Source organism: Bos taurus, chromosome 8 (assembly GCF_002263795.3).
Source record: "Bos taurus isolate L1 Dominette 01449 registration number 42190680 breed Hereford chromosome 8, ARS-UCD2.0, whole genome shotgun sequence".
Lineage (NCBI taxonomy): Eukaryota > Metazoa > Chordata > Mammalia > Artiodactyla > Bovidae > Bos > Bos taurus.
Genome location: NC_037335.1, coordinates 89,889,951 through 89,950,898, shown reverse-complemented (window position 1 = coordinate 89,950,898; position 60,948 = coordinate 89,889,951). Strand labels below are relative to the sequence as shown.

Below are 60,948 nucleotides of genomic sequence, written 5' to 3'. Positions count from 1 at the left end.
AAAAGATGCTAGAAAATCCAAAAGGCAGAGGGAACCCCCAAACTTGGCTTCAAACTGGGACAGAGAAGCTAACACAGAGAGGGAGAAAGCCTGCAAACAAGCTAAAGTACATCAACAGGCACCCAGCACACCATCTTTAAGCCAAGGACAGAGAAACAGCAATGTGGCAAAAACATTATGGTAACATTAATAAGTAATCAGAAAGTTATGGAAAAGATATTTCCTCTGCTTGGAATATGGGACCAAGAAAAACCAAGTTGAAACTTGGGATTGTATTAATGCCTGGGGGCACTCGTGAGTCACAGCAGATGGTTCTTGGTCCTGTAATTAATTGCTCTACATGAATATGAGCGTTTTGTCCTTTAAAAATTTTAAATTCTGCCTTGTAACCACCATATGGTCCCCTGTCATCTACACAGTTTTCTGTCACTTAAGCAGTGACTTATTATTTATTATACTCCAAAAAAATTTGCAGAGTGAATTTGGTATGAGTAAAATTATTCAGTAGAAACCCGTTTCTGAAAGTGATTGCTGAGTGTCTCGGGGCATCATCTCATGTCCCTGAAAAACTCACAAAGTAAATATTTACCACAAGCAAAGCACGGAGCAGAGTTACTCTTATTTTCAACATCATCTTCATGGCGATACTCTGTGCTAACTAATTTTTCCTAATTTTGCACATGTTGAAGAAAAACTTTGCATAATTATTAAAAATGAACACCATCTCTTCGACTCCAGCAGCCTTGCACCCTTGTTACCATGGACAAACATTTGATTGTTGTTCAATTTTTCACCTCAGCTCAAGGAGGAGTGTGGAGGCTCAGTTCCAGAAAAGAACCCAGGTGCCTGTCATTCCATAATCATGGATCTACACCCTGGGCCTTCTTTGTATTATGTGTCTGTCTTGTGGTGATGGGTTTGTGAAGATTGGAGTTCTTCCTTGCTAAGACTCACAGCAAGGCTGTGGTTGTCCCCATGGGTCTCCACATCGTGATTTTTCAAGTAAGCACTGGGTCATCTGAAGAAGCAAATATAATCTGACCTCATTCTGATACCAAGATGTGACATAATTGCTCACAAAAGGGACCCAGACAATTCCTTCACTTCTTTGTTGAGTAGAGGAACAGCCACAGCTCATTTTCCTTTGGGGGATTCTTCCCAGGACTGTTTTCCTCCCCAAGGTAGTATAAACTGAATTTGAGGCGCCAGTCTCATTCTGTGTTATACTTACTGCATAATTGAGTTTCTCCACTTTCCTTTGAAGAAAACGGTAAGGAAGATGGGAGAACGGAGAAAGGAGAAGAAAGCACAGCCAGTGCTGCATCTTTGTCAACCTGGACATGAGAAAGGGGTCCCTCCAAGGACACAGCTACTTTCAACTCATGTCACCAGCATGTGAGTGGTACACTGAACCTCTTCCATGGGTGAGACGGAGACCATGGCACTTCTGGAGAAAAGAATAAATAACTCTTCAAGATATTATCCACCCAGGTGGCTGGGTCATCTCTACCAATAGCCATGGAGCAGAACATGAGAAACACACACACACAATTGATCATCAGCCAGCCAGTGAGGAGAAAGGTTGACTGAGAACCATCGTCTCTGAAAAGTGATGGCCAGAGAAAGAAAGAGAGCAGCTGGCTCAGTTTGGAGAAGCTTCTGGGCTTGGTTTGGAGCAGTTTCTTTCTCTTTTTTTCTTTTAAAAGATCAATGAAACCAATAAGCCTCTTTGTTGTTGTTTAGTCTTTAATTTGTGTCCGACTCTTTTGCGACCCCATGGACTGCAGCCTGCCAGGCTCCTCTGTCCATGGGATTTCCCAGGCAAGAATATTGGAGTGGGTTGCTATTTCCTTCTCCATGGAGGGGTTTCCAACCTTAGAACATTCCCCCAAATAAGGGAGAAGTGGGTGAACATTTCCTGAGGATTCTCACAAATGGTCCTTTTCCTGTCACCTGCTACTGAGAAAAGGAGTTAAACCAGGAAAAGGTACAAAGAAGCCCCTCAGACTGGCTGCAGGGGCAGGGTGGGCTGGGACAGCTGAGGCCTTCACTCACCGTTCATGTTTCTTCAAGCTGGGAGGAAAGTAGAGAAAAGGCAAAATGATTACACTTGCAAAGAGCTAATATTCCTCATTCATAAACAAACACCTATGGGAAGGGAAGAGAAAAAAGGAGCAAAAACCATCCACTCCCTGAAGGAGAGATGGTGAAGGATGAAGACACGCTAAGAGTGATGTTTTGGGCCCATCCTGGGAAGGGGAGACCCACAGGAGCCAGCAGAGATAGAGGAGAAGGCTCCCAAGGTGGCAAAAGGAGGCTGTTTCCCAAACCTGAGGATCAGTCCACAGTGATAAATGGCACTGGCATATGATTTAACCAATTTGCCCAGCAGTGGGAGTGGGAGAGTCTCAGCCAGCTGAGCTTCCCAATCCTGAAGTGGCCACTCCCCAGGAAGGCAGAGGACATAGGGGTGGCCGTGTCCAAGCCTAGCGCCCACTGGCAGTGGTGCCAGCATCATTCAGGGGGTGGTGCTGGGACATTAAGCCCATTTCAGAGATTAGAGCTGCCTCAGGGAAGCGAGACTTCACAGACTGATGGCAAAGACTTCACAGACCTCTCTTTTCTCTTAAACCTTAAGAAGTGACAAGGAACTTAGGAACAGATATGGAAATTCCAGCTTAAATAACATGAGAACACCTCTAATGCTACCTCAATCTTCTTGAATTGGGATACCTGAAAGTGAAAAAGTGAAAGTGTTAGTTGCTCAGTTGTGTCTGACTCTTTGTGACCCCACAGACTGTAGCCCACCAGGCTCCTCTGTCCATGGAATTCTGTAGGCATGAGTACTGGAGTGGGTAGCTATTTCCTTCTCCAGGGGATCTTCCTGACCCAGGGATCGAACCCAGGTTTCCTGCATTGCAGGCAGATTCTTTACCACCATGGAAGCCACCAGGGAAGCCCAGGATACTTGAAGGCAGTAGGAATTCAAACACTTTGATAATATGGTGTGAGCAGACTTTATATGCAGGTGGGAGAGCAGGAGAAAAATGGACCAAACAAGCTGGTGCTCCCAGCCATGTGTCAATTGGCAACGTGAGTCAGGTTTCATAGAAAAATTTGATGAGAAAACCGTAGAGGAAAAGCTCTTTGAGAATTCAGTACTGTGATGGCTCCTGTGATCAACAGCAGAAATGAAGACAATGGTGGGTAGAACCTGTTCTTTCTGGTTGCCATGGGAGCTTGAGGAACAGAGGCAAACCAAGCAGGGTGCATGTATTGTTTAATTAAAGTCTTATCTTCCATGTTTGTAAGATCTATGTGAGTGGCTTTCAACCTATTTTGTCCTGGACTGTGAGTAAGAAAGGCATTTTCTATTACACATGCACAAGTTTGTAATACTAGCAAAGTTTTCATTTAAAAATACATACTCATACTACATATGATGCATTCTGAGTGTTACTGTATATTTCTATTCAATTTTTTAAGTGCAGCTGTGGTGATAAGACCTCAAAATGATCCCTGATGGTCTCTATCTCCTAGTGTTCCCATCTTTGTATGGTTTGATTATTAGTATAAAACTTTGCTAGAAAGGGGGAAAAGTAGAAAAATGCACAAAGAAAATGACTTGAGTAAGCAAAGAAGTGAGATTGGCTTGGGGTTCTTATGGTTAGCTTTGGAGCCCAGATGCAGGCTCATACATGTGGGCAGGGGCTCAGTGGTTTAAATAAATCTCCTTTGGCCGCACACAAGGGAAAGGAAAGGGGTGGGGCTTGATGCTATCAATAGTCATATATCAAAAATGGGGTCAGAGACTTCCCTGGTGGCCCAGCGGCTAAGACTCTGCTCTCCCAATGCAGGGGGCGAAGGATCAAGGAACTAGGTCCCACACGCTGCAACTAAAGATCCTGCATGCGTCAACAAAGATTGAAGATCCTACCTTCCCACAACTAAGACCCAGCACAGCCAAATAAATAAATAAATATATATCTAAAATGAGGTCAGACCCTATTATAAAGCCAAGAATTTGATTTTTCGTCAAAAAAATCCCTGAACAGAAAAGTAAATGAGAAATTTGAAAAACCATATTCAAAAGCTTCCACAGAGTGTGGATGCATTTCCAGAACAAGGAACAGCCAAAGTGTGTAATCACTGGGGGCTCAGTCATCATTATCTTATAACAAAACCATCAGCCTTCTTACTTTCAGTGAACTTGTCATCTGGGATCAGATGGAGCTCAATGTAATATTTAGTGAAAAATAAGAAATCTCTTTGAATTTATGGGTTTAAGTGCAATAAGAACATCCTGAATTGTCTGATAAAGCCAACAAGTTCCAGCTCAGTAGTTGTGGCTCATAGGCTCTAGAGCACAGGCTCAGTAGTTGTGCATTGCCGTGGGGGATGTGGCATCTTCCTGGACCAGAGATCAGACCCATGTCTCCTGCATTGGCAGGCGGATTCTTAACCACTGGACCACCAGGGAAGCCCTGAGGACAGTATTCATTTTTAATGGAGCAAAAATTAACACATTCACTTTCATGGAAAACTGGAAGATTCTTCCCTGAGGAAATGGAAGCCAAAAACTTCTTGACTCAGAGTCATCAGTTAAACAGTAGGCAGGGGTGAGATTTGGACTTGAAAACAAGGAGATTGATGATGAAAGGTGCATTGCTCTACCTACTTCTCTGGCATTTGTTAGTGCCTCAGATGGTAAAGAATCTGCCTGCAAAGCGGGAGACCTAGGTTCAATCCCTGGGTAGGGAAGATCCCTTGGAGAAGGGAATGACTCATCCACTCCAGGATTCTTGCCTAGAGAATTCCACGGACAGAGGAGCCTGGAGGACTCCCAAACAGTCGGACGTGACAAGTGACTAACACTTTCACATTTTTTCAAGAAGATGAGAGCAGCCTCCCTTAAGAAACTCAGGGAACCCAGAGGGTCCCAAATGAGGACCTTATCAGCCTGCTCCAGTGTGGTGCTACATTATCAGGCCCGAAGTGATCTTTCAGTTACAACAAGCAAAGTCATAGATTTTAGAAAATCCAGCTTTCTCCGCAGTCATGCCTCCTCTTCACCACTCCTAGTGCAGGAATGTCAAGCAATTTTTAGGTGCATGACTCACAAATATCAAAGAACAGTCAAATGTAGGACAGGAAAAGTTTTTTTCCCTCTGTCCTCTTAGGTTCAGGGGTTGCTCAAAAATCAAACTGATAAAAGAGGTCAATAAGAGGGGGAAAACAGTTTATTTGTGCATGCAATGTGCATACACACAGGAGAATTCAGTAATGAGTAACTCAAAGAGGTGGTTTGAATTTGGAACTTTTACACCTTCTTAACAAAGGGCAATAAATTTCTGGGGAAGTGCCAAAGTGAAGGAAAAGGGGTGTGGGCTTTTAGGGGTGGTAAAATGTGGGATGGTAGATACACAGAAAAGTTAGTGGAAATGATGGAATATTTCAGTAAGTTTCATTTGTGCAGGCCCAACTCAGGGTCACTTTTCTGTCTCTAGTGATAATTGTTGCTTGGTTGTGATAATGGGAGAAGAGATGGGGAATATCTTCAAAAGGAAAGTTTATATCCTGCCTTCTGGCAGAAAGGAGAGGATAGAGGACTTTTCCTCAATCTGTTGGTTCTCAATTGCCTTTTGCTCAAAATAATTCTTATGTCAAAGGGCATATTTTGGGATAGTGTATTCTAATCTCCTTCACAAGAATAACCAGATATTTTAAAACAGCCTATAACACAAAAGCAAAAAAGAAAACAGAAAAGAGAATGGAACACAGAATAAATATCAACAATGTGGACAGTAAAAGACAACTTCAGAAAAATCTGCAATTAATATGTTCAGGGATATAAGACACAATAGTTCAGTTCAGTTCAGTCGCTCAGTAATGTCTGACTCTGCGACCCCATGAACTGTAGCACGCCAGGCCTTCCTGTCCATCACCAACTCCCGGAGTCTACTCAAAACCCATATCCATTGAGTTGGTGATGCCATCCAACCATCTCATCCTCTGTCGTCCCCTTCTCCTCCTGCCCTCAATCTTTCCCAGCATCATGGTCTTTTCAAATGAGTCAGCTCTTCTCATCAGGTGGCCAAAGTATTGGAGTTTCAGCTTCAACATCAGTCCTTCCAATGAACACCCAGGACTGATCTCCTTTAGGATGGACTGGTTGGATCTCCTTGCAATCCAAGGGACTCTCAAGAGTCTTCTCCAACACCACAGTTCAAAAACATTAAATCTTCGGTGCTCAGCTTTCTTTATAGTCCAACTCTCACATCCATACATGACTACTGGAAAAACCATAGCCTTGACTAGACGGACCTTTGTTGGCACAATATTGAATCTATAAAACAGGAACCTGATGTTGTGAAAGGAAAACGTAAAGAGTAAGAAAATGCTAAGTAATTAAATATGTAGTGAAAAGTAGGACTTCAGAAGCAGTATTGGACAATAATGTCAAATCAGCCTTTGAGAAGGTAAAATAAAAACTAATGAATTCATGGAAACAAAATGAGTGGTTAAGTCTGGGTTTGATATTGATGGATATTTGACTAATGGGTATTTGAGAAAATTAGGCAGTAGGAGAAACTTACCAAAGAATCATACATATGAATTTCTCCAGAAGGGAAGGACTTGACTTTTCAAACTGAGAAGGCTACCGAGTTCTTCCATCAAGGGAAGGGATAGTTAGGGACTTTGGGAAGGTTATATATTTTAAATGGTGGTTAACAGCATCCCAAGATAGTCCTAAAGGCAAGTCCCAGGACCACTGATTGGCAGCAGTTGAGAGAACAACAAATGCAGATTCAAGGAGCAAGAGCATTGCAGGGGGGCAGTGCAGAAATAGAGAAGAGAGCCCACATATAATTCAATCAAATGATCAGATTACATGCAGAGTAGACAACTGCGTTGAAGAAGCAAGAGGGTGAGATAAGATAAGGATAAAGAGAAGCACAGAAATGAAAAAGATGTGGAAATTATTAGCTAAGAACAAAAAAATTTGTAATAATGGATGATATATAACTTGACTCATGGAGAATAGATTGTAATGGCTACAAGTATGAAAGCACCACAGACCAATTTAACTAAAAAGATGTTTAATGTATTGGTAGTGAGAGAGGGGGAAAGGTGGGAGGAAGAAATTGAATATCCAAGTCCTCATCTCTCATAACAAGACAATAGAAGGAACTTTGATGACTCAAGACACAGTAGACCTGATAAGTAACATGAATTTACTGTTTAGCATAGGGAATTATATTCAGTACCTTGTAATAACCTATAATGAAATATGATCTTAAAAAAGTATAACTGAATCACTTTGCTGTACATCAGAAACTAACACAATATTGTAATAAACTATACTTCAAAAAAAAAAAAAAAAAGACAGTGGATCCATTTAAAGAGTCCACCAATGCTAAGTGTTTAAAAAACTGCTCCCATCAAAATTTCTAAAGACAAGCAGACATTGATTGCTGATATATCAGGACCACAATATTCCACCCAGAAAAGGGAAGAAGATCCTTCATGAAGGTCTGATGCATTGTGACTGTGGAAATTAAGTGAACAGCAAACTGTCTAAAGCATCACTTGCTCAAAGAAAACACTTGGGCAGCAAAGAATCTCTACACACAGAACATCTGGTGCACCTCCCCTTATTTATCTATGGAAAGACCAAAGCAAACAAATAGAACCCCACAAACACATACAAATAACAAAGAAGGCCCATAATTTTGGAGTTATTCTCTCAAAACTAACTTAAGGTGCTTCTTTCTTCCTATCAGAGATGGCTCCCATGGCAAATTCACTTATCTGTGGGAGCTCACTTATCTCACTCTCTGCCTCTATGACACATTGAGGCAGTAGATCGAGTACTTGTTCCCAAGTTTTTAATCCCTCCTTCTGCATGAGACCCTGTGGTACAGAAAGTGTGCTTCCCTGCCCCATGGCTTTGCCATGTGACTTGCTTGACTAATGGAATAATACCAGAGGTAATACAAGCAGAGGCCTTCAGTGTTCTTGTGCAATTCAGGTTTGTGCTCCAGTGATCTACCATGAGAAAAACATGTGTCCTATTGTTACTGAGCCAAGGAGACTGAAAACACATGGGCAGAATTGAAGCCAGCCTAACAATTGAGGTCAGACCAGCTGACCTGAAGCTGAAAGAAGAGCCAACCTACAGAATCATAATGAAGGAAAAATGCTTGCATTTGTAAACCATTGAGATTGAGGATATTTATTACATAATATTGTAGTAGCAATAGCTAACTAACACAAATGGGAAATGTGTGGACTTTGGAGTTAGAGACATCTGGGATCTATTCTTGACTATGCAGGCACCCACGCATGGATACAAAAGTCTGCCTGTATAGTGTTTCTATTCTGGGTCTCTTCCTTCTAATATAATTTACTTGTGTATGTTGAACCAACTGTGCATTCCTGGGATAAATTCCACTTGATCACGACACATAATCCGTTTTACATATTGCTAGATTCAGGTTGCTAGTATTTCACTGAAGATTGTTGCATCTATATTCACATCCGTGCATGCATGCTGTCATTTCAGTCGTGTCTGACTCTTGGTGACCCCACGAACTGTAGCCTGCCAGGCCCCTCTGTCCATGGGGATTCTCAGGCAAGAATACTGCAGTGCGTTGCCATGCCCTCCTCCAGGCGATCTTCCTGACCCAGGGATCGAACCAGCGTCTCTTGTGTCTCCTGCATTGGCAGGCAGGTTCTTTACCAATAGCGCCACCTGGGAAGCCCAACTGTATTCACGAGGGATATTAAAATGCAGCTGTCTTTTCTTTGTGATGTCTTTACCTAGTTTTGGGATGACAGTGGTACTGGGTCATAAGTTGAGTTAGGAAGTATTCTGTACTCTTCCATTTTTAAGAAAAAGTTTGTGAAGGAGTGGTATTAATTCTTTAGACCTCTGATACAATTTACCAGTAAAGCTCTCTGCTGCTGCTGCTGCTGCTAAGTTGCGTCAGTCGTGTCCGACTCTGTGCGACCCCAGAGACGGCAGCCCACCAGGCTCCCCTGTCCCTGGGATTTTCAAGGCAAGAACACTGGAGTGGGTTGCCATTTCCTTCTCCAATGCATGAAAGTGAAAAGTTAAAGTGAAGTCACTCAGTCGTGTCCGACTCTTCGCGACCCCATGGACTGCAGCCTACCAGGCTCCTCTGTCCATGGGATTTTCCAGGCAAGAGTACTGGAGTAGGGTGCCATTGCCTTCTCCGAAAGCTCTCTAGGATTGGGCTTTTCTTTGTGAGAAAGGTTTTTATTACTAGATTAATCTCTTTACATTTTATGAATCTATTCAGATTTTCTAATTCTTATTAAATCAATTTTGACAGTTGGTGTCTTTCTAGGCATTTATCCATTTCATCTAGGCTATCTAATTTGTTACTGTATTAGATTCCCCTTGTTGCCAAAATAAATCAACTCCAATTTATAAATGAAAACAACAGAAATGTATTAAACTTATTATTTAATAATTTTGTAGTTTAGAAGTCTGGCATAGGTTTCACTGGGCTATAATTAAGGTGTCAGCAGGGCTATATTACTTTCTGGAGGTTGGAAGGGAGAATCTAGCTTCCTCTTCCAGCTTGCAGAGGCCTCCTGCACTTCTTGACTCAAATGCCTCTTCCTTCATCTTCAAAACCAGCAATATTTGGTCATTTCCTTTTCATTTTGCTATATCTCTGTTTCTCCACTTCCAATCTGGAGAGGTCCATCCCATTTAAAGACTTAATGTGATTAAATTGGCCTACATGCATCATCCAGGATCGTGTCCCCATCTTAAACCTTAACCTTCAGTCAGTCAGTCAGTTCAGTCGCCCAGTCGTGTCCGACTTTTTGTGACCCCATGAACCACAGCACACCAGGCCTCCCTGTCCATCACCCACTCCCGGAGTTCACTCAAACTCATGTCCATCGAATCAGTGATGCCATCCAGCCATCTCATCCTCTGTCGTCCCCTTCTCCTCTTGCCCCCCATCCCTCCCAGCATCAGGGTCTTTTCCAATGAGTCAGCTCTTCGCATGAGGTGGCCAAAGTACTGGAGTTTCAGCTTTAGCATCATTCCTTTCAAAGAAATCCCAGGGCTGATCTCCTTTAGGATGGACTGGTTGGACCTGCTTGCAGTCCAAGGGACTCTCAAGAGTCTTCTCCAACACCACAGTTCAAAAGCATCAATTCTTTGGCACTCAGCTTTCTTCACAGTCCAACTCTCACATCCATACATGACCACAAGAAAAACCATAGCCTTGCCTAGATGGACCCTTGTTGGCAAAGTAATGTCTCTGCTTTTCAATATGCTATCTAGGTTGGTCATAACTTTCCTTCCAAGGAGTAAGTGTCTTTTAATTTCATGGTTGCAATCACCATCTGCAGTGATGTTGGAGCCCCCCAAAATTAAGTCTGACACTGTTTTCACTGTTTCCCCATCTATTTCCCATGAAGTGATGGGACCAGATGCCATGATCTTAGTTTTCTGAATGTTGAGCTTTAAGCCAACTTTTTCACTCTCCACTTTCACTTTCATCAAGAGGCTTTTTAGTTCCTCTTCACTTTCTGTCATAAGGGTGGTGTCATCTGCAAATCTGAGGTTATTGAAGTCACATTTAAAAAATCCCTTGCCATGAAGTATTATGTATTCATGGATTCCAATGATTAAGAAAAGACATATTTGGGTAGAAAGGGACCATTATTCTGCCTACCATAACTGGCATACGATTATTCACAGACTTCCCTGATCAGCCTTTTTATTTCTGTGCTCTCTGTAGTACTGTCCTCTCATTCTTTCCTGATTTTAGTTATTTTAATTCTACTCTTTTTTCCTTTGTAAATCTAGCCAAAGTTTTGTCAATTTTACTAAATTTTAAGAACAATTTTCTATTCTTTCATGTATTTCTGCTCTAGTTTTTTATCATTTCTCTTCTTATGCTTGCTTTGGGTTTAGTTTGTTGTTCTTTTGGTAGTTTCTTAAGGTGATAGTGTATGTTACTGATTTAAATCTTTCTTCTTAATTCGGTATATGCTTTTATGGCTATAAACTTAATGCTCAGAATGGTTTTAGTGGCCTCTCAAAAGTTTTATTTTTATTTATTTATTCATTTATTGGCTGTACTGGGTCACTGCTGGATGCAGGCTTTCTCTAGTTGTGGCAAGAGGGGGCCAGTCTCTAATTGCAATGCTCAGACTTCTTATTGAGGTGACTTCTCTCATTACAGAGCACAGGCTCTAGAGCGTAGGCTCTGTAATTATGGCTCAAGGGCTTAGTTGTCCTGATGTGGAATCTTCCAGGACCAGGGACTGAATCAGTGTCCCCTGCATTGGTAGGTAGATTCTTAACCACTGGACCACCAGTAAAGTCCTCTCATAAGTTTTTGTGTGTTGGGGTTTTTTAAGATTCTCTCTTTGCACAGATGTAAAGAACAGACTTTTGGACTCTGTAGAAGAAGGCAAGGGTGGGATGATTTGAGAGAATAGCATTGAAACATATATATTATCATATGTGAAATAGATCACCAGTCCAGGTTTGATGCATGATACAGGGTGCTCAGGGCTGGTGCACTGGGATGACCCTGAGGGATGGGATGGAGAGAGAGGTGGGAGGGGGGTTCAGGATGGGGAACACATGTACACCCATGGCTGACTCATGTGAATGTATGGCAAAACCCACCACAATATTGTAAAGTAATTAGCCTCCAATTAAAATAAGTAAATTTAAAGAAAAGGAAAAAAAAAAGATTCTCTCTTTGTCTTTTGACAGTTTGATTTTGATGTTTCTAGATGTGGATCTCTTATCTTACTTGAAGTTTTTTAGTTTCCTGGATATGTTCATTAATACATTTTCTACACAATTTGAGAAGCTTTGGTCATTTTTCTCCAAATATTCTTTCTTCTCCTTTCCTCTCCCTTCTTTTCTTTTGGAACTCCCATTATGTGCATGTTGGTATATCTGACGCTATCTCACAAGTTCTAGGTTCTGTTCATTTCTCTTTTTTTCTTATTTCTCAGACTGGATAATCTCAGTTAACCTGTCTTCATGCTTGCTGATCATTTCTTCTGGCTGTTCAAATTATTTGTTGGAATCCTATCATCAAATTTTCCTTTCAATTGTTATAATTTCAGCTCCAGAAATTTTATTTGTTCTTTTTCTTAGCATCAAAAAATTTTGTTGATGTTCTGTATTTGGTGACACATTGTTCTCAATCACCTTTAGTTCTTCAGACATGGTTTCCTTTAGTCTTTGAACATAGTTTTAAAAGTTGACTTAAAGTTTTATCCAGTAAGCCCAGCATCTGGAGTTTGTCATGAACAGTTTCTACTGGATACTTTATTTACAATGTATGGGCTATGGTCACCTAGCTCTTTGTGTGTCATCTAACATTTGTTGAAAACTGGACAATTTAATAATATAACATCGTAACTTTGGTAATCAGACTCCCTTTCCTTTGTGGTTAGTTGTTTTTGTCAGACTTTATTATTGTCACTATTTGTTTAGTGATTTAATTGAAATAATTCTTTAAAGTGTGTATTCTTTGGCATGGGTGGCCATCGAATCCTCTGCTTAGTTAGCCTAATGGTCAGCTAATATTTGGGCAAAGAGTTTCTTAAATGTCTTGAACCAATTAATCTCCCAGGATTTTCTGGGAGATTAATGTGTGCATTGGGGAATCCCTTAAATGCCCCAGTTGGAAGTTTAAAACTCTGCTTTGGCCTTCACTTCTTGTTTACACAGTGTCTTGAGGTCAATCAAAAGTGAGACATTGGGGCTTTTCCAAGTCTTTCTTGGGCTTGTGCATGACTCTCACATGTGTGTGGGCTTACAGAATTCCAGGATTGTATTGGAGTTTCTCAAAGCTCCCTTTGGACATCTCATTAATCAGTCTCTCGTTTTAAGTTTTTAACTCAAATTTTACAAGGACGTATAACCTAATGCTGGATCATGGAAAAAAGCAAGAGAGTCCCAGAAAAACATCTATTTCTGCTTTATTGACTATGCCAAAGCCTTTGACTCTGTGGATCACAATAAACTGTGGAAAATTCTGAAAGAGATGGGAATACCAGACCACCTGACCTGCCTCTTGAGAAATCTGTATGCAGGTCAGGAAGCAACAGTTAGAACTGGACATGGAACAACTGACTGGTTCCAAATAGGAAAAGGAGTATGTCAAGGCTGTATATTGTCACCCTGATTATTTAACTTATATGCAGAGTACATCATGAGAAACGCTGGACTGGAAGAAACACAAGCTGGAATCAAGATTGCCAGGAGAAATATCAATAACCTCAGATATGCAGATGACACCACCCTTATGGCAGAAAGTGAAGAGGAACTAAAAAGCCTCTTAATGAAAGTGAAAGAGGAGAGTGAAAAAGTTGGCTTAAAGCTCAACATTCAGAAAACGAAGATCATGGCATCTGGTCACATCACTTCATGGGAAATAGATGGGAAACAGTGAAAATAGTGTCAGACTTTATTTTTTGGGGCTCCAAAATCACTACAGGTGGTGACTGCAGCCATGAAATTAAAAGACGCTTACTCCTTGGAAGGAAAGTTATGACCAATCTAGATAGCATATTCAAAAGCAGAGACATTACTTTGCCAACAAAGGTTCGTCTAGTCAAGGCTATGGTTTTTCCATTGGTCATGTATGGATGTGAGAGTTGGATTGCGAAGAAGGCTGAACACCGAAGAATTGATGCTTTTAAACTGTGGTGTTGGAGAAGACTCTTGAGAGTCCCTTGGACTGCAAGGAGATCCAACCAGTCCATTCTGAAGGAGATCAGCCCTGGGATTTCTTTGGAAGGAATGATGCTAAAGCTGAAACTCCAGTACTTTGGCCACCTCATGTGAAGAGTTGACTCATCGGAAAAGACTCTGATGCTGGGAGGGATCGGGGGCAGGAGGAGAAGGGGATGACAGAGGATGAGATGGCTGGATGGCATCACTGACTCGATGGATGTGAGTCTGAGTGAACTCCAGGAGTTGGTAATGGACAGGGAGGCCTGGCATGCTGCGATTCATGGGGTCGAAAAGAATCGGACATGACTGAGTGACTGAACTGAACTGATAACCCAATGAGCACATTGCTGGGGCACTGTGTAGAGGCAAGTGCATAGAGTGGTAAAAATACAGTTGACTGGTTAGATATCCACTTTGGTTTGTTCATCAGTGGTAGGAAGAATAGAAGGAGTCATCTTTTATGAGTAGAGATCATAGGCTATGATGAAAGAACAGGAAAAACAAAGGTAGAAAGGATGAGAAAATGAGAAGGACCTGGTCCCAAGAAACTCACTGTGAGGCAACTTCAAGCGATTAGTCTTCTGTGCCTCAGATGTTTGTCCTTGAGTTAAATGAACTTTGCCTTTGATTATAGTCAGTTAATTCCAAAATGTTTCCTTTATTCAGTCTTCCCTTTCTTTACCTTACATTTCAGTCTCTAAGGAGGACAACAGGGTCAGAATATGGAAGATTGTCCATATCTCTGAACAGTGTGTTTCCTTGTTTATGTAGGCAACACAAAACATTTTCTCCTTCTTTATCATTTTTGCTGATTGTTGAGAGAGTGGTGGTTGGAAGCTAACAGGAAGAAGGGGTGAGAGTGTGGAGTCATGGATATATTTCATTATTTGCATAGATTTCATAAAATCTTCTATATAGATGGAAATGTCATCTGGAAATAAAGCTGTGTCTTCTTTCACTGACTGGAAATATCAGAGCAATGGTAAGTGGAAGGATGAGAAGAGGCATAATGCTGGCTTCATAGGATGAGAAGACATCACCACCTCGAATTTTCTGAGACTGTGTAGGAGTGATGTTACTTTCTCTAAAAAAGTTTTGTAGAATTCACAAGTGAAACCATCTGTGCCTCAAGTTTTCTTTGTGGGAAAATTATTAACTAGAAATTAAAATTCTTTTATAGACATAGGCCTACTCAAATTATCTGTTTCTTCTTAAGTGATCTTTGATAGTTTGTGTTTTTCCAAGATTTTGTTCATCTGAATTGTCAAAATTATTGGCAAAAAAGTGGTAAAAATATTCCCCAATTATCCTTTTAGTATCTGCAGAATCTGGTCTGATGCCACCTCTCTCATTACTGATATTAGTTATTTTTGTTTTCTCTCTTTTTTTCTATTCAGTCTCCCAGAAGTTTTCAGTTTTACTGATTTCTTTCAGAGAACTAGCTTTTGAATACATTATTTTTACTCTTTTTTTCCTATTTTTTATTTCAAAAATAAGGTTTATTTTTTCTTTTGCTTGCTTGCATTTTGATTCTTTTTTTTTTTTTTTTTAAAGTTTCCTAAGGTAATGGCAGCAGTAGGAAACTTGATATAAATTTTGGAATCTGGGAGTAAGGTGCTGCTATTATCAGTCATCACAAACTTAGTAGATTAAAGCAATACAAATTTATCATCTTACACAAATGTATTATCTTATCTTACCTTTTATGGAGGTAGAGGTTCAAAATGGGTTCACAGGGTTATGTTCCTTCTGAAAACTCTGGGAAAAAATATCTTTCTTTGCTTAGAAAAGCTTCTAGAGACTACTTACTGTAATAACCATATTTTCTAGTTTCTGTATTTGATCCTCTGATATCTTGAGGCTGTGCTGACCCTGGAGGGATGTCCTTCCCAGGGCTAGTTAACTCCTGGAGATATTATGGGACTCTTCTGCAAGAACTCCTCTCATATGTAAGCCAAACAATCCAGAATCCACACTTCAACTACCTACTTGATCAGCTCTCACAACCAGACCCATTACCTGCCTCCCCTAATCAGCCCAGGGCCAGGTGCCAGACAACCAGGACAGCCCTGACACCTCAGAGAACCTGTTGAAATGATGCAAACTTAGAGATATTACTTTGTCAACAAAGGTCCATCTAGTCAAAGCTATGGTTTTTCCCGTAGTCATGTATGGATGTGAGAGTTGGACTATAAAGAAAGCTGAGTGCTGAAGAATTGACGCTTTTGAACTGTGGTGTTGGAGAAGACTCTTGAGAGTCCCTTGGACAGCAAGGAGATCAAACCAGTCCATCCTAAAGGAGATCAGTCCTGAATATTCATTGGAAAGACTGATGCTGAAGCTGAAACTCCAATTCTTTGGCCACCTAATGCGAAGAACTGACTCACTGGAAATGACCCTAATGCTGGGAATGATTGAAGGCAGGAGGAGAAGGGGACATCAGAGGATGAGAAGTTTGGATGGCATCACTGACTCGATGGACATGAGTTTGAGCAAGCTCCAGGAGATGTGAAGGTCAGGGAAGCCTGGCATGCTGCAGTCCATGGGATGAAAGAAGAGAGTGGAAAAGTTGACTTAAAACTCAACATTCAAAAAACTAAGATCATGGCATCTGGTCCCATCACTTCATGGCGAATAGAAGGGGAAACAGTGGAAGCAGTGACAGATTTTATTTTCTTGGGCTCCAAAATCACCGCAGATGGTGACTGAAGCCATGAAATTAAAAGACGCTTGCTCCTTGGAAGGAAAGCTATGACAAACCTAGATAGCACATTAAAAAGTAGAGACATCATTTTCTCTCAGCTTACTAATATTTTCTTCTGAAATGTCTCATCTACTGCAATGGTCATCTGGTATGTTTTTCCACTCAGTTATTGTAATTTTTGTCTCTAGAAGTTTGATTTGGGTTTTCTATGTCTCTACTTAGCATTTTCAATCTGTTTTCTCACTTCTTGAACATATGGAATACAGTCAAAATTATTGTTTTAAAGGCCTTGCTATTCATTCCATCATCTGTGTAATTTTGGAGTCAGTTTTGGTTCATTGATTTTTCTCATCAAGATGGGTTGTGTTTTCCTGCTTCTATGAATATCTGGTTATTTTTTTACTGAATGCTAGACATTGTGATGGAGAAGGCAATGGCACCCCATTCCAGTACTCTTGCCTGGAAAATCCCATGGGTGGAGGAGCCTGGTAGGCTGCAGTCCATGGGGTTGCTATGAGTCGGACACGACTGAACGACTTTACTTTCAATTTTCACTTTCCACTTTCATGCACTGGAGAAGGAAATGGCAACCCACTCCAGTGTTCTTGCCCAGAGAATCCCAGGGATGGGGGAGCCTGGTCGGCTGCCATCTCTGGGGTCGCACAGAGTTGGACACGACTGAAGCGACTTAGCAGCAGCAGCATTGTGAATTTACCTCATAGGTTGATGAATATTTTTGTATCCCTATAAATATTTTTGAGCTTTGTTCTGGGATGTGATTAAGCTAACTGGAAAGAGTCTGAGCACTTCTGGGCTTCATTTTAAGATTTGTTCAGCAGAAGCAGAACTGAGTTTAGTTTAGAATTAATTCCTCCCTAAAGGGGTAAGACCCGTCTTAGTACATTACCCAGTGTCCTTTGAATTATAAGATTTCCCCTCTGACTTTGGGGAACAAGCCCTGTTTTGGGGCTGTGTGCCCTATGAGGCACTGTTCTCTATAATATTTTGGATCACTCTTTCCCCATCCTTGGAGAGTTTCATCACGCTTATGTCTTAGGCAGTACTCTGCTAAATATTTAAAGCATCCTCTGCAAGGTCTCTTCCTGTGTAGCTTTCTCTTCTCCAAAACTCTTGTTATTAGTTTTCCCAGGCTCCTAGCTCTGCTTAATTCAGAGAGACCATCAGCCTCCCCACTGCCCCTCTAGGCAACATAGCTTTAAACCTCTCTAAGCGCCATAAGTTGGACAACCATGGGGCTCTCCTTATTTTTTCCTGCTTCTTTGGGGATCATTAACTTTTTTTGTCTGATGTTCAATGTCTTAAATTTTTTTGTTTCATGTATTTTGTCCTTTTTCTTAAATTTGGTCCGTAGGGTAAACCTGGCCACTGTTAATCCATTTTAAGCAGATTAAAGTCTATTTTAAATTCCTTTTAGTTTTACATTGTCTTCTCCATTTTCAGAGGCATCTGCCAAAATTCTTTTGAATTCCCATGATCTCTCTTTGAATAGTAAACCTAAATGGCTACTTATCTTTAACACTGGGAATATTAGAACTATTATAGTCGAAACTCATTTTCATATGTCAATATCGAGCTTCTTTCAAATAACAGTATTATTTTCTTCTTTAAACTTACTCATATTTCAATTTTTCTCAAAAATTGCTATGAAACTACTCTTAAAGGTGAATCATGGAACTATGTAGCAAATGCCAAGAACTAGGACTATGGCTTTGTTGTAGTAAAGGAGTATCACTCTCATACTTCTTTATAAAGCAGAAGTGTTGTTATCAATATCGTGACTGAATTTGCCATGGTAGTGTTTTCAAAAGTGAAGTAATAAGTACTTTAGTATTTTTTAACTTGTACAATAATGTACCAAAAAAGGTATGCATCATTGTCCTCCAGGATCCTTTTTTTCTTGGCTGTGCTGGGTCTTCATTATGGTGTGTGGGCTCTCCAGTTGTGGCTTGAGGCTTGTGGGATCTTAGTTCCCTCACCAGGGATCAAACCTGTGTCCCCTGCATTGAAAGACAGATTCTTTTCTTTGTAGTAGTAGTGCTGGGTCTTCATTGCTTCGAGTGGGCTTTTCTCTACTCACTAGTTGCTGTGCGAGGGCTTCTCATTGTAGTGGTTTCTCTTATTGTGGAGCACAGGCTCTAAGGCACTCAAGCATCAGCAGTTGCAGCACATGGGCTCAGTAGTTGTGTTTCCTGGGCTCTAGAGCACAGGCTCAGTAGTTGAGGCACATGGGCTTGGTTGCTCTCTGGCTTATGGGATCTACCTAGATCAGGGATCGAATCCGTGTCTCCTACATGGCAGGCAGATTCATAACCACTGGGCCATCAGGGAAGTCCCATCTCCAAGATTTTTGAAGACCAAACAAATATAACAGCATGTCCCATTATTTGAATCGTAGAGACTTATATTCCATTATTCTCCTCTACTAGACAAATGGCATATCCTTCATCTTTTTGGTCAAGTTTGGGGTTTTGTATTAATAAGGTACATTTAAGAATTTCCATGACTGAGTTACTGACTCCCTGACACTTTCTGATCCACCAAAGTGGAAGATTCCAAGACCCTCTCACAGCTGCCCTTGACGGCCCCCACCTCTGTGCTCTCTGCTTCTCTTAGATAAGCTTCCCCCACACATCACCATGGTGCGCCATTCATCTCACCCTTCCTTAGAAAGCCTGTCCCAACACCAAATCCAGAAAACTTCCAAAATTTCTTTTGGCCTCAACTCAGCTTTCCCTCTGGAAATTCCACTATATATTCTTTCTTTTTTTGGCCACACCGCGTAGCATGTGGAACCTCCCTGACCAGGGATCAAACCTGTGCCCCTTGCAGTGGAAGCCCAGAGTCTTAACCACCAGACCACCAGGGAAGCCCTGTATATTCTTTTTGACAGTTTTCTGTTGCACCTTTATTCACCTTAGTTTGTTAAAATTGTATCTATTTTACAGATCCTCTAGATAGAATGACCACCCACTTCAGTTCAGTTCAGTTCAGTTCAGTCGCTCAGTCGTGTCCGACTCTTTGCTACCCCATGAATTGCAGCACACCAGGCCTCCCTGTCCATCACCAACTCCCGGAGTTCACTCAAACTCACGTCCATCGAGTCAGTGATGCCATCCAGCCATCTCATCCTCTGTCGTCCCCTTCTCCTCCTGCCCCCAATCCCTCCCAGCATCAGAGTCTTTTCCAATGAGTCAACTCTTCACATGAGGTGGCCAAAGCATTGGAGTTTCAGCTTCAGCATCATTCCTTCCAAAGAACACCCAGGACTGATCTCCTTCAGAATGGACTGGTTGGATCTCCTTGCAGTCCAAGGGACTCTCAAGAGTCTTCTCCAACACCACAGTTCAAAAGCATCAATTCTTCGGCGCTCAGTTTTCTTCACAGTCCAACTCTCACATCCATACATGTGAAAAACCATACACTGGAAAAACCATAGCCTTGACTAGACGAACCTTTGCTGGCAAAGTAATGTCTCTGCTTTTGAATATGCTATCTAGGTTGGTCCCACTTGCTGCTGCTGCTGCTAAGTCGCTTCAGTCATGTCCAACTCTGTGCGACTCCATAGACGGCAGCCCACCAGGCTCCCCCATCCCTGGGATTCTCCAGGCAAGAACACTGGAGTGGGTTGTCATTAGTGGGATACAATAAGTCACCCCTCTCAATGTGATATTTTTGTCTTTGAAAAGCAGAGTTTCTTATAGGAACCTTATCAATCACACAGTAGTTACAAGAATGTCAGATATAATGATGCATACAATCTAAACAAGAGAAGCTATTTAAGAATTTACATACTGTAAAAATATGCACATTAGAAGTTAGTCGTGTGGAGAGATACAAGCAGCTGGAAGAGTAGTTGATTGGGGTTGAAGGATATTTATATTTAAGGATATTTAAGGATATCCTTAATTAAATTAAGCAGTAATATTGCTTTTTCTTCCTATATATGTTTATTTATATGAATAAATTTATTTATTACAATAAATAACTGCCACTAACAGACATAGGTTCTCCACACACATCTAAATACACAAGAGTAAATGATGACCTACTGCGTGTACAGTTCCAAGTGGGTTTGTGATCCTGTGATAGCTCTCATGAAAATGGTACATAGTAAACCCCATGCAGGCAAGCACTGGTTATTAAGTCTAGTTTTAATTTGAAACTGTTTAACTTCTGACATTATTATCTGTGAAGAACATGTTTTCTTTTACTGTTTTAAAAATTGATATGCATGCAGAGTGGGGGAATTTTGATGGTTGCTCCAACTAACAGTGATAGCTGAAATATCCTTAAAAATACTTCTTAATAACAGAATTTATTCACATATTTAACATAGACCATGGGTCATCTATAGCTTCAAATCTAAAGATAGAGGAAGTGTATTGGAATTTTAATGCTTTTAGTTTTAGTATCCTATAGTTTCCTACCTTTGTCCCAAAGAATGAAATCCATGTAACTGCTTCTGTGTTCACCAAAGCAGGCACCACTTTGAGCTCTTAAGAGAATATTCAAAACAAAAAGTGTACTTTATCTTCTTCTGCACTTTTTGAGAAACTTGACCAAAATTATAAATTACTCAAGGTTCCTGTTGAGCAGAGGTGTTTTTCTGTGTTACTGTCTAGAGAACAAACCAAATGAGATCTTCGTGAGAAAAGTGCTGACTTGAAACACATGTTATCAGCAAGCAGGGACCCTGGACAGCAGCTTAATTTTCTCATTTACAAAACACCCCCATTCACTCTGCTTTTCACCAACTATTAAAGCAAAATCCTGGGGGGTGGGGATTGGCTATGCCTAACAACTTATGCTTAAAAAGATCCTCCCAAGATTTCTCTAATCAAGGAAAATCCCTTCTGTAAGAAGTTGGCAGGTTCTGTGAACCTAGAGGGAAGACTTAATATCTCTGCTGCTGCTGCTGCTAAGTCACTTCAGTCGTGTCCGACTGCGTGCAACCCCATAGACGGCAGCCCACCAGGCTCCTCCATCCCTGGGATTCTCCAGAATATCTCTATGGATGCTTAAATTACAAGTTCTTTTGGGGGAAAAGACATTAAAATAACTTGAAGGTCTATTTCATTGGCAACTTAGAATAAAAAATATTAAAATAACTTGAAAGTCTATTTCATTGGCAACTTAGAATTTTATTTTTAAACTTTGAAATTTGAAAACAAGACAGCCTATCTTGAATAATAAAGTTTCCCAATGCTAAATGTGCCCATCTGGAGCTTTTTTTTTTGCCTGAAGTACAAAAGCCAACTTTCTAAAACTCCTAGATAAGGACAGTACTGTTCTGATGATCTGTGATTAGATGAACTGATCAATCTCAGTCAGTAACACCCCTTTTTTATTCCTTGGTAAGGGTTTAAAATATTCTAGAAAAGACTCATTTTTCTAGTCTTACATAGACAATTTCATTCTCAAGTCTCCTGAGAGGTGTATGCTGTATACAAGAATCCATATTTATCCTTCTCACTTACATACACTTCACAAATTGGATGGACACACTCATTATATTTATTCACTATCAGGAAGGAGATGATTAGCATTGAGCTGTAAGTACATTCTAAGTATCTTGAAGAGCTCACTCATGTTGACACGATCAGGCACCAGGAATTTTATTTTATCCAGGACCAGAAGCTGTTTCTCAGCTTTGTATTTTTCTATTATTATCAAGATTTTGGCAGGATGCTACTCTGGGATAAGTTGAACATCTTCTACTCTTTGTTTGAAGGTTCTGAGCTGTTAGAAGGTTTTCTCCTGCAATGGCAACTTCTCTTATGTCTCCTCAGCCCGCAGTCATCCCACTGTATTTTATTTGTACCTTTTAAAATCTGGCAACCCATTCCAGGACTCTTGCCTGGAAAATCCCATGGATGGAGGGGCCTGGTGGGCTGCAGTCCATGGGGTCGCTAGGAGTCGGACTCGACTGAGCGACTTCACTTTCACTTTTCACTTTAATGCATTGGAGAAGGAAATGGCAACCCACTCCAGTGTTCTTGCCTGAAGAATCTCAGGGACGGGGAGCCTGGTGGGCTGCCATCTATGGGGTCACACAGAGTCGGACACGACTGAAGTGACTTAGCAGCAGCAGCAAATCTTGTTTTAGAGTCTTTATTTGTATTTTGTTTGTTTGTTTTTGCTGTTTTGCATCTGGAGCAGCAATTCTCAAACATTATGTGCATCAAAATCACCCCCAAAACTTGTTAGAACAGAGTGCCTGACCTCACACCCAGAATGTCTAGGGTCCAAGAACTTTGATCATGCTCTCAAGTAATGATGCATGGTACAAGGAAACACTTTGAGCACCAGAAGCTTTCACAAGACCCACAGTCTAGGTCCTTTGAAGGCAGGGGCCATGTCCCTGCATGGACCTTTCATTCATCTTTCATTCCACACAGGATCCAACACAGTGACTTGTAAAGAGCTGTTCAGTAGGATGATTTCATTAGTAATGAATTTCTGGACTTCAAAGGTGTGTCACAGAAATTTCATACACATTAATATTCTAAGGAAGAATCAGAGTTACAGTGAAGAACCCACAAAGAGTGAAGGAGAGCTCGTGATCCATTCCGAAGTCAGCCTGCATCATCAGTGAATAAAGCAAAAGGGGAAAGTGTAAAGCTGGGTAATTTTCAATGTCAAACAGGCAGCAAGTGTTAGATTAATTATTTTAGCTATTATGCAAAAAAGTTTTTTTTAAACTATAGCCTATTTCCAAGTGGTTAATAAATTCAGCAAGAGTGTTTTATTAATTACTACTAGGAAAGCCAATACAATTAATGTACATTCAAAAATTGTCAGACATGGAAGTTAAAAAAACAGAGACCACCATGAGATGGGCAGTGGATGCCTGGCTTTGAGGCCCAGCTGTGCCCTTGATGCCCATGTGCATTCAGGTACTCAGTTTCTTCTTATGTAGAATGGGTAGCAAAACAATCATGTCTGCTTTTGAGAGATAAGTCCTCAAAACAGTACCTGGCACACAGTAAGTGTTTGTTATATAAAACAAAATACTAGTAGAGAAATGTAAAGTGGTGCAGCTGCTATGAAAAAGAGTACAGAGACTCTTCAAAGAATTAAAAGTAGAACTGCCATATGATCCATCAATCCTACTTCTGGGTACTTACATGTATACCTGTGGCGGATTCATTTTGATATTTGGCAAAACTAATACAATTATGTAAAGTTTAAAAATAAAATAAAATAAAAAAAATGAAAACAGGATCTCAAAGAGATATCTGTACCCCCCTGTTCATTGCAGTATTATTCATATTAGCCAAGGTATGGGAACAACCTAAGTAATCTCAATGGGTAAATGAATAAACAATATGTGGTCACCATATACAATGTAGTATTATTCAGCCATAAAAAGCAAGGAAATCCTGCCATTTACAACAACATGGATTGACCTTGAGGGTGTAATGATAAGTGAAATAAATCAGACAGAGAAAGTCAAACACTGTAAGATGTCACCTACATATGGGATCTAAAACAACAACAGCAAGTCAAAACAAAAACCAAATCCATAGAAACAGAGAAATGGTGGTGGGCGAGGGACTCAAAAGATTCAAACTTTCAGTGTTAAAATAAATAAATCCTGGCGCTATGTATATATAGCACAGTGACCATAGCTAATAATAACACTGTATATTGGAAAGTTGCTACGACAGTAGATCTTCAAAGCTCTCATTAAAAAACAACAGTAAAAAAATAAACTAATATGGAATCTTCTCAGGTTAGTCTATGCCTTTGGTGATCATATTTTGTCCACCTGAAATTTAGAACAAAGATGATAGATACTCAGGCCACTCCTGGGAATAAAAGGCTTTCCAAAAATTCTGTGATTCTCCAAACAGGGGTTACAGAAGCCAACGACAGTGTTTTGTGTACAGAGAATGTTCTGGACACCCCAGGTTGTCTGGTGTTCATATCTGTGTATTCCCAGCTCCTCTCTTCCATTTCCCCCCAAATATCCTGCCACCCCAAGAACGGAGAGAGAATGAGAACAGGAAAGGTAAAACTCGTGTCTTCATCAGCTTTTTCAGTCATGATGTGAGTGGATTTTTGTGGAATGGAAGTAATTTCATGGTAATGTTCCCCACTGGAGCCCAAGAGAGCCTACATCTTGGACCTTAAGTTTCAGGGTGTTGGCTAGTGTGTATACACAGAATAACCAACGGAAACCCAACCAACACACAGGCAATCTCTCAGCAATGTTCTTCCTTTTAAAACATGTTAATGTTTCCACTGAGAGCCCTGGAATTTACTGTACATTTTTGCTTTTGCTTCTTATGGCAGCAAAGGGAGGCACTTACAAGTAAGAGACTCATAAAGTGCAAAAATCACTCAGAGATGATGTTTATCCAGCTGGACTTCTGCAGTGAGAAACACAATTCAAGAATACAACTGAAGGCAAGGAGCCAGTCCCAAATTATGGATGCAAAGATTGGACAAAGGCAGCAGAAAGGGAAAAGATCATGTGTCAGACTGCTAGTCTTCCTGCTACTTCTCATCTGGCAGTGTTGATCCCACTCATGGAGAAGGCAGCTGGCCCCCACAAGAAGCTCCAGAAACTGCCTACACCATCCTTTCTTCATGCTCAGACACACGCTCTGTCCTTCCTTCCTCCCTCCCTTCTTTCCTCCCTTCTTTCTTTCGTGCCTTCCTTCATTCCCTTCTTTCTTCCTTCCTTTCTTCCCTGCCTTCCTCTCTCTCTCCTTTCTTTCTTTCTGGATTTCTTTCTCTCTCTTTTACCCTTCTTCCTTTGTCTGAGCTATCTCTCTTGTTATAGAGATTCCCAAACATACACAAAAGTAATGAGAAACACATAACAACCCCCCCAGCTATCTATCACCTGCCTCAGGTATATCAACTCTGTGCCAGCCTCAACCTCCTAGCTGTCCACCCCAACTCTCCCTGCAGCCCAGTGTTTTCCTGCAGCATTTAAAAATAAAAACGTTACTCTTACATGTGTCATTATGTGTCTGTAAGAGAAACTTACTTTTTAAAAACCTAACCAGGCTTCCCTGGTGGCTCAGTGGTGAAGAATCTGCTTGCCAATGCAGGAGACATGGATTTGATCCCTGATCCAAGAAGATCCCACATGCCGTGGAATCCTGATCCAGGAAGAACCCACATGCCACGGAGCAACTAAGCATGTGCACCACAACTATTAAGCCTGTGCTGGACAGCCCAGGAGCCACAAATACTGAAGCCCAAGTGCCTAAAGTCCACGCTCCGCAACAAGAGGAGTCACTGCACATAACACCTAAAGAAAAGCCTGCATAGCAACGAAGACTTAGCACAGTCAAAAATAAATAAATAAAGTTTATTAAAAAAAAAAAAACTGAAATGCATTAGCATACTTTTCAAAATTAACTATATTTCCTTGAGATCAGTGTATTTAAAAATTTCTCAAAAAATGTTTTTATAGTTATTTTGTTCAAACAAACTCCAACCAACCTCTACATGGTGAATTTAGTTGAGAAGTTTCTCAGTCTTTTTCATCGTGTTTTCACGCCTCATGTCTGACCTGCCCAATTTCCCAATCTAGGTTTCGCTGAATTGTATCCTCACGGTTGTCAAAAGTTCAGGAAAAACAACAACAGAAGTAAAGTCAGTGAATCACTGAAGTACTAATTAGTAAAAGTTATAGGGAATTCTGCTCAATATTACGTGGCAGCCTGGATGGGAGGGGAATTTGAGGGGCCTATGGGTACGTGTATATGTACAACTGAGTCGCTCTGCTGTCCACCTGAAACTATCACACCATTGTTAGTTGGTTATGCTCTAATATAAAGTAAAAAGTAAAAAAAAAAAGTTTATTGTGTGCAGACCAAAAAGACAGTGTACAAACGGGGAGCACTCAAACCCAAAGGTGGTATATTGTTGTAAAGGAGTGTGAAGGCAGTGACTGTTTATTTTTCAGAGTAACTGATTAAAACATTAGAATTTTCTTGAATGAAAGGGAATTGGTTAATGGTTACCTCATAGCAACTGGGAGGAACAGTTCATATTTTTTGCTTATGATTTTCAGAGGCATAAGCAACAAGTGACCCAGGTCAAGTTACCCTCACTTGTCCTACAAAATCAGCTAAATAAAGCTTTGTTTGTATGACTAAACTGGTTTTGTCTGCTCAGGGAATTTTCAAGTCTGGTCTCTGTTTGAGTTTGATTTGAGCATGATTTAACTAACACATTCCTTTGCTCCCATAGTTTGGAGGTTTGTTTAGACTGGGTTATGAACTTTTCAGTGTGAGTCGTCCATAGGTGGTGTTGGTGGTTCCTTTTGTACCCCTAATGTTTTGTTACCCAGGTTTAGTGGATTTGAAATTAATCAGTAGTAAGCTGAGGTATTGTCATCCTGATCCACTCATCAAATGTTTCCCATCAGCCTCATGTTAATTACATTCATTTATTGCCCAGATCTGTTTTTCATTCAGTCAGTTCAGTTCAGTCACTCAGTCGTTTCCGACTCTTTGCGACCCCATGGACTAAAGCACGCCAAGCCACCCTGTCCATCACCAACTCCCGGAGTTTACTCAAACTCATGCCCATTGAGTGGGTGATGCCATTCAACCATCTCATCCTCTGTCGTCCCCTTCTCCTCCTGCCTTCAGTCTTTCCCAGCATCAGGGTCTTTTCAAATGAGTCAGTTCTTTGCAACAAGTGGCCAGAGTATTGGAGTTTCAGCTTCAGTATTAGTCCTTCCAATGAATATTCAGGACTGATTTCCATTAGGATGGATTGGTTGGATCTCCTTGCTGTCCAAGGGACTCTCAAGAGTCTTCTCCAACACCACTGTTCAAAAGCATCAATTCTTCGGCACTTAGCTTTCTTTATAGTCTAACTCTCACATCCATACATGACTACTGGGAAAACCAAAGCTTTGACTAGACGGACCTTTGTTGGCAAAGTAACGTCTTTGCTTTTGAATATGCTGTCTAGGTTGGTCACAACTTTTCTTCCAAGGAGCATCTTTTAATTTCATGGCTGCAATCACCATCTGCAGTGATTTTGGAGTCCAAAAAAATAAAGTCTGTCATTGTTTCCCCATCTATTTGCCATGAAGTGATAGGACCAGATGCCATGATCTTCGTTATGTTGAGCTTTAAGCCAACTTTTCCTTTTCTCCTTTCACTTTCATCAAGAGGCTCTTTAGTTCTTCTTTGCTTTCTGGCATAAGGGTGGTGTCATCTGCATATCTGAGGTTATTGATATTTCTCCTGGTAATCTTGATTCCAGCTTGTGCTTCCTCCAGCCCAGCATTTCTCATGATGTACTCTGTATGTAAGTTAAATAAGCAGGGTGACAATATACAGCCTTGACGTACTCCTTTCCCGATTTGGAAACAGTCTGTTGTTCCGTGTCCGGTTCTGTTGCTTCTTGATCTGCATACAGATTTCTCAGGAGGCAGGTCAGGTGGTCTGGTCTGGTTTTTTCATTAGTGGTTGCAAAATGGTGATTTGTTGTTGTTTGTTCTGAATTTATTATGATATCGCTTCTGTTTTTTAGTTTTTTGGCTACAAGGCATGTGGACTCTTAGCTCCCCTACCAGGACTGAACTCGCACCCCTTGCACTGAAAGGTGAAATCTCAACCACTGGCCCACCAGGGAAGTCCCTGTTCTGCATTTATTAGCATAACTTCTATAACTATTTGGTTAACCTGAAACAGAATTTGTATAAGAAAGGCAGAATCAATACATAATGCCTTCTCTCACTGAATTTTCAGAATAATTGTGAACCTATAATGAAGACGACTTCCTTTTTTTTTTATCATTATAAACATGTAGAACATGTGTCTGCTTTATTTCAATACATTTAGTCACTTATTTGACTGTGTGGATCACAATAGACTGTGGAAAATTCTGAAAGAGATGGTAATACCAGACCACCTGACCTGTCTCTTGAGAATCTGTATGCAGGTCAGGAAGCAACGGTTAGAACTGGATATGGAACAACAGACTGGTTCCAAATAGGAAAAGGAGTATGTCAAGGCTGTATATTGTCACCCTGCTTATTTAACTTCTATGAAGAGTATATCATGAGAAACGCTGGACTGGAAGAAGCACAAGCTGGAATCAAGATTGCCGGGAGAAATATCAATAACCTCAGATATGCAGATGACACCACCCTTATGGCAGAAAGTGAAGAGGAACTAAAAAGCCTCTTGATGAAAGTGAAAGTGGAGAGTGAAAAAGTTGGCTTAAAGCTCAACATTCAGAAAACAAAGATCATGGCATATGGTCCCATCACTTCATGGGAAATAGATGGGGAAACAGTGGAAACAATTGTCAGACTTTATTTTTTTGGGCTCCAAAATCACTGCAGATGGTGACTGCAGCCATGAAATTAAAAGACGCTTACTCCTTGGAAGGAAAGTTAAGACCAACCTAGATAGCATATTCAAAAGCAAGACATTACTTTGCCAACAAAGGTCTGTCTAGCCAAGGGTATGGTTTTTCCTGTGGTCATGTATGGATGTGAGAGTTGGACTGTAAAGAAGGCTGAGCGCCTTTTGAACTGCTTTTGAACTGTGGTGTTGGAGAAGACTCTTGAGAGCCCCTTGGACTGCAAGGAGATCCAACCAGTCCATTCTGAAGGAGTTCAGCCCTGGGATTTCTTTGGAAGGAATGATGCTGAAGCTGAAACTCCAGTACTTTGGCCACCTCATGCGAAGAGTTGACTCATTGGAAAAGACTCTGATGCTGGGAGGGATTGGGGGCAGGAGGAGAAGGGGACGACAGAGGATGAGATGGCTGGATGGCATCACTGACTCGATGGACGTGATTCTGAGTGAACTCCGGGAGTGGGTGATGGACAGGGAGGCCTGGCGTGCTGCGATTCATGGGGTCGCAAAGAGTCGGATGCGACTGAGCGACTGAACTGAACTGAATCACTTATTGTCTGTGGCCCATCAGTTATTCCATCTTTCGCCTGTAGGGGCTCCTCCAGTTTGGCTCTTGGACACAGTTCCTTAGTTTCTGGCAACAGCCCTATTTTGGGCCACAGTACGTCTCAGGATCATTTTGTACTGTACCTGCCCCAGAACAGCCATTTCTCTAGGAACTCTGCTTCCTGTTAGTGAAAAATAGCATTTGGAGACCACAATCTGGGAACTGGGAGTGGAAAGTGTGTGTGTGTGCCCACTGAGACTGTCTAGTCCTTGAATCTAGGCTTCTTCTTTGCTGTTGTTTTTAACAACACATTATATAAGCTCACATTATAAGCATATACTCACTTTTCCAGAACAAATATAGGATGTAAGTTTGTAGGGTTTTAAGTGTGATGATAAGAATGTATTCCTTTATGTACATTGAAATTTTTAGTTTCTAAGGATTCCTACATAATTACGTATTTGATCTCTTTGGTCTTTCTGTATCTCTGTGTATATGTGCATGTGTGTGTGTGTGTGTGTGTGTATGTGTGTGTACACATGTACATACATATGTTTTTCTATATACGTCTATGTGGATAGTTCAAATAGCAATGTCAGTATTACTATTAAATGTAAGAATCTAAAATGAAAGAAAAATTTGTGAACTGAATGGCAAGAAGCCATAGCGATAACAGTGCACTTGAAGTGCATGAAGAGTTTCTGTATTCAATGAAAATGCCAAAATCAAGAGGAATTAAAGAGGATTTCAGTGTATGTACTTACCTGACTGTGAGATTGCTCTGAAACTAAATCTCTGAAACCATGTTCTTAAGGAATCTTGCCACTAAAAATATTTAACAATAGACAGTTATTGGTGTCCAGCGTCTTAGGTAAGAAGAGACAGAAAGATCTTTTCATCTGCTTCTAGGAAGATTTACAGAGAATATGTTGACTATCTTGATTTTAACTGTTTCTTGTAGGTCTGTAACTCCTTCCTTTTAACTTGGACCTAGGGGTGGCATCAAAGAAGTGAAAGTGAAAAGATGATTGTAACTTTTCCAATTTCATCACTTTTCTCTAAGCTTTCTCACTTCTCTCAAACTCACTGTGGGTTGTTTTTAGAAAGTATCAGCCTAATAAGCATGATACAAAGTTAAGCCAATTTATACTCTTGCATTTGCATCTTAAAACCTTCTCTGATTTTATTAAAGAGGCATGTTAAAACCTTCCTCTGTTTATTTCCTTTCCTGTCAGCTGTGTTTCATCTTATCCTGCTGTTGTTCACAACATGCCCCAGGTTTCATGTCCAGGAAAAGGACCGCATGCTGACATACCCAGTTATATTTAAAGTGACTAGCCCTTGATTTGTTTAGTAATTAAGTTAATAATCATATATTTTACTAAGTTTGTTACTTAATAAATAGGATGATTGACACTTTATTATAAGCATTGCCAACTACTCTTAGAAAATATTAACTCATTATTTTAAAAAGCTGTTTTGGAGTATTGACTATGGGATTAATCCTGAATTTTCCTGAGGATGGTGATGCGGGTACCTGTTTGCAGCTCACTTGAAATGGCCCCAGTTGTCAGTTTGGAAAAACATGGAGAAAACCAGACAGGATAAGCTCATTTTTGAGACTGACTTGTATGCCTGCCTGCACTCTTCTTTAATTTAATTTCCCAGAGCACCATGGTCCTAGGGGTAGAATTCTATCCTAAAGCAGGGATTGAAAACCATGAAAGGATTTGCTCACAGTCGCAGCTAATAGGTGACAAGAGAGTTTTAATCCTGTCTTCATCTTTCACATACATATCCCTGCACCCCAGCTGCCTTTCCCTGAACCTGGTGGGAGAAACCCATCTGCGTTGAACCTTAAAGTGAAAGAATCCAGTTAAAGAGTGAGTCCGTGGGGTCAGGAGGTGTCCTATCTCCCGCTGACAACACAGCATCTTACTCAGAGTCAGGTTCAAAACTGTGCTTATTGAATGGAAGACGTTGATGAAAGCCAGATTCTCAGGACTTCAGATATAAATTTGTTATTCTCAACTGAGAGGTCCTAGAGTTTATTAATACAATCTATATGTTGTAAAAGTTTTATCTTATGGCCTTTGTAATTTTAATCTGCTCACTGTAGCTCTAGTCCTTTCTGTTTCTCTTTTTCTCATAAACAGAAATTAAAGCAAGAAAAATTTTAAAAATATTTTAACATTTCTTAAGTTGTGAGAATCTTAAACTAAATATATGAAGAAGTTAGCAGTTTACTCAAACAACTTAGACACTTGTTTGGAAACTGATATCGTCAGTGTCTGTGCTTGTCATCTTCTCTGATGAATGCTCTTTGTTCACTTTCAAAACTCACCAATCTGCCAAATATTTATTTGCTGAGAAGTTAGCATGTCTGGGAAGTAGCACATTCTTTTTGATTTAGGCATGGATAAATATTCTTTTAAATCGGATATATATTTTTAAGAAGATATCTTTAGTAAACCTGGGATTGAAATTTATGTATTCATTTCTCCCCTTATTTTTCCTATACCTTTAAAAGATTCCCCTTGGGCACTTGAAGCAGGGGAGGCAGTGTCCAATGCCACAAAGGAACAGCAGTTGAGACAAGATTTATGTATTCAGGGCCCCAAACAGACTCATGGCTGCCTGTAAGAAGGAGCCGAATCCCTCTGCACCAGAGGCCTGGATGGAAATCATCAGCATGCATGTGAGCTTCATCAGTGGGTGAAGAGCCAAGTCATTAACCCATGTGTTAATGGGGTCTGATTGGGAACCATGTGTGTGTGTGTGTGTGTGTGTGTGAAGTTGCTTCAGTTGTGTCTGACTCTTCTCCACCCCAGCCTGCCAGGTTCCTCTGTCCACAGGATTCTCCAGGCAAGAATACTAGAGTGGGTTGCAATGCCTTCCTCCAGGGGATCTTCCAGACCCAGAGCAAACCCTAGTCTCTTACATCTCCTGCACTGGCAGGCAGGTTCTTTACCACTAGCGCCACTTGGGAAGCCCTGGGAGCCACGTACCTGTGGGTTAACGTGAAAGTGCTTCACAGGGAGACAGGAGTGCCTTGGGACACCAAGGAAGTTAAATTCCCACAGAAGACAAGCTCACACACAAGAATTACAAAACATAAGAGAAAGTCCAGTGTTATGAAAAATAGCCAGAAGACCCAGGTCCACTGCATGTAGTTTACACAATTATAAATTGTGCACCAAACAGTTATAGGTGTGTCATTCAGATTGACCACAATCACATTTATACACACACATGCACACACACACACAATGTAAAACTTGAGAATAAGAATTTTAGGGCAATCTAAAAAAGATGTTAAATTCTCAGGCTGATAAAAAGAGGGGATTAGACTCATGGAATAAGAACATTTAAAATAAAAACATACCATTATGCAAAAGAACAGGTGATTGTGAGAAAAAACAAAATCAGATATCTTGATAATTAAGTCTTAGAGTATGTATTTAATAGAGGACATATCCAGCAAGCAAGAGATTTAATAAATTAAAAAGGAAAACTAATTTAGAGGGAATATGACCCTGCCAACACCTTGATTTTGATCTAGTGAAACTGATTTTGGGCTTCTGGCCTCCAGGACTGTGAAATAATAAATTTCAATTGTTTAACTCACCAAGTTTGTGATATGTTGATAGAGCAACCATAGGAAAATAAAATACTAGGCAAAGATGGAGCATTTTGAGCATCATCAAATTAATAGTTGTAGTGAATCACAGCATATAAATTGGTTTTAAATAATTTCATGAGTTCAAAATGATACTAACACTGTCTTATACACACAAACTCATTTGTCACTAAGTAACCAATTCATCTTTGGGGCTGCACAGAGTCAGACACGACTGAAGCGACTGAGCAGCAGCAGCAGCATCAGCAACCAATTCATTGTCCTGAAAACTGAAATAAAGGGAAATAACTGTACTTCAGAGTAATAATACAGTCGATAAGGAAAAACTTTGCTTGATGGAAAATTTTAAAAAAGAAGGATTTGTAGAATTAAGATATTATCATTTTGTCATTTGTTGTGAAATAACAGACTTAAGCGATGATTATTAATGGCTTCTAAAACCATTAGGTGAAAAAGTTATGAGAAACTTATAATCAGGCTGACAACTTCCAAACCCCACAGTTTAATTTCAGCATTAAAAAGACAAGAGCAAACTGGCATATGTACCCCCTGATGTCATGCAGTAGGAAAGAAAACACCGACTTGAAATTTTCCTGAAAAAAGATTCAAACTTGAATCTGATCAAACTTCTATTAATAGATATGATTACCAGCTTACAAGAAATACTGGGGACAGGGAAATATGTTAAGTAATACTTCTGGGCTGCTACCAGCAAAATTCAAGGTATGGGAAACTATTGAGGAAAAGACCTGATCTGTTCAACAAATAAGTTATAGAAACAAAAAATGTAGAAGAAAGAATCTGTAATTGAAAATATTTAAGAGATTAATCTTAAATCTTGGAGAAGGAAATGGCAACCCACTCCAGTGTTCTTGCCTGGAGAATCCCAGGGATGGGGGAGCCTGGTGGGCTGCTGTCTCTGGGGTCGCACAGAGTTGGATACGACTGAAGCGACTTAGCAGTAGCAGCAGCAAGAGATTTGTCAACCCAATGAGTCCTGATTCAAATAACCCAACTGTAAAACAACCATCACACAGTGGCAGACATTAAAAATGGATTCGCAATTTAATTAAAGAATTATTCTTATTATTTTAGGGATGATATACTTGGATGTGTTTTAGAAGTGATGTCTATTAGCTAGACATCACTTCCCTGGTGGCTCAGATGGTGAAGCTTCTGCCTACAATGCGGGAGACCCAGGTTCAATCTCTGGGTTGGGAAGATCGCCTGGAGAAGGAAATGGCAACCCACTCCAGTATTCTTGCCTGGAAAATCTCATGGATGGAGACGCCTGGTTGGCTACTCTCCATGGGGTTGCAAAGAGTCTGACACGACTGAGCAACTTCACTATCTATCTATCTATTATCTATAATAACTAAGAAATATATACTGAAGAATAGATAAACAAAATAATACGGTATTTGGAATTTATTTCAAAATAGCCTAGCTGGAGGTGGAAAGTTAATGAGAGTAAAAGTAAAATGAAATTTGTCAAGAGTTGGTATTTGTTCTAGTTGAATGATGGATATATGGGAATTTCATCATTCAATTCTCTCTACTTTTGTATATGGTTGAAGATTTTCATATTAAAGGTTTCCTTTAAGAATATGGCACCCCACTCCAGCACTCTTGCCTGGAAAATCCCATGGATGGAGGAACATGGTGAGCTGCAGTCCATGGGGTCGCTAAGAGCTGGACACGACTGAGTGACTTCCCTTTCCCTTTAAGAATAAAACAAGGAAATAAAACTAAGAAAATCTCTCAGAACAGAGCTAAGATGAAGAAATGGAAATTAGAAAAAAATAAAGTTAAGATATATACATATATTTGAAGAAGTATGTGAATGAAAGAATAAAGCTGAATTAGTCAGAGTTCTCCAGAGAAATAGAAGCCATAGGAGACATATAGATGATAGACAGGTAGATAGATATAGATGATGTAGACATAGATACAGATTGGAGAAGGCCATGCAACCCACTCCAGTATGCTTGCCTGGAGAATCCCATAGACAGGGGAACCTGGCAGGCTACAGTCCATAGGGTCACAAGAGTTGGACATGACTGAAGCGAACTAGCACTCAGGCATAGATATAGATACAGATACAGATACAGATATAGATATAAACAGGGACCGAGTAAAAGGACAAGTTCAGTTCAGTCTCTCAGTTGTGTCCAACTGTTTGCGACCCCATGAAGGCTGAGCACTGAAGAATTCATGCTTTTGAACTGTGGTGTTGGAGAAGACTCTTGAGAGTCCCTTGAACTGCAAGGAGATCCAATCAGTCCATCCTAAAGGAGATCAGTCCTGTGTGTTCACTGGAAGGACTGATGCTGAAGCTGAAACTCCAATACTTTGGCCACCTGATGAGAAGAGTTGACTCATTAGAAAATACTCTGATGCTTGGAAGGATTGGGGGCAGGAGGAGAAGGGGATGACAGAGGATGAGATGGCTGGATGGTATCACTGACTCAATGGACATGAGTTTGAGTGAACTCCAGGAGTTAGTGATGGACAGGGAGGCCTGGCGTGTTGCGATTCATGGGGTCACAGAGTCAGACACGACTGAGCAACTGAACTGAACTGAACTGAACCACAGCACACCAGGCCTCCCTGTCCATCACCAACTCCCGGAGTCTACCCAAACCCATGTCCATTGAGTTGGTGATGCCATCCAACCATCTCATCCTCTGTCGTTCCCTTCTCCTCCTGCCCTCAATCTTCCCAACATCAAGGTCTTTTCAAATGAGTCAGTTCTTTGCATCAGGTGGCCAAAATATTGGAGTTTCAGCTTCAACATCAGTCCTTCCAATGAACACCCAGGACTGAGCTCCTTTAGGATGAACTGATTGGATCTCCTTGTAGTCCAAGGGAATCTCAAGAGTCTTCTCCAACACCACTGTTTAAAAGCATCAATTCTTCTGCACTCAGCTTTCTTTATAGTTCAACTCTCACATCCGTACATGACTACCGGAAAAACCATAGCCTTAACTAGACAGACCTTTGTTGACAAAGTAATGTCTCTGCTTTTTAATATGCTATCTAGGTTGGCCATAACTTTCTTTCCAAGGAGTAAGCGTCTTTTAATTTCATGGCTGCAGTCACCATCTGCAGTGATTTTGGAGCCCCCCCAAAAAAAGTCTGACACTATTTCCACTGTTTCCCCATGTATTTGCCATGAAGTGACAGGACCAGATGCCATGATCTTAGTTTTCTGAATGTTGAGCTTTAAACCAACTTTTTCATTCTCCTCTTTGACTTTCAAGAGGCTCTTTAGTTCTTCACTTTGTGGCATAAGGGTGGTGTCATCTGCATATCTGAGGTTATTGATATTTCTCCCAGCAATCTTGATTCCAGCTTGTGCTTCCTCCAGCCCAGCATTTCTCATGATGTACTCTGCATAGAAGTTAAATAAGCAGGGTGATGATATACAGCCTTGACGTACTCCTTTTCCTATTTGGAACCAGTCTGTCATTCCATGTCCAGTTCTAACTGTTGCTTCCTGACCTGCATACAAATTTCTCAAGAGGCAGGTCAGGTGGTCTGGTATTCCCATCTCTTTCAGAATTTTCCACAGTTTATTGTGATCCACACAGTCAAAGGCTTTGGCATAGTCAATAAAGCAGAAATAAATGTTTTTCTGGAACTCTCTTGCTTTTTCCATGATCCAGAGGATGTTGGCAATTTGATCTCTGGTTCCTCTGCCTTTTCTGAAACCAGCTTGAACATCAGGAAGTTCATGGTTCACATATTGCTGAAGCCTGGCTTGGAGAATTTTAAGCATTACTTTACTAACGTGTGAGATGAGTGCAATTGTGTGGTAGTTTGAGCATTCTTTGGCATTGCCTTTCTTTGGGATTGGAATGAAAACTGACCTTTTCCAGTCCTGTGGCCACTGCTGAGTTTTCCAAATTTGCTGCCATATTGAGTGCAGCACTTTCACAGCATTATCTTTCAGGATTTGGAATAGCTCAACTGGAATTCCATCACCTCCACTAGCTTTGTTCGTAGTGATGCTTTCTAAGGCCCACTACACTTCACATTCCACGATGTCTGGCTCTAGGTCAGTGATCACACCATCGTGATTATCTGGGTCATGAAGATCTTTTTTGTACAGTTCTTCTGTGTATTCTTGCCACATCTTCTTAATATCTTCTGCTTCTGTTAGGTCCATACCATTTCTGTCCCTTACTGAGCCCATCTTTGCATGAAATGTTCCTTTGGTATCTCTGATTTTCTTGAAGAGATCCCTAGTCTTTCCCATTCTGTTGTTTTCCTCTATTTCTTTGCATTAATCGCCGAGGAAGGCTTTCTTATCTCTTCTTGCTATTCTTTGGAACTCTGCATTCAGATGCTTATATCTTTCCTTTTCTCCTTTGCTTTTTGCTTCTCTTCTTTTCACAGCTATTTGTAAGACCTCCCCAGACAGCCATTTTGCTTTTCTGCATTTCTTTTCCATGGGGATGGTCTTGATCCCTGTCTCCTGTACAATGTCACGAACCTCATTCCGTAGTTCATCAGGCACTCTATCTATCAGATCTAGGCCCTTAAATCTATTTCTCACTTCCACTGTATAATCATAAGGGATTTGATTTAGGTCATACCTGAATGGTCTAGTGGTTTTCCCTACTTTCTTCAATTTCAGTCTGAATTTGGCAATAAGGAGTTCATGGTCTGAGCCACAGTCAGCTCCTGGTCTTGTTTTTGCTGACTGTATAGAGCTTCTCCATCTTTGGCTGCAAAGAATAGAATCAATCTGATTTCGGTGTTGACCATCTGCATACATAAAAAACAATAATTTATGAAAAGGTGACACTTCAAAGTGAAAGACCCTCATTGTCCTGGGAGCTAAAATAATTTTTCCGTAGTGGCATAACAGTCCCAGTTTGGCCATGGGGGACGAGAAGGTTCCCTTTCCCAGCCTGGAGGAGGAGCTGATCATGGAAACGTGATCCTGCTTAAGAATGAGGAAGAAGGTGATTTTTCCCCATCTCCTCACTTTTCCTTTGATTTTAAAGCTGTAGCTCACTAAGTTCTTGGGGCACAGATCCTGTCACCTACCTGCTTGGGAGTCTCACAAGTGTCTGAATAAATCACTTCTTATCTATCACTTTGCCTCTCTATGTGTCTTTTCTGCACTGAGACACAAAGGACTGAGCTCTTTGGAGCCTCTCGATATGCCACCTAACAGTTTCAGAGTTAGACATAGATGATATGAAGGAGATTTATTATCAGGAATTGGCCCTTTTGATTATGTAGGCTAGGAAGCCCCAAGATCTGCCATCTGCAAAGTAGAGCAGATGTAAGACAGTGATGTAATTCAGTCAGAGTCTGAGGGCTTAAGAACCAGGGGAGCTGATGGTGTAAAACCCAGTCTGAGGGCAGGAAAAGATGAGATGCCCCAGCTCCAGGCAATTGCCTCCTTCCTTCACCTGTTGTTCTAGTCGTGCATTCAATGGATTGGATGGGCCCACCCACAGTGGGGAAGGCCATCAGCTTTTACAGAGTCCATCAATTTAAATGCTAATCTCCCCCAAAGACACCCTCATAGACACACTCCAGAATACTATTTAATCTGGGTGCTCAATCACCAGCCTAATTTACCCTTAATTAACCATTGCAAAAGTGAATGTTGAAGATAATGAAAGAGATAAAAGCTGAGATTTTCCAAAATTGAAGGACACGAGTCCTTACATTGAAAATTCTACCTAATGTTGAATAAATAGTGAACCAGATCCATCATAATGAAACCTCAGAACTTTAAAGATAAAGAAAAATCCTGAAAGATAACCAGAGAGGGGGAAGACTCACATATAAATAAAAAGAAAGTAATAAAGAAGAACAAACTATCAATATAGGAAACAACAAGGATGAATCTCTAGGGTGTTTTACCAAGTGAAAGAAGCCAGTCTCTATCAGTTACATTCTGTATGACTCATTTTATGTGACATTCTGGAAAGGCATGAGGAACGGAGAAGTGAGCAGAGTTCCTAGAGGCCGGGGAGGAAAAGGGTGTGATGTCAAACTATCATACACCTGAGAGTTTATTTCTTAGAGATGAAGCTATTCTATATCCTATTTGTGGTGGTAGTTATACAAATCTATATATGAGTTAAAAGTCACAGAAATATATGGACTTCCCTGGTGGTCCAGTGGTTAAGAATCTGCATTCCTATGCAGGGGACATGGGTTTGCTCCCTGATCTGGGAAGATTACACATGCCATGGGGAAAACTAAGACCGAGCACCACAACGACTGAGCCCATGCCCTAGAGCCCATGCCCTGCAACAAGAGAAGCCACTGCAATGAGAAGCCCATGCCCTGCAGCTAGAGCGTAGCCCCTGCTTGCCACAACTAGAGAAAGCCCTCAAGTAGCAATGAAGACCAAGTGCAGCCAAAAATAAATAAATAAATAATTTTTTTAAAGTCACAGAACTTTAGACCCTCCCCCAAAACATCACTAGATAGATTAAATGTAATTAATTTTAAAAATTGATGCATCTTGAATATATGGCAATGAAAGGACAGTATTGGATGAGACTTAAAATCAGGATTGATCATCTTTCCTTAATGACCTAGTAGTCACATACCAACTAATTGGATCGCCAGCTAATTCCAAGGCATTGGCCTGGTCAGGAGAGGGTGGAGTTTTCTGAAAATTGTGTTTTTCTTGAATATTCTCCACACTAAGTACATGCTGTAGATAGAAATATATCTTGTGTCCTCTAAAGCTCTCTAGCAGATGTGGCAATTTGAGATGACTTTCTTTTATTAAAAGTTATTATTACATGATAACAAGGAACTGATAACATTCCCAGCAATATTCTTAAAATATTAATATTCTCAAGGAAGTTTCAATTAAGTCAAATGGAAATACATGGAAGCATATTAAAAGCTATGGAAAAGCCTTTAAACATGAAAACCAAAGGTTTGAAAGATATACTTTGTCTCTAAAATTGCATGTGAGGGAAGACAAAATTTGCATAATATTTCAGGACACACTGAGTTTGCCACAGTTTGTGGCATTACTGTTACAGCTTCAATTTGGAAAGAGTTAACAAAATTTTGTTAAACTGATGTGAAGAGCCAACTCATTGGAAAAGACCCTGATGCTGGGAAAGATTGAAGGCAGGAGGAGAAGGGATGACAGAGGATGAGATGGTTGGATGGCATCATCGACTCATCAGACATGATTTTGAGCAAACTACGGGAGATGGTGAAGGACAGGGAAGCCTGGTGTGCTGCAGTTCATGGGGTCACAGAGTTGGACACAATTTAGCGGCTGGACAACAAAAACAAGTGTTTATAAGACGGTATCCTTTATTTGTCCGTTTCTCACAAAGGCTCAGCTGAAGGCATTTATCACTCAGCCCCCTCCACGAGCAGATTGGGGCCTAGTAAAATCATGGTCAGTGATCCCTTTTCCTCCCTGGCTTCATGTCCTAGGACAGGTGGGATTGGTTTGGAGCCAAAGCTTCTGGGTCTGTAACTGAATAATCACAGGTTTCTCCATGTTTGAGATCAATATATTTATTACACAAGATCACTGAACTGCTGTATCTACTTGGTTTAGAAAAATAAAGTGTGTTTCTTTAAAAGAGATGCTTTGTTCCTGTCTATCATGTGCCGTCTCACAGCATTCAACTCAATTCCAGGGAGAGCTGCCTTGCCCTGAGAAATGGCTCCTGATGGAGAAGAGACATTCAGAACCAAGGGATAAGACATGCCCCTCTCCCCCATCACTTTACCTGCTGAGAAGACACTCACGGAGTCCGGGAAGATAAAGTTACTTGGGAAGAAATTGTCTGCAGTGGACCAACTGACTTACTCAACCAAAAGAATTGCCAGAGAAGGCTGAGGGTGAGGGTGGGTGACTCATATCAAGAAAACAACAAGCAGTAAATAACTATGGCACAGCCATTGGCCATTTCACCTTAGCAAACCTTCTCTTCAGAAGAAAGAGAAGTCAGTTTCCAAGTTAAAGAGCTGTGGGGAACAGAGCTGAGATCTGCACTCAGGCTCCAGACCCAGGGCTGACCGTGCTGATCCGAAGGTGGGCACAGGTGGGCATCCCGGGGAAGCCTCTAGGGCTAGCTCTGCAGTGGCCCTCTGGGCCCCTGTTGGCCCACACTGGGTCCTTTCCAGGGTTGAAATCACAGTAAATGTGTTCCCATTTACACATGACCTGTAAGTACTGATGAAGGTGTGTCAGATACACAAGTTGGAACAGGGATTTCTCTGACCCAGACATAGCTGTGCAACCCAATGCCATGTTATGTTAGTCACTCAGTCGTGTCCGACTCTTTGTGACCCCATGGACTGTAACCCGCCAGGCTCCTCTCTCAAGCTGGAAAATCAGATTAAGAAACCTTGTGGGAACCAAGGCACCAAGAGTGACTCCCTTTTGAACCCTCTTATACTGTTCCCTCATAGCTCAGTTGGTAAAGAATCTGCCTGCAATGCAGAAGACCCGGGTTCGATTCCTGGGTTGGGAAGATCATCTGGAGGAGGGCATGGCAACCCGCTCCATTATTCTTGCCTGGAGAATCTCCATGGACAGAGAAGCCTGGTGGGCTACAGTCCATCGGGTCACAAAGAGTCATTTCAACCTCATCAACCTCACACGACTAAGTGACTGAGCACAGCACAGCACACATATAATGGAATATTCAGCTCAGTTCAGTTGCTCAGTTGTGTCTGACTCTTTGTGACCCCATGGACTGCAGCACACCAGGCCTCCTTGTCCATCACCAACTCCCGGAGTTTACTCAAACTCATGCCCGGTGAGTCAGTGATGCCATCCAACCATCTCATCCTCTGTCATCCCTTTCTCTTCCTGCCCCCAATCCCTCCCAGCATCAGGATCTTTTCAAATGAGTCAGCTCTGTGCATTGGGTGGCCAAAGTATTGGAGTTTTAGCTTTAGCATCAGTCCTTCCAATGAATATTCAGGACTGATCTCCTTTAGGATAGACTATTTGGATCTCCTTGCAGTCCAAGGGACTCTCAAGAGTCTTCTCCAATACCACAGTTCAAAAGCATCAATTCTTAGGCACTCAGCTTTCTTTATAGTCCAACTCTCACATCCATACATGACCACTGGAAAAACCATAGTCTTGACTAGATGGACCTTTGTTGGCAAAGTAATATCTCTGCTTTTTAATATGCTGTCTAGGTTGGTCATAACTTTTCTTCCAAGGAGCAAGCGTCTTTTAATTTCATGGCTGCAGTTATCATCTGGAGTGATTTTGGAGCCCCCAAAAATAAAGTCAGCCACTGTTTCCACTGTTTCTCCATCTATTTTCCGTGAAGTGATGAGGCCAGATGCCATGATCTTAGTTTTCTGAATGTTGAGCTTTTAGTACTGTATAATTCCATTATCTTGGTATGCCATTGTTTATTTATCCATTCACCTACTAAAGGACATCTAGTTGACATCCAACTTTTGGTATTTATGAGCAAAGCTGCTACAAGCATCCATGTGCAAGTATTTGTGTGAACACAATTTTTTAACTCCTTTGGGTAAATGCTAAGGATCATGATTGCTGAATCCTATGGTAAGAGTATGTTTAGTTCAATAAGAAACTGTCAAAAAACTGTTTTCCAAAATGGTGGCAGACTTTTGCATTCCCACCAGCAATGAATGAGCGTCCTTGTTGCTAGACATCCTTATAAGCATAAGTGTTCTGGATTTTGGCCATTCTAATGGTTAACGAAAAGTTAGATTCTTTTTAGCAATAGGATTGACACATCCCAAATATGGGTGTGGTAGTGGTTGCTTTAACTTCTAATATACTCTTTGTGATTAAATATCCAGAAACATCTTTTAGTTTAGTGGAATCACTTGTCATCATGAAACCTCAATGGACTCATGCAAGTTTGAGTGATAATATCATCTTTTAATTATGATACAATCAGTGGTCTTTTATTACATGGAAATGAAACATTATAACAAAGTTTTTTTCAAAAAAACTCAAAGTAAGTCCAATTTTAAGTTTCTTCTTAGCACCATCTACATGCATCGACATACCCAATAAAGCATCAGAAAAAAAAAATCAGATTCAAACTGATGAGGACAGCACATAGTACATTTGATCAAGTGACTGAGAAGCAAGAGCACATACAATTTAGAATCATAATTATCAATGATGTCTTAGGAAGTTAAAAATGTAGGAGAAGGATGTGATAAAAATCATCAAGAGGTGATGGGGCACTAAGAAAAGATTCCTTTGATGTAAGGAGAAAGAGAAAGTATCAGTTATCCTATGATCAATGGAAGAAATCTTCACTCCAGGAGACAAGACAGGGGGCATCTTGGCAAAGATTCTCAGGCAGAAAACCTCTGTAGACTTCCGGGCCTTAGTTTCCTCCTTTGGGAAGAAAAGAGAAGAAACTAAAGTTAATGATGGTACACATTAATTTTGCTGCTCTGTTATATACATATTTAATGGTGTCTCATCTAAAATTGTCAGACATTCTTAACGTACTTAAGAAGATGAGAGGTGGCTAGTCCAGCTTCAGGCACGTGTGGCGAACATGCTGCACTGGCCATGGGAAAGGACTGTCAGCAGCCCTGAGGTCACCCACACATGCATGGCCAGAGGATAGAATCTAGAGGTGCCTCCAGATGGTCCCTTGGTCTCCTGATGTACTGACTCCAGTCTATGGGCTTTCTTCTCAGCCAGTGTTTCTGCCATTCAGGCAGCTCCTATAAAGTATTCCAGTATTTTGACATGGCTATTTCAGAGAAAGTCTGTATGCTAATGATTTCTTTGAGAAATGTTTACTTCCACATAACCAGAACTCCACCCTGATATTATCAATCAACTTTGGAGAAATTGTGGTAAATTTATTTATTTTTCTTAGAAATTCAGGCAAGCTATGTGGAAACCTTCATTCCATCATGTTCTACTCAGGTGGTGCTTGTAAGCTCATTTCAATGCAAGGAAGGTAAAAAAAATTAATGAATCATGTTATAGTCTTTCATATATCCCAGTCCCTATTAAAAATAGTTGGTTTATTTTCAAATGTTTCCACTCCTACATAATGAACTTTTGACAAAGTAATTTTATGGTACTTGAACTAGATCAATAAATTCTGATCAATACCAATGAAAGTGAGTTTGTCCAATATGGCAGCAACACAAGAGGATGCCAACTGCTGCTGGAATCAGTGAAGGCTGGACACAGTTCACCTTTATGACTGCAATCAATTTCCCAGAGAACTAATCAAGATAAAATCATTGCTTTTTTCTTGTCTCTAATAGTTTTCTGATACTGAAGCTTCAACTTCTCAAAATGTTAATTTTGCCTGTTAAAAACACATATAAATTTTAAAAGTTAAGGTAAAAAGAAAAATCTAACACAATAGCATGTAACTGGATCTAATCTATTTTATTACTCTTTGGGTTTTTTTTTTTTTTTTTTTGCTCATGGGAAAAGCCAGGAGATTTAAGAAATCTACCAAAGAGATTAACCAGACATCCCCTCTTTGGTCTCTGATATATCAGAGAGATCTATAACTCCCATCTGGTTATAATAAGGATACAAGTTTGAAACCTAAGGTTTTATAGTTACTTTAAAGAATCAAATTTTTTATTTGAAAAGAGAAAGCTGAAAGCCAGTTGAGGAAGGAAGTCTAATATTCCCCTGGAGCAAATGTGAGTTTCTTTCAGCTTAGAAATAATAATAAGTCACATTATCTGAAATACAGAAACACTTTTTTCCTTTAGAGAAACCAAGAAGCATCACCAAATACCTCTCAGCTTAGGCCTCCCATCCTGCCATATGCATAGCCTGAAATTTACCTCTCATGTGGTCACTCTGGTTTCCTTTAAAATTCAACATCTGAAATTGACTTGGAAACTACATATGAGGGACATCTGTATTTTGCTTTTTTAAGAGAAATTTCCCAGGGAACAATTATCTAGTCTTTAAGTTTTACAGAATATATCTGAGGTTGATGCTTTTGCAAGAACTTGTGTGCTTGGCCAAATTTCCATTTTGTAGATTGCTTATGCTGAAATGCCTAGTCTATTATCACTAACTTATTCATATTAGAGTGTAAGTGACCAAAATCAATGTAAATTATTACCTCTCTAGTTAGGTTTACAAATTGATGAGGGAACAACCACTCATTCTTTAAAATTCTTTAAAATTGTACATATCAATGTACAGTATTGCTGGTCTCCCTACATTCATGAAGGAGAAATTCTAGAGTAAGAATCATGAGAATGGAGGGCACAAAATAATCAATGAATTAAGAAAAGGAAAATAATGCAGGTTTTCAGACTCAAAACAGCTTTGCCCTTAGTGACTTTATGATGAGATTTCTAAAGTTCCAAGACTGAAGGAGGAAAAATTTCTCAAAGCTTTCTGAGAGAAAGCAATAGCTTACTTATAGAAATATAAGAATTAGGTAGGAAACTCATGCAACAGCTTACCTACAGAAACATAAGAATTAGGTAGGAAAAATCATACAACAATAACCTTAAAGTTCCAAAAGTAAAGGATTTTGAAACTAGAATTTTATTTCTGGCCAATGTTGATTCAAATACGAAGGTCATTTTCAGATCTGCAAAGACTCAGAATAATTTTACCCTTACAGCTTCTATTAAAAAAATTAAAGAGACTGTACTTCAACAAAAAATTAATCCAAGAGAAATTTTACAATGCAAGAAAGAGCAGTAAGCAGGAAAAACAGTAAATATATATATATATATATAGTTTTATATGTGCGTGTGTGTATATATATATATATATATATATGTGGTTAAGATATAGTGAAGGGTAAATAATTGCCAGTTGTGTAAATGAATATATGAATGAAAATGTGGAAGTAAAATTGCACTGGATTTCAGTATGGCAGGAAGTTGAGAAGAGGTCAGAGAATCAAATGTGTATTAAGAGCCGAAGTAGATGTATTAAAAAATACTTTTCCCAAAGCCTGCCATTGTGCGCTCAGTTACTAAGTCATGTCTGACTCTGCAATCACAGGGACTGTAGCCCTCTAGGCTCCTCTGTCCATGGGATTTCCCAGGCAAGAATACTGGAGTGGGTTGCCATTTCCTTCTCCAGGGGATCTACCCAAACCAGGGATCGAACCCACATCTCCTGCATTGGCAGACGGATTCTTTACCACTGAGCCATCAGGGAAGCCCAAATGCTGTCATTAGCTGATTCAGAATTTCAGAGTAGTAATATTTGCAGTTAATGGCAGAAAATCTATGTAGTATCTAAAAACAAACCTAAGAAATATGAAAGACATATATACCTCTACTGGAAATTATAAGAGAAAACTTAGAGAGGTGGAAAATTATACTGTGTCTTACCGAATGGAAAGTCACTAATATGATAATTAACTGCCCCTAAACTAAATGATAGGCTTCCCTAGTGACTCAGTTGGTAAATAATCTGTCTGTAATGCAGGAGACCTGGGTTTGATCCCCAGGTCGGGAAGATCCCCTGGAAAAGGAAATGGCAACCCACTCCAGTACTCTTGCTGGAGAATTTCATGGACAGAGGAGCTGTGCAGGCTACAGTCCATAGGATTGGAAAGAGTCAGACACAACTGTGAGACTTTCACTTCACAAAATAAATGATAAATTTAAGGAAATGTCAGTCAAAATTCTAACAAGTTTGACTACATGTCGTGATATGCGTGTCAGTGAAGTTTCTAAGTAAATGGATGCAGTATTAATTTTGACAGATATTGTCAAATGCTTTCCAAAGTCATAGCAGCCTGGGAGAATACCTGTTTTTCCAGGTCTTCTCCATCTATGTTTACTATCAAGTTAAAAAAAAAACAACCAACTCTTTGCTAATTCTAGTAAAGTATAAGTGACCTCATTGTGATTTTAATTTTATTTATTATATGTATTAGGATGATCATGGCATAATTGGACAAAATAATATAATATATGAAGTAAGGTAACAAAAAATGACAAAATATTAGAAATATCCAAAACTTACATTCATATGTCAGAGAGGTAAATAAACTGCATTATATCCATAAAGTAGAACACATGTGGAAGAAAGGTAACATAGATGGGTGGGCAAATGTGGAGTATTCTTCAAAATATGTTTAATTGGAAAAAGCAAGGCATAAAATACCATTTATAGAACTTTTCCAATTATGTGACTCCTTGCAACCCCATGGACTGCAGCCCACCAGGCTCCTCTGTCCATGGGGTTTCCCAGGCAAGAATACTGGAGTGAGTTTCCATTTCTCTCTTCATTGTGACTATATATCTATATTTTATATGCATGTCAGAAGTATAAATCGTAGATTAGAAATATATTTATACATACACATATATATTATATAGATACAACAAGCACACACCTGGATTATTTCTAGGAAACAAAGATTTTTACAAAGTGGTTGCCACTGGGAAGGGGGACTAGAGTAAAGGGAACAATTACCTTCATTTTTTACTCTTTTGTACTTTTTAACTTGGGTTAATAAATACTTAACTAATATGAATCATAATACAAAAATTCTACCTAAATATTAGCTGATTAAAAAATGTTCGATAATAGGTAATAATAACAATACAGGCACAGGTATCTTGAAAAACAGGCACAATGAACGGCAATTTGCTCTGTTAGTATTAAACTACAAAATTGTGGAAAATAATATGGAGTAGAACTATATTGGAATAAATAAATTAACAAGTGGAACAAAATAGAGAGTATGGAAACAAAGCCATGCTTGTTTAAAAACATAGTATATTTGCTAATTCATTCTGCATGTTTGTTGAATGATAGGTATCATGCATAAGATAACAACCAAAACATGTTAAATCCTTGAGTTCACAGAAACTACTGTCTAATGAGAGAAAATCAGCTCCAAATAGAAAAGTAAATGTTTGACAATTTAGTGAGGCACAGTAAGGTAACAGATCAGGAGATGACTGCAGTTGAAAAGATTATTTGTTTCTCACAGATCTTAAAAGGAAGGGGTCATGCCACACCATGCAGGGCCATATGGGGAAGCAGCAGGTTGGTCAGGAGGCAGGAATGAGGTTCCAGAAGTGTAGGCAAGAGCTTTTACTGTGGTTTTCATAGAAGAAACAGGAAAGACAGGGCAAACAGGTTTAGGAGGGCAAGTCTGAATAATTTCAGCAGATTCTGGGACAGAGGGGCTGTCCCTAGTGGTCTGGCACCTCCACTAGGGTGATTAGGGCAGGTGGACAGCAGTCTGGAGTGTGACAGCTGGATCGAGAAGGTGGGTGGTGGGAGGGCTCTGGACGGCTTGTATTTGAAAAGCATATCCTTGGGTGAATTCTCTCTAGTATTTGGTTAACCATAGGTGGGTCAGCAAGGCTGCAGATGTCAAAACATCAGAATACAAAAAATAAAAGACATAGCTAAACATAGTATATAACAGGGTGATGCTGCTGCTGCTGCTAAGTCGCTTGTCGTGTCCGACTCTGTGCGACCCCATAGACAGCAGCCCACCAGGCTCCCTCGTCCCTGGGATTCTCCAGGCAAGGACACTGGAGTGGGTTGCCATTCCCTTCTCCAATGCATGAAAGTGAAAAGTGAAAGTGAAGTTGCTCAGTTGTGTCTGACTCTTCCCAACCCCATGGACTGCAGCCTACCAGGCTCCTCCATCCATGGGATTTTCCAGGCAAGAGTACTGGAGTGGGGTGCCATTGCCTGCTCCGATATAACAGGGTGGGAAGTACTATAAAAAATTGGAGAGGAGAAAGAAAACAACAGAGGTGGGTGTGCATTTTTTAATTAGTTCCTTTGGATGCGTTGGGTTTTAGTTGTGTCGTGCAGGATCTTTCCTTGCAGTGCACAGACTGCCTAGTTGTAGCACATGGGCTCAGTGGATGCAATGCATGGGCTTAGTTGCCCCATGGAACGTGGGATCCTAGTTCCCAGTCCAGGGATCAAAGCTCTGTCCCCTGCATTGGAAGGCTGGATTCTTAATCAGTGCATCACCAGGGTAGTCTCAGGTGTGCATTTTTAATAGGGTAGTGTACATGGCCTTCTCTGGCCTGAAAACATTGTACAAAGACTTGAACGAGAAGAAAGAATACACTGAGCAGGTGTTTAGAAGAAGAACATTCCAGGACATGGGGGAGAGAATGAATTATTCAATAAGTGATTTTGGGACAAATGAATATCTTTTTGGAATACATACATAACTTTAAATTTCTGGTATGTACCATACACATACAAAAATAAATTCTGAAAGGATTAAGGAACTAATGTCATGACTTCTAGTTAAAAGTAGTAAATTGAGTGCCTCCATTTACATTTGCTTCTTCCCCCAGTCTCAATAAAATCATGGGGAAGGATTTTCAAAGACATAAACCTACTAAGGGATTAGGAAAAGAGGCAACAACAAATGTATGGAAGCTAGAAAGCAGAGCGGTGACTGGAAATGGACTTAGCAGAGCTTGGAAAGCTGAATTACAAGCTAGCAGTAGGGAAGTCTTGGTTTCCAGTACAAAATCCCCAAAGGCTCAGAAACTGGAAGCATCCTGGGTCTTAGGGGGAAAGGAGAGGAGTAAGCTATAAATTGGATGATTGCTTTCAAACCTTTTTAATCAGCTGTTGGGCACTCAGATCCTATCCACTGCTCCTGACACAGGGATACATCTCCACTTTTCTAACAGAATGCTGGAGATTTATTTTCTGGAGAGGGTAAAGCAAATTATGTCTACTTCAGTGGATACCAGCTGCTTGTGGGCTCTTGTTCTTCTTCCCACAATGTAGCCTCAGGACTCTGGAGCCAGGATTTAATCCTTCAGGAAGAAGACTGAAAGTGTATTTTTTGGTGAATTTGAACCAATCCAAGAGGAGTGACCTAACTTCATAAGCAATGGGGACTCACCCTGCAAGACAGCTCACCCCAGGGTGAAGCCCACTGAACACCAAGGACTCACACATCAGCAAACAGCCAAGAGTCACAGACGCTTGAAGAAACCCACCAGGTAAATGACAGGGATGGGAGCAGACAGACCCGAGAGGATACAGAGGCTGCACAGGAAATGGAAAGCTTTTAAAAAGCATCAATATTCTCATGCAGCTGAAAGAATATATTCTATTTATCTTGGGAACAAGCAACAACAAAGAAACAGCTAAAGAATCCACAAATTTAAAATAAGGTATCAGAAAGCTCACACTGGATTGATGTATTTGAAAACATTAAAATTAAGAACTTCTGCTAACAAAAACATACTGTCACAGGTGTGAAAAGGCAAGCCACAGCATAACAGAAAATATTTGCAATTTTATCTCCAACAAAATATTTGTATCCAGAATGTAGAGAGAACATCTATAAATAAATAACAAAAGAAGTTAGAAAACTGATAGAAAATTGGACTAAAGTTCCGAAAAGTCACTTTACAAATAGAATACTCAAATGGGTAAGCAAAGATGCTCAACTTCAGGAAAAAAATAAAACCACAATGATGTGCCATCCACCAGAATGGCTAAAATGAGTAATAAAACACACATTCACACACACATACACACTCCAAGTAGTAGTGAATGTACAGCAACTGGAGTTCTCATATGCTGCTGAAGGAATGTCAATTGATAAAACACATATGGAAAACTGGTTCACAGCATCCACTAATGCCGAAAATACGAATGTCCTATGACCCAATAATTCTGTTCCTAGGTATGTATCCAACAGAAATGCATACATGTGTTCACCAAAAGACATGTGCAAGAATGATCACAGCAGCACTATCCATAAAAACTGGAAACAATCATCTATCAGCAGTATAAAATGGTCAAATAAATTGTAATACATTCTTACAGTGGAATACCATGCAGAAATGAGAATGTACACAAGATAAATGAATTGCTTAAACAGTGGTGAGTGAAAGAAGCCAGACACAAAATAATACAATTCTGTGTGCTTCCATTTCTGTGAAATACAAAACAGGCAAAGCTAATTTAAAATATTTGAAATAAAGGATGGTTGTTTCCCTTAGGAAGGAGAGTGAGTGAGCAAGACACAAGGATGGCATCTGCAGTGGGGGCGATGTTCTTTTCAGAGCCAAGTGCTGGCTACACAGTTGAGTACTTTAGATATTTACCTTTTTTCTATTTGGACAAAATGCTTCAATAAAAATTATTTTATAAAACTTACTAGACAGTTTGGAAGATGAAGATATAGACTCTACATAGATGAAGATATAGATGAAGATATATGAGGACTGTCTCAGAAAGCAGAACACAATGACCATAAATTCAAAACAGGGAGAAAAACTATTACCAAAAAGACAAGAAATAACAAGTATTGATGACGATGTAGAGAAAGAGAAACTCTTGTGCACTGCTGATGGGACTGTAAATTGGTGCGGCCACTATGAAAAGCAGTATGAAGATTTCTCAAAAACATTAAAACTAAACTATCATATGATCCAGCAATTCAGTTTATAGATATTTATCTGAAGGAAACAAAAACACTAACTCAAAAAGGTATTTGCTCATCCAGGTTTATTGCAGCATTGTTTTCAGTAGTCAACATAGGGAACAGCCTAACTGTCTACCAATGAATGAATGAACACACACACAAACACACACACACACAATGGAATATTATTCAGCCATAAAAAATGAATGAAATCTGGCTATTTGTGATAACATAGATGGACCTCAAGGGCATTATTCTAAATGAAACAAGTGAGACAAAGACAAATACTGTATGATCTCACTTATATAGGGAATCGAAAAAACAAATAAATAAACATACAAAACCCCTAAACTAAACTCACAGATACAGAGAACATATTGGTGGTTGCCAGAATCAGGGACTAGAGGTTAGGTGAAATGGGTGAAGAAGGTCAAAAGGTACAAATTTGCATTTATAAAATAAAAAAGCCCTGGGGAGGTAATGTACAGCTTGGTCTTTATAGTTGGTAATACCAAACTCTAACAAATAATCTAACTTTTCACCTAAAGGAGGTAGAAAAAGAACAAACAAAACCCAAAGTGAGTAATAGGAAGGAAGTAATAAAGTTCAGAAGGGAAATAAAACACAGACTAAGAACTGGTTCTTTGGAAAGATAATTGACAAGTCTTCAATTGACTAACTAGGAAAAAGAAAGGGTCAAGTAAAATCAGAAATGAAAGAGGAGAAGTTTCGATACCACAGGAATACAAAGAATCATAAGGCAATACTAAAAACAAGTATATGTCCGAAAGTTGGACCACCTAGAATAAATGGACAAATTCCTAGAAACACAATATTTCAAGACTTAATCATGAAGAAATAGAAAACTTGAAAAGACCAATTCCTAGTAAGGAGGTTGAATCAGTAACCAAAAGCCTCTCAATGAACAAAAGTAGGAATTAGACTTTACTGGTGATTTTACTTGGAGAAGGCAATGGCACCCCACTCCAGTACTCTTGCCTGGAAAATCCCATGGATGGAGGAGCCTGGTAGGCTGCAGTGCATGGGGTCATGAAGAGTCGGACACAACTGAGCGACTTCACTTTCACTTTTCACTTTCATGCATTGGAGAAGGAAATGGCAACCCACTCCAGTGTTCTTGCCTGGAGAATCCCAGGGATGAGGGAGCCTGGTGGGCTGCCGTCTGTGGGGTCACACAGAGTCGGACACGACTGAACTAAACATTTTTTAAAAAGATTTAATACTTCTCCTTCTCAAAGTCTTCCCGGAAAATGAAGATGAGAGAATGCTTCCAAATTCACTTTATGAAGTCAGCATTACCCTGATACCAAACCAGACAAGGACATCAAAAGAGAAAATTATGGAAAGACAAATACCATATATTATATCACTTATATGTGGGATCTAAAATACAACACAAATGAACCTATCCAGAAAAGAGAAACATACTCACAGACCTAGAGAACAGGCTCGTGGTTGCCAAGGAGGAGGGGGGGTGTGGGGGAGGGATGGATGGGGAATTTGGGATTAACAGATGCAAATGTTATATTATACACAGAATGACAAGCAACAAGGTCCTACCATATACACAGGGAACTATTAATACATTCAATATCCTATGATAAGGATATCAGAAGCAAAGAATCCTCCTGCCAGTGCAAGAGATACAGTTTCAATATCTGATCCAGGAAGATTTCACATGCTACAGAGCATCTAGCCAGAGCGTGTGTGCTCAGTCATATCTGACTCTTTGCAACCCCAAGGGTGGGGGTCCGCCAGGCTCCTCTGTCCATGGAATTTTCCAGGCAAGAATATTGGAGTGGGTTGCCATTTCCTACTCCAGGGGATCTTCCCGACTCAGGGATTGAACCCGTGTCTCTGGAGTCCCCTACACTGGCAGGTGGATTCCTTACCACTGTGCCACTTGGGAAACAGGCAGGAGCAACTAAACCCGTTGCTGTTTAGTTGCTAAGTCGTGTCTGACTCTTTTGTGACCCAATGACTGTAATTGTGCCAGGCTTCTCTGTCCATGGAATTCTCCAGGCAAGAATTCTGGAGTGGGTTGCCATTTCCTTCTCCAGGGGATTTTCCCGAACCAGGGATCAAACCTGGGTCTCCCACTGAGCCACCAGGGAAGGGATGGATTGTAAGTTTGGGATTAGCAGATGTAAACTATTATATATAGAATGGATAAACAACACACACAGGAAATATGTTCAGTATCCTATAATAAGCCATAATGTGAATCACTTTTCCATACATCAGAAACTAACACAACATGGTAAATCAACTATACTTCAATGCAAAATAAATTTAAGACACTTTTTTTTTTACCCCTTCTGAATTCCAGATTTCTGTGAGGGATAAAATAACTTTACTTAGGCACCTAGGGAAGCGAAAGTTTAAATTTCATCTTTCTTCCAGGGTTTGACTGCAGCCCACAGGCATAATTAAGATTCACTCCAAGATGGTCTATGCCAAGAAGGGGAAATACATACTAATTTCTGGTAAGGTAGGAAAATGGCTTATCATGTGACACTACGGTTGATAAGGGAAGGAAGGCAACACGGACTGAGCACCTGGAGTCTGCTCAATCCTCAGGGATGCCCTTGTTTCCATCAGCTCCTTTAGTCCTCTCAACAGCAGCTTCTGCTTTGTTTTTCTTCCTAGCACTTATCAATATCTGGCAGTTTATACAGGCGTCCTTGGTGGCTCAGAATCTGCCTGCAATGCAGGAGACCTGGGTTTGATCCCTGGGTTGGGAAGATCCCCTGGAGAAGGGCATGGCAACTCACTCCAGGATTCTTGCCTGGAGAATCCCATGGACAGAAGAGTTTATATAGTAACTAAATAAAAGTGCCTCCCTCAGCACCTCCAAGTGTGAGCTCAAAGATGATACTCTATTTTGCTCATTGTAGTATCTCAAGCACTTAGAACTTCCTGAAACACACACAGAAAAATTGGAAAAAATGTTTGTTTAAAAAAACACTATAACTTAGGTATTAACAGCATTATTGGATGCTTGGGAAACTGAGGCTTGGAGAAGTTACAAAACTGTCTGTGATGGTTAATTTTATGTGTCAACTTGGCTAGGCTACAGTGCCGAGTTGTTTGGTCAAACCCCAGTAAAGATGTCACTGTGAAGGTATTTTAAAAGTGTGATTAACATTAAAATCATTAGGCTTTGAGTAAAGCGGATTACCCTCCACACTGTGAGTGGGCCTTATCCAATCAGTAGAAAATCTAAGAGCAGCCTGAGGTTTTCTCCTGAATGAAGAAATTAAGCCTCAGACTGTAACATAGAAACCGTGCTTGAATGTCCAGCCTGCTGCCCTGATGAGTTTGGACTGCAAATGGCCATATCTACTCTTCCCTAAGTTTCCAGACTGCCAGTCTTTCCTATAGAGGTCAGACTTACCAGCCCCCATGATCACATGAAGCAATTGCTTACAAGAAGTCTTTCTCTTTTTCTCTTTTGATAGATAGATAGGCAGTCAGACAGATAGACAGATAGATAGGATACGATATAGATAGGTTTAGATATATAGATAGAGGTATCCTATTGGTTCTATTTCACTGCAGAATCCTGACTAACATACTGTTTCAGTTCATACACCTGTTCCCTATATGCATAGACTAATGGCTCATGGTTCGTGACATTGTGTAGGAGACATGAAGCAAGACAATTTCCAAGAAAAAGAAATGCAAAAAAGCAAAATGGTTGTCTGAGGAGGCCTTACAAATAGCTGTGAAAAGTAGAGTAGCCAAAAGCAAAGGAGAAAAAGAAAGCTATACCCATTTGAATGCAGAGATTCAAAGAATAGCAAGGAGAGAGAAGAAGCCTCCTGCAGTGATCAATGCAAAGAAATAGAGGGAAAAAATACAATAAGAAAGACTAGAGATCTCTTCAAGAAAATTAGAGATACCAAGGGAATAATTCATGCAAAGATGGGCACAATAAAGGACAGAAATGGCATGGACCTAACAGAAGCAGAAGATATTAAGAAGAGGTGGCAAGAATACACAGAACAACTGTAAAAAAAAGATCTTCATGACCCAGATAATCATGATGGTGTGATCACTCACCTAGAGCTAGACATCCTGGCATGTGAAGTCAAGTGGGCCTTAGAAAGCATCACTACGAACAAAAGCTAGTGGAGGTGATGGAATTCCAGTTGAGCTATTTCAAATCCTAAAAGTTGATGCTGTGAAAGTGCTGCACTCAATATGCCAGCAAATTTGGAAAACTCAGCAGTGGCCACAGGACTGGAAAAGGTCAGTTTTCATTCCAACCCCTAAGAAAGGCAATGCCAAAGAATGTTCAAACTACCGCACAATTGTACTCATCTCATATGCTAGCAAAGTAATGCTCAAAATTCTCCAAATCAGGCTTCAGCAATACATGAACTGTGAACTTCCAGATGGTCAAGCTGGATTTAGAAAAGGCAGAGGAACCAGAGATCAAATTGCCAGCATCCACTGGATCATCGAAAAAGCCAGAGAGTTCCAGGAAAACATCTATTTCTGCTTTATTGACTATGCCAAAGCCTTTGACTGTGTGGATCACAATAAACTGTGGAAAAATATGAAAGAGATGGGAGTACCAGACCACCTGACCTGCCTCTTGAGAAGTCTGTATGCAGGTCAGGAAGCAACAGTTAGAACTGGACATGGAATGACAGACTGGTTCCAAATAGGAAAAGGAGTATGTCAAGGCTGTATATTGTCACCCTGCTTATTTAACTTATATGCAGAGTACATCATGAGAAACGCTGGGCTGGAAGAAGCACAAGCTGGAATCAAGATTGCTGGGAGAAATATCAATAACCTCAGATATGCAGATGACACCACCCTTATGGCAGAACGTGAAGAGGAACTAAAAAGCCTCTTGATGAAAGTGAAAGAGGAGAGTGAAAAGGTTGGCTTAAAGCTTAACATTCAGAAAACTAAGATCATGGCATCCGGTCTCATCACTTCATGGGAAATAGATGGGGAAACAGTGTCAGACTTTATTTTTGGGGGCTCCAAAATCACTGCAGATGGTGACTGCAGCCATGAAATTAAAAGACACTTACTCCTTGGAAGGAAAATTATGACCAACCTAGATAGCATATTGAAAAGCAGAGACATTACTTTGCCAACAAAGGTCCGTCTAGTCAAGGCTATGGTTTTTCCTGTGGTCATGTATGGATGTGAGAGTTGGACTGTGAAGAAGGCTGAGCGCCGAAGAGTTGATGCTTTTGAACTGTGGTGTTGGAGAAGACTCTTGAGAGTTGCTTGGACTGCAAGGAGATCCAACCAGTCCATTCTGAAGAAGATCAGCCCTGGGTGTTCTTTGGAAGGAATGATGCTAAAGCTGAAAGTCCAGTAGTTTGGCCACCTCAGGTGAAGAGTTGACTCATTGGAAAAGACTGTGATGGTGGGAGGGATTGGGGGCAGGAGGAAAGGGGGTCGGTGGAGGATGAGATGGCTGGATGGCATCACTGACTCGATGGACGTGAGTCTGAGTGAACTCCGGGAGTTGGTGATGGACAGGGAGGCCTGGCGTGCTGCGATTCATGGGGTTGCAAGGAGTCAGACACGACTGAGTGATTGAATTGAACTGAACTGAACTGAAGGAAACTAAGACTCAAAGAATAAGGACTTGTCCCTGTTTGCAGAGCCAGAAATGGTGAGGCTTTGCACATATAAAGTGTGTATGACCTTGAGCCAACATTCCTCACTGATTGTTCAGTCTCCTAAGGACGGATGTAAGCCCATCAGCACATCATTTGACCCTCCCAACATAATGAGTTCCTCGAGAAGGGAACTCCACAGTCACAGTAATGACTGTGAGAGCTAGAGCCGGCATTCACCATGCTCTGTTAACTTCTAGAACTTTCCTCCCTACCAGGGAACCATGAAGCAGGCACTGCTTGTCTCTGAAGAGGAAACACTGCATACACAGAGGCTGTACCGCTTGCCTGGGTTCACAGAAGTCAAAGTTATATCCAGTGGTATCCTGGTTCATCACTAAGTGCTTGGTATAAGCACAATATGCTGTTCTGTGGTGACACTTTCACCATCCACTCAGACTTGGTGGGACAGATCCAGTAAGCAGGGCTTTTAGCTGCCATCAGTTTTTTAGAGTCTGTAGGTCATCAGTCTGTCCCTGAAGGCTTTGAAGTACTCCCTCTCTGACTCCAGTTGCCTGGAGCTGGTGGTGCTGAGGGAGGCATGCAGAGGCCCCTGTTCATGAGCGGCACTATCAGTGGCCATGGTCCCTGAAGCACAGTTGTCCCCACACTCCTCTGTCAAGGCAGTTTGGCTGGGCCAGCTTTGGCTCCAGAGCTCACCTCACTGCTTGGGCACACAACACGAGCCCTGGAGCACTCAGGGCTTTCTTGGAGGAGAGGAGGGGTACTTCACAGAGATTTACGAGGACTTGGACTTCATGCCTGTCTCCACAAACATCCACGGGGTGTCTACTACTTGTCCCACACAATGCCAGGAACATCATGGCAGGGCAAGTATGTTTTCTGCTGCTGAGGGCCACTGTCTGTCTGGGGAGACCCAGTTTCGATGATCGGCACACTCTGGCCCGTGTGCAAGACAGCGTTCGCTGAGGGTGCCTCCTGATAGCCATGGAGGCAAAAAAGCATGTGTGGTGATAAGATCAGGTTCAAGAAGGGGATGGGTTTGTTTTCTTGCTTAGAGTTTTCAATTATTTTCTCAAGTATTTCATAATGAGTGAATATCACTTTTATAATCAGAAAAGCCATTTAAGGATCTTTTCCTACCTGTCCTCCACAACTGCTAACTTATCTCATAAATTTTTGGTTGCTTTCCTCACTAATATTTCATAATGTGCTCCAGGTGAGTTCCAAACAGGAACACAGAGAAGAATAAATGCGTTGATGTTCAGAAAATACAGAAGCATGCATTCCGTATAGTAGACACTCAATTACACTGTCTTTTTAAACATCAAATGGCAGAAACATCCCAACTTCAATATCGTGGGAACAAAGTACAGGAGAAACACTCACTTGGGACAATAGTTTGTATTTTCTGTGCACTAAAATTCCCCCCTTTTGTACTTTCACATAATTCAAGCCAGAGATCAAGTCTCTCTGAGAATATATAATCCTGGTGGGTGAGGGAGGGAAACAAGGCCTTTAGCTATTGTGCTTTGTTTTAAATTTCATTCCTAAGCTAAGAGTGTGTTTTATGAGTTTCAGCTGGAACGGGGTCCCAGCTCACTATGAATCTGTGAGTATGAACATTGTAACAGAAATGCTCAGACCTTCATGTACAGTCGTAGCTATAGATCTCATCACTGAATGAAAAATGCAGCGTTAACCTGAATTCCTGTGCTTCACTGAGATCAATAAATTACAGCCCTTGATGAGTTCCTGCTTTGAGTTAATGCAAGATGCCATGATAGCATTAGATCACATGCACGCTCTGTCAGCCTTTCATCATCTCAGGAGGAAGTGTATTTCCTGGTCTCTACAACACAGATAGTTTCTGCTCTATAGCTCTTCTCCTCTCATCCTCATTCATAGGTTTTAAGAATACATTGGAATATAGTTTAATGAGAAATATCAGCCAGACACACGCACCTGGACTGCCATGAGATTAAAGATATTGTCTTTTCATTCACTTCAAGCAAAAATGAACAGAAATGCACAGTAGAGTTCCACTGGTACTAAATTGGAAGCTTTAATTTCTTTTTTAAAAATATTTATTTATTTATTTACTTACCTGAATGTTCATCAGAAGGGCTGAGACTAAAGCTGAAGCTCCAATACTCTGGCCACCTTATGCGAAGAGACAACTCATTGGAAAAGACCCTGATGCTGGGAAAGATTGCAGGAGGAGAAGGGGGTGACAGAGGGTGAGATGGTTGGATGGCATCACTGATTCAGTGGACATGAGTTTGAGCAAACTCTGGGATATAGTGATGGACAGGGAAGCCTGGTGCACTGCAGTCCATGGGGTTGCAAAGAGTCGGACACAACTAAGGGACTGAACGATACTTACTTACCTACTTATTTATTTTGGCTGTTTCGGTCTTAGTTGTGGCACATGGGATCCTCCATTTTCATTGCAGCACGTGGGATCTTTAGTTGTGGCACGTGGGATCTAGTTCCCTGACCAGAGATTGAATCCAGGCCCCCTGCATTGGGAGCATGGAGTCTTAGCCATTGGACTACCAAGGAATCCCTTGAAGTTTTAATTTCTAAGGGCAGCTGACTCACAAATCAATGGGATTTTAGTTAAGGCAATTTACTTGAACCTAATTTTCACTCTCTGAGAAGAGTCATAATAATAATCTCACAGTAGTTTGATAAATGTAAAAAAATCACTGAAAGTTCTGAAAATTTTCATAAGAACTGCTTTAGATAATTATGGCTGTATAACAGATTGCTCTAAGACTCGCATGGTCTCTGAGGTTAGGAAATCAGGAGTGGATTGTTTGGTGTTTGTGGCTCAGGCCCTCTCACAGGCTGCAGCCCAGCTGTCAGCCAGGCCTCAGTCTTATCTGAGGTTATGACTGGGGCTGGAGGATATGAGTCTAAACTGCTGTCCTCATGCCTCAGTTCCTCATTGACTGTTGGCATGAGGCTTAAACGTTCCTCCCCATGTAGGCCAAACCGCAGAGCTGTTCACAAAATGATTGCTGGCTCTCCTTGTGAAAGTGATGAGGGAGAAGGATGGCTAGCCCCAAGACAGATGTTGTAGTTTCTCCTCTGACCTAACTACATCAGTGTCATGATATTACCATAGTGTAGGTCTACAATGGTTACACAGACCTACCTACCTGGTGCCATGTTAGAGGGGACTCACAAGGGTATGAAAACCAGGATATGGGGTTCGTTGGGGACCATTATGGTAGCTGGCTACCCCAAGTGCCATAGAAATGCTCAACTGGGAGGGATAGGCAGAGCATATAGCATACTGGCTAGTGGTAAAGGAAGATCAGAATTTTTTCCCTTTTGCAAATCAGACATCAGTCACAATTCACCCTGGTGATTCCTTTAGCAGCAGCCCAAATTCTCTCCTGGTGGCTTGCTACCTGCCCAGCCTGGAGAATTTGCCAGTTATTACCAGAACCATGCTCCCCCAAAAGTAGAAATGACCCACATTCCCTGACCCAGAGAATCCCTCAGGGTCCCCAGAACCTTCTGGTCAGCCTGCTTGCAACTTTGGTTGCCCCCACCCCCACCCCAGTGAGTGCTGATGAGTGGTCACCTCCAGGGAAGGGCATCTGGTCCCGCAAGCCTGGAAACCAGCGTTCTGAGCACTGGAGAGAGCCTTCAGACTAGCCTGTAGATGACTGCTGAGAGCAGAGCTGGGTGTTATCTGGTCTGATCTCACCTTTTCTATCTTGCTCTGCAGGCATGCTAAGAGAGGTGAAGGGAAAGTTCCTGGGCTAATTAACACAGGAGACCTAAAAGCAATTTTAAGCTCTGATGCCTCAAGGAATTCTGGTCCTGTTTTAAAGCAGGAATGTCCAATGGCCACGTCTGTCGAGAGGACAATTAGTAAAGCGACAGTTGTG

At 40.7% G+C, this 60,948-nt stretch overlaps 1 pseudogene; it reads right to left on the bottom strand.

Moving 5' to 3' along the window:
• Nucleotides 1-21,901: 21,901 nt before the first annotated feature.
• On the bottom strand, nucleotides 21,902-29,542 carry LOC101902749 (microtubule-associated proteins 1A/1B light chain 3B-like; annotated as a pseudogene).
• Nucleotides 29,543-60,948: the final 31,406 nt, after the last annotated feature.